The sequence below is a fragment of the Rhinichthys klamathensis genome, unplaced genomic scaffold, assembly GCF_029890125.1.
Source record: "Rhinichthys klamathensis goyatoka isolate OS25496 unplaced genomic scaffold, OSU_Roscu_1.1 h1tg000391l_1, whole genome shotgun sequence".
In the NCBI taxonomy this organism is placed as follows: Eukaryota; Metazoa; Chordata; class Actinopteri; order Cypriniformes; family Leuciscidae; genus Rhinichthys; species Rhinichthys klamathensis.
The window spans coordinates 1,128,354-1,200,442 of NW_026606894.1; positions in this window are offsets into that span (position 1 = coordinate 1,128,354).

Here is a 72,089-nt window from a genome sequence, read left to right on the forward strand (position 1 = left end):
AATGACTGAGCGCGTCGGGGTTCCGCGAACGCCGCGACGGCTGCCACATAAACCTTGAGAGTGGAGGGGGACCTGCCCTTGTCCAGCATCTCTTGAAGGAAAACAAGCAAAGACGGCACCTCGCACGACCGTGGGTCCAGCTGTTTGTCGGTGCACCATTTTGAGAACACAGACCATTTAGACGCATAGAGCCTTCTCGTGGAAGGTGCTCTAGCCTGTATGACAGTGTTTCTTACTCCCTCTGGCAAATCAACGAATAGTCGTTGATCACCCATGCATGCAGCGCCCAGCGCTGTGGATGGGGGTGCCAGATCGTGCCGCGAGCTTGAGAGAGGAGATCTGCTCTGACTGGGATGGGCCACGGGGCTGTCTGTGACAGCTGCGTGAGCTCCGGAACCCAATTCTGACTCTCCCAACGCGGGGCTATGAGGAGCACCGAGTGGCGTGTGTCCCTGATCCTCTGAATTACCTGTGGTAACAGAGCGATCGGAGGGAATGCATAGAGCGGGCGGCGAGGCCATTCCTGGGCTAGCGCGTCCTCGCTCTTCGAGAAATATATTGGGCAGTGAGCGTTCTCTTCTGACGCGAAGAGGTCTACTTCTGCTCTGCCGAATAGTCGCCACAGTAACTGGACCGTCTGTGAGTTCAGGGACCATTCTCCTGTGGAGATGAGGTTCCTGGACAGTATGTCTGGACCGTCGTTCAGATGGCCCGGCACGTGCGTCGCTCTGAGCGAGAGCAGGCGGCTCTGAGACCAAACTAGAATGCGGTGCGTCAGTCGACAGAGATTTCTGGATCTGACACCGCCCTGACGGTTGAGATAGGAGACCACGGCCATATTGTCCGAACGGATCAGGACGTGGTGTCCCTGGATGCGCGGGAGAAAGTGCGAGAGCGCGTTCTCGACCGCCAGCATTTCCAGACAGTTTATATGTAATGGGCTTTCCTGAATCGACCAGTGGCCGAAGGCCGGTGAGCCCTCGCAGACTGCACCCCAACCCGTGTTGGATGCATCTGTCGAGATGACTTTTCGGCAGGAAAAGGTCCCCATCGTGACGCCTAGACGAAACCATTCTGCTACTGTCCATGGCTGCAGCGCCGTGAGACACGTTTGCGTAACCCTGATCAGCTGGCGACCCGTGTTCCACGCGCGGTGGGGTACACGGCTGTTCAACCAGAACTGAAGCGGGCGCATGTGCAGAAGGCCCAGCTGAAGTACAGCGGAGGCTGAGGCCATGTAACCCAGCATCCTCTGAAAAGTTTTCAGAGGCCTGCGTGTGCCCATCTGGAACGAGGCGGCTAGACGCTGAACACTGCGCGCGCGCTGTGTAGACAGGCGAGCCGTCATCGTGACCGAGTCCAAATCTATTCCTAGGAAGGAAATCGATTGACTGGGATGAAGGGAGCTCTTTGTCCAGTTGACAGAGAGGCCCAGCGTTTCCAAATGGTCGAGGAGAACTGCGCGGTGCGACAGAAGCTCCGTCTGTGATTGGGCCAAAATCAGCCAGTCGTCCAGATAATTCAGAATGCGCAGCCCCTGGCTTCGCAGGGGGGCGAGCGCCGTATCCATGCACTTCGTGAATGTACGGGGCGCCAGAGATAAGCCGAACGGGAGAACGGCGTATTGATAAACAAGACCCTCGAAGGCGAAACGTAAGAATGGCCTGTGACGGGGATTTATCTGGATCTGAAAATAGGCGTCTTTCAGGTCTAGAGATATGAACCAGTCCCCTTGGCGCACCTGCGCGAGGAGTTTCCTGGTAGTGAGCATCTTGAACGGTCTCTTCATGAGCGCTTTGTTCAAAGACCTGAGATCTAAGATCGGTCTGAGGCCGCCGTCTTTCTTGGGAACCAGAAAATAACGGCCGTAAAACCCCGACTCGGTCATAGATGGCGGGACTCTCTCTATCGCGCCCTTTTGCAACAGCGTCGCAATTTCTGAGCGGAGCGTGCCGGCGGCCAGCGGGCTGACAGAAGATTCGAGCTGCGCGCGCGCACGAGGCGGGCGGCGGCGAAACTGTAGCAGGTAGCCGTTCTTTATAATGCTTAACACCCACGGGGAAATGCCTGGAATGGCTTCCCACGCTTTGGAGCATGCGGCTAGTGGCCGAATGGCTGTATTGCCCTGATTGCTGCACATAGCGGGCTGGACACAGTGTGTGGGCGCGCTTTGAATGTGTGTGGCAACGGGATTTGCACTCAGAGAGGAGTCTATGGGCCGTGACACAGAGCGAGCAGAGAGGGGACACGTGCACGAGCTCGTGGGCGTGTTTATGTTCTCTGATATTAGAGCGGGCTGTGCCCGTTTCATGTGATGGGGCTCTGATAGAGACACGGGATATGTTATGCTTGTGTGTATGGGTGAACACATGATTGTGGGCACATTTTCTACACAACTGGCAAAATTTCTCTTTTTGAGATTTCTCTGGGTAGCCGTAAAAACGGCTTTTTGTCGCTCGCAAGCGGGCTGGGACACCGGCTTGTTTGTGGCGGTCAACACTACAGCAGTCGGCGAAATAACGGGGACTGGCAGAGGGCGAAGCTTTGACGGCGGTCCGGCCGCGGCGGGAGAGCACCGTCGTTTTCTTGACATTGTTAGGCAGACTTCTGATGATCAGGCTTCAGCGTGATCTTGGGTCGCGGGCCACGGGGGGGCGGCGGTCTGCGGCGGCTGTCAGAGCGAGAGCGAGGGCGAGGGCGGCCGCTCTGACTGCGCTGAGTTGTTTGAGTCTGCGGAGGGGGGCGCTGTGATGGGGCTCTGGCGGAGGGCTCGTGAGAGCGGCCCGCTGAAGAGCTAGCGCGGCGGGGTAGAAACAAGTTCATCGCCTGAGAAGCTTTCTGTACTTCAGAAAAGCGATCGACAATTCCCGTGACGGCAGATCCAAACAGGCCCGTCGGGGAGAGGGGCGCGTTGAGAAACGCGGCGCGCTCAGAATCTCCCATGTCGGCGAGCGTGAGCCATAAGTGTCTCTCAGCAACACAAAGGCTGGCCATGCATTTCCCCAGAGCTTGTGCGGCGGCTTTAGTGGCGCGAAGGGCGAGATCCGTAGCACTTCTCAAATCCGTGACGGCGGGGGGGGGTTTTCTACCGCCTTCGGCCCATTCACGGAGAATATCGCTCTGTAACACTTGGAGGACAGACATAGAGTGAAGCGCAGCGGCGGCCTGACCGGCGGCGGCTTAAGCGCGAGCATGAAAGCTCGAGGTCGCTCTGCAAGCCTTCGAAGGAAGCGTGGGTGAAGAACGCCATCTAGCGGAGGGCGGGCAGAGGTGTGTGGCGACCAAGTCCTCGACGGGCGGCATGGCTGCATAGCCTTTCTCGGCGGCTCCGTCCACCGAGCCCAGCGAGGCGGATACATCGGAGCGATTTCTAGCCGAGAGCGGTGCATTCCAGGATTTTGTCAGCTCTGCGTGAAGTTCAGGCAGGAATGGAGCGGCCCGGGTGCACGCGAGGGTCGAGCGCCGATGAAAAAAGCTACCGTCCATTCGGTTCGGGGCCTGCTCGGGTGGAGGAGACCACTCGAGACCGAGGCGTTCGACGGCCTGTGAGAGGAGGCGCATCAGCTCCTCTTCTATCCCGGCGCGGGTCCCCGTCGACTCTCTCGCGGATCCGAGAGATGACCAGTCTTCACTGTCAGAAGCGAGCAGTGAACAGGAGTCCTTCTCCTCCGCGGCGTCATCGGAAACAACAGAGCGGCCACTCGGCGGCAACTGAATGTCCGGCAGGGGCGGGGAGGGAGAGCGGGAAGCGGGAGGCGGCGGCGGCGGCCCGCATGTTTCCGCTGGGGGCTCCGGCGGCCTTTGAGAGCGGCGTTTCTTTTTACGCGGCGAGAGAATAGGCGGCGCGGGAGCGGTTTTCACTGCCAGAAGTCGTGCCCGCAGGGACGATAACGGCAGGCTTTCACAGAGGTCGCATCCTCCATCAGCGAGGGCGAGTTCTGCATGCTCGAGTCCCAAGCAGAGAGCGCAGATGACATGGCGGTCTCCGTCCTCGAGACGAGCGCGGCAAGAGCCGCAGGAAAAACGAGACATCTTTAAAAAGACGCTCGGCTCTTTTAGAAATAGAGAAAGGATACAATCGTCGGATGGCCTAGCTTGCTGGGCGGCTGAAGGTGGCGAAGACGGCCGGCTTCTTCAGGGTCCTTGAGCTCGCTAGAGGATGCCTTCTTCGACGGCGATGGCTTTTCTCAGGAACAGCAGAAGCGTGCAGCTTGCTGAAGATGAAATGAATCAACATATAAGCCTGGGAGAGCGCCTTATATACACCATGGCCACGCCCATTCTGGCGGGTCATGACGCAATGAGCGCGCGGGCGCCTCTCATTGGAAGCGGGTTCAGCCCCGCTCTCCCATAGGCTTAAGCAGTTCTCTCTGAGCGAACCAATGAGCTGCTAGCTAGCCCGCTCTAGGTCTGCCGCAGAGGAACTGCGTTGTGTATGGATACAAAATTATGAAATAATTTTTTGGCTTCAATATCTCAGCAAAGATGAATCTTTCCCGCAGCGTAAGCTAGCTTACGCAATACGAGAGAACCTCTCGTAAGAGAACAGCTTGTTTACACTAGGCATTACAGGATTAGTTCACTTTAAAAAAATTTTTTGCTGATAATATACTCTCCCCCATGCCATCCATGATGTCCATGTCTTTCTTTCTTCAGTCGAAAAGAAATGAAGGTTTTTGATGAAAACATTCCAGGATTTTTCTCCATATAATGGACTTCAATGGGGTCCAAACGGTTCAAGGTCGAAATGACAGTTTCAGTGCAGCTTCAACGGGCTTTAAACTATACCAGACGATGAATAAGGGTCTTATCTAGTGAAACGATCGGTCATAAAAAAAAAAAAAAAAAAAAGTTTAAGTTTTATAAGCACAAATGCTCGCCTTGCTCTGTTCTGTGATGCGCGTTCGTGACGTCACGTAATATGCAATTACGTTGAAAAGGTCCCACAGAACAGAGTCATGACCAATCGTTTCGCTAGAAAAGACCCTAATTCATCGTCTGGTATCGTTTAAAGCTCGTTGAAGCTGCACTGAAACTGTCATTTGGACCTTGAACTGTTTGGGCCCCATTGAAGTCCATTATATGGAGAAAAATCCTGGAATGTTTTCATCAAAAACCTTAATTTCTTTTCGACATGGACATGGACATCTTGGATGACATGGGGGTGAGTAAATTATCAGCAAAGTTTTTTTTAAAAGTGAACTAATCCTTTAACACTTATCTGAGATGATCCCATCAGCACTATAAAGCTCGAAATACAGGCATTAATGATGTGCAAAACATTTTCAATCATTACTCTGGTAGAATGTGACCATATTATATGATACACACACACACACACACACACTCAGGTAATACAGGTAGTCAACTAAATTAACATTCAGCATTGCATTTAAAGGGTTAGTTCACCCAAAAATGAAAATTCTGTCTTTAATTACTCACCCTCGTGTCGTCCCAAAACCTTAAGAATTTCGCTCATCTTTGAAACACAAATGCAGATAATGTAATGAAATCTGAAAGATTTCTGTCCCTCCATTTTCAGTCTACGCAACTACTACATTGATTCTTCAAAAGGTTCATAAAGAAATCGTAAAAGTAATCCATTTGAATCAAGCGGTTTAGTCCAAATTTTCTAAAGAGACACAATATGATGAACAGATTTCATTTAGGCTTTTATTCAACATATAAACATTCATTAATCAATGCAATCAATACACATAAGTTATAGTAAACGGAAGCGCAAGCAGGAACCAATGAGGTTCATTCTCGTGTTACGCAGCATGTTTGAGCTTCAGCAAGAGCCAATGAGGTTCATTCTCGTGTTACGCAGCACGTTTGAGCTTCTGCAAGAGCCAATGAGGTTCATTCTTGTGTTACGCAGCACGTTTGAGCTTCAGCAAGAGCCAATGAGGGTCATTCTCGTGTTACGCAGCACGTTTGAGCTTCTGCAAGAGCCAATGAGGTTCATTCTTGTGTTACGCAGCACGTTTGAGCTTCAGCAAGAGCCAATGAGGTTCATTCTCGTGTTACGCAGCACGTTTGAGCTTCAGCAAGAGCCAATGAGGTTCATTCTTGTGTTACGCAGCACGTTTGAGCTTCAGCAAGAGCCAATGAGGTTCATTCTTGTGTTACGCAGCACGTTTGAGCTTCAGCAAGAGCCAATGAGGGTCATTCTCGTGTTACGCAGCACGTTTCAGCTTCTGCAAGAGCTAATGAGGGTCATTCTCGTGTTACGCAGCACGTTTGAGCTTCAGCAAGAGCCAATGAGGTTCATTCTCGTGTTACGCAGCACGTTTGAGCTTCTGCAAGAGCCAATGAGGTTCATTCTTGTGTTACGCAGCACGTTTGAGCTTCAGCAAGAGCCAATGAGGTTCATTCTCGTGTTACGCAGCACGTTTGAGCTTCTGCAAGAGCCAATGAGGTCCATTCTCGTGTTACGCAGCACGTTTGAGCTTCAGCAAGAGCCAATGAGGGTCATTCTCGTGTTACGCAGCACGTTTGAGCTTCTGCAAGAGCCAATGAGGTTCATTCTTGTGTTACGCAGCACGTTTGAGCTTCAGCAAGAGGCAATGAGGTTCATTCTCGTGTTACGCAGCACGTTTGAGCTTCTGCAAGAGCCAATGAGGGTCATTCTTGTGTTACACAGCACGTTTGAGCTTCAGCAAGAGCCAATGAGGTTCATTCTCGTGTTACGCAGCACGTTTCAGCTTCTGCAAGAGCCAATGAGATTCATTCTTGTGTTACGCAGCACGTTTGAGCTTCAGCAAGAGCCAATGAGGTTCATTCTCGTGTTACGCAGCACGTTTGAGCTTCTGCAAGAGCCAATGAGGATAATTCTCGTGTTACGCAGCACGTTTGAGCTTCAGCAAGAGCCAATGAGGGTCATTCTTGTGTTACGCAGCACGTTTGAGCTTCTGCTAGAGCCAATGAGGTTCATTCTCGTGTTACGCAGCACGTTTGAGCTTCAGCAAGAGCCAATGAGGTTCATTCTCGTGTTACGCAGCACGTTTGAGCTTCAGCAAGAGCCAATGAGGTTCATTCTCGTGTTATGCAGCACGTTTGAGCTTCTGCAAGAGCCAATGAGGTTCATTCTTGTGTTACGCAGCACGTTTGAGCTTCAGCAAGAGCCAAAGAGGTTAATTCTCGTGTTACGCAGGACGTTTGAGCTTCAGCAAGAGCCAATGAGGTTCATTCTTGTGTTACGCAGCACGTTTGAGCTTCAGCAAGAGCCAATGAGGGTCATTCTCGTGTAACGCAGCACTTTTGAGCTTCAGCAAGAGCCAATGAGGTTCATTCTCGTGTTACGCAGCACTTTTGAGCTTCAGCAAGAGCCAATGAGGTTCATTCTTGTGTTACGCAGCACGTTTGAGCTTCAGCAAGAACCAATGAGGGTCATTCTCGTGTTACGCAGCACGTTTGAGCTTCTGCAAGAGCCAATGAGGTTCATTCTTGTGTTACGCAGCACGTTTGAGCTTCAGCAAGAGCCAATGAGGTTCATTCTCGTGTTACTTAGCACGTTTGAGCTTCAGCAAGAACCAATGAGGGTCATTCTCGTGTTACGCAGCACGTTTGAGCTTCTGCAAGAGCCAATGAGGTTCATTCTTGTGTTACGCAGCACGTTTGAGCTTCTGCAAGAGCCAATGAGGTTCATTCTTGTGTTACGCTGCACGTTTGAGCTTCAGCAAGAACCAATGAGGGTCATTCTCGTGTTACACAGCACGTTTGAGCTTCTGCAAGAGCCAATGAGGTTCATTCTCGTGTTACGCAGCACGTTTGAGCTTCAGCAAGAGCCAATGAGGTTCATTCTCGTGTTACTTAGCACGTTTGAGCTTTTGTAAGAACCAATGAAGTTCATTCTCGTGTTTTGCAGCACGTTTGAGCTTCAGCAAGAGCCAATGAGGTTCATTCTCGTGTTACGCAGCACGTTTGAGCTTCAGCAAGAGCCAATGAGGTTCATTCTCGTGTTACGCATCACGTTTGAGCTTCAGCAAGAACAAATGAGGTTCATTCTCGTGTTACGCAGCACGTTTGAGCTTCAGCAAGAGCCAATGAGGGTCATTCTCGTGTTACGCAGCACGTTTGAGCTTCAGCAAGAGCCAATGAGGTTCATTCTCGTGTTACGCAGCACGTTTGAGCTTTTGTAAGAACCAATGAGAATCATTCTCGTGTTACGCAGCACGTTTGAGCTTCAGCAAGAGCCAATGAGGTTCATTCTCGTGTTACGCAGCACGTTTGAGCTTCAGCAAGAGCCAATGAGGTTCATTCTCGTGTTACGCAGCACTTTTGAGCTTTTGTAAGAACCAATGAGAATCATTCTCGTGTTACGCAGCACGTTTGAGCTTCAGCAAGAGCCAATGAGGTTCATTCTCGTGTTACGCAGCACGTTTGAGCTTCAGCAAGAGCCAATGAGGGTCATTCTCGTGTTACGCAGCACGTTTGAGCTTCAGCAAGAGCCAATGAGGGTCATTCTCGTGTTACGCAGCACGTTTGAGCTTCTGCAAGAGCCAATGAGGTTCATTCTTGTGTTACGCAGCACGTTTGAGCTCCACCAAGAGCCAAAGAGGTTCATTCTCGTGTTACGCAGCACGTTTGAGCTTCAGCAAGAGCCAATGAGGTTCATTCTTGTGTTACGCAGCACGTTTGAGCTTCAGCAAGAGCCAATGAGGTTCATTCTCGTGTTACGCAGCACGTTTGTGTCAGCATTTGGGACTGCTGTTTCCTTAGTTGTGCCACTAGATGTAATATCACTCACCTGTGTTTTCTCGTTTGTGTAATCATCTTCACCTGCACCTCGTTTCCCCCTGTGTATATTAGCTCTGTCTTGGTTCTCCCTTGTTACTTGGTCTTTGTATGAGATGTCTGCCTGGTGCCCTGAGTTTCTCTGGATTTTTGAGACCCTGTGATATAGTAAGGTTTTTGTTTGTTATTTAAAGTTGTGCATCTGTTTATTTTTCTCCCCTCGTGGAGTTTTTTTGTTGTTGTTGTGTTTTTTTACCTCCATTTTGAGAAGACCCTTTGTTGAAGTTTTTTGACATCATTTTTTATTTATTAAACTATCTTACCTGAGACCTCGTATCCTGTGTTTCGATTGGATCCTACCCCTGCTCTCTGCTGGCTCAGTGGTATTACCACCTAGCTCTTACACCGGAGACCCGAGTTCTAGGCCGGGTCGTGACAGTTTGAGCTTCAGCAAGAGCCAATGAGGGTCATTCTCGTGTTACGCAGCACGTTTGAGCTTCTGCAAGAGCCAATGAGGTTCATTCTTGTGTTACGCAGCACGTTTGAGCTTCAGCAAGAGCCAATGAGGGTCATTCTCGTGTTACGCAGCACGTTTGAGCTTCAGCAAGAGCCAATGAGGTTCATTCTTGTGTTACGCAGCACGTTTGAGCTTCAGCAAGAGCCAATGAGGTTCATTCTCGTGTTACGCAGCACGTTTGAGGTTCAGCAAGAGCCAATGAGAGTCATTCTCGTGTTACGCAGCACGTTTGAGCTTCTGCAAGAGCCAATGAGGTTCATTCTTGTGTTACGCAGCACGTTTGAGCTTCTGCAAGAGCCAATGAGGTTCATTCTCGTGTTACGCAGCACGTTTGAGCTTCAGCAAGAGCCAATGAGAGTCATTCTCGTGTTACGCAGCACGTTTGAGCTTCTGCAAGAGCCAATGAGGTTCATTCTTGTGTTACGCAGCACGTTTGAGCTTCAGCAAGAGCCAATGAGGTTCATTCTTGTGTTACGCAGCACGTTTGAGCTTCTGCAAGAGCCAATGAGGTTCATTCTCGTGTTACGCAGCACGTTTGAGCTTCAGCAAGAGCCAATGAGAGTCATTCTCGTGTTACGCAGCACGTTTGAGCTTCTGCAAGAGCCAATGAGGTTCATTCTTGTGTTACGCAGCACGTTTGAGCTTCAGCAAGAGCCAATGAGGGTCATTCTCGTGTTACGCAGCACGTTTGAGCTTCAGCAAGAGCCAATGAGGTTCATTCTTGTGTTACGCAGCACGTTTGAGCTTCAGCAAGAGCCAATGAGGTTCATTCTTGTGTTACGCAGCACGTTTGAGCTTCAGCAAGAGCCAATGAGGGTCATTCTCGTGTTACGCAGCACGTTTGAGCTTCAGCAAGAGCTAATGAGGTTCATTCTTGTGTTACGCAGCACGTTTGAGCTTCAGCAAGAGTCAATGAGGTTCATTCTTGTGTTACGCAGCACGTTTGAGCTTCAGCAAGAGCCAATGAGGTTCATTCTTGTGTTACGCAGCACGTTTGAGCTTCAGCAAGAGCCAGTGAGGGTCATTCTTGTGTTACGCAGCACGTTTGAGCTTCAGCAAGAGTCAATGAGGTTCATTCTTGTGTTACGCAGCACGTTTGAGCTTCAGCAAGAGCCAATGAGGTTCATTCTCGTGTTATGCAGCACGTTTGAGCTTCAGCAAGAGCCAATGAGGGTCATTCTCGTGTTACGCAGCACGTTTGAGCTTCAGCAAGAGCTAATGAGGTTCATTCTCGTGTTACGCAGCACGTTTGAGCTTCAGCAAGAGCCAATGAGGGTCATTCTCGTGTTACGCAGCACGTTTGAGCTTCAGCAAGAGCTAATGAGGTTCATTCTTGTGTTACGCAGCACGTTTGAGCTTCAGCAAGAGCCAATGAGGTTCATTCTTGTGTTACGCAGCACGTTTGAGCTTCAGCAAGAGCCAGTGAGGGTCATTCTTGTGTTACGCAGCACGTTTGAGCTTCAGCAAGAGTCAATGAGGTTCATTCTTGTGTTACGCAGCACGTTTGAGCTTCAGCAAGAGCCAATGAGGTTCATTCTCGTGTTACGCAGCACGTTTGAGCTTCAGCAAGAACCAATGAGGTTCATTTTCGTGTTACGCAGCACGTTTGAGCTTCAGCAAGAGCCAATGAGGTTCAATCTCGTGTTACGCAGCATGTTTGAGCTTCTGCAAGAGCCAATGAGGTTTATTCTCATGTTACGCAGCACGTTTGAGCTTCTGCAAGAGGTTTGTTTTCACATGTCAAGCAAAGTATGGTTGAGCTGCTTTTTATGTTCGCTAATCAATGTTCATATATCATTTAGAAGCCTATTTTAAATCTGTTCATCATATAAAGCGATCATGTCTCTTCAGAAAATCCATATGGGTACATTTTACATCCATGATGATGGTTCATTAACTAATAGGCAGATTAATTGAAAATATATTTCTGAGCATTGGTGAATATATCAGAATGATGATCAGAATACATCAATATTGTGAAATAAATGTGATGGAACTGAACACTTAATTAATCTAATTTGAAATACAATAAAATCAACCTATTAATTGCATTAAATATTCAAACAACCTTATAGCACATGAAACCATTTGCATTTTTGTAAAATAGTTATTCAGCAAAATTCTTATGTTGTAGATGCTGTCAATACCACAACTGTTATTGACAGCATCTACCTACCAGATCACATTAGCGATACAGATGTAGTTTTTTATTTAACAACCAAATTGATGCTGTGAATATACAAGGTTGAAAAAAAAAAAGCATTGATGAAAAAATGACTTCTCTTTTCGACTTTGACTGTTTCCTGTAGTGAGACAGCAATGCCTCACATTCCCCTACCGTTCTGACAGGGTTTGTCTTGAGCAAACGTATACACGTGTCAATAATAGGCCTTGTAATTGGCCAAATGCTGCAACGCTGTCTCTCGGCAAGGTTGCGTGCGCATCGGCCTATTACTCATGAGAAGTTAAGATCAAACACACAACAAGCTGACGAGCAGTCACACATTGTGCATGCCTCCCCCAGTGCCTCATTACTCAATCCACTGATGCATCGCCATCTGTTGAATGTTTAGGCACCATAAAGAACCGACATGGGTGCAGCTCATCCGTGTCAATCGAAGGTAGCAGGAGACTCCGATGATGGGTCTGGACTCTGTTTAGGGGACTGACGGCCTGCTCAAAAACACTGCCTAATGACCACTGAGATTATGGTTTGTTTGTGAGACAGTATAATGATTTCAAATCTACCAGGGTTGGGGAGGTGAGACGTGACAACCGGGCAGTTTTACAAGCTATATTGCTTGGAATTAATTTGTGTTTGCTAATTGTTAAAGGATTTGCTTAATAGCTGATTTCCATTGTTTGGAGAGACAATCCTGTGTGAGTCATAAATGATGGTTACTTTTGGTTAATTAAAGCTAAAGTAAAGTCCCAGTGAGGCTCAATATCTAATCCATTCATGGACCCTTGCTGTTAATAAGCACAAATGTTTGGTTGGTGCTCCCTTTGAAACTGGAGTTTTAGTTTTCCAAACTAAATGTACTTAAAATTGTAAGTATTAAAAATGCACTAGGAACTCTTTTAAAACGCAGTTAGCTACAGCTACAAATAAAATTGAATTAACTGTGTTGATGCCATTTAATGGGAAAACACGTTTTAATGTACAAATGATCAGCAGATTGTGTCCCAATTAGAGCAGTATTTGCGCAGTATCTGACTTAAAAAAATGGCAAGATTTTCAATTAGTGTGACAGCAATAAGCATGAACAGACAAATATACATTAGTCCGAAATGTAACAAAAACGCTAATTCATAACTAAAAACTGTGTTGAACAACAGCATTTAATTAAACATTTTCCTATACAAAATCGGGACTTCTGCGCAGGGACTGAAATTAATATTTGTATTTATTAACTTATTTTTATTCTTTAAAAAAAATTAATTGATATGAACCATCCAAAAAAAAACACTGCAACCCCACTGAAATCATATGCAATTATGTTGACTCACATTAAAAATACATTAGTATAGACTACAGTTGGATAAAGCTACAGATATTTTAAACAGGTACATTTTTAAACAGCCTCCACAATAAGAAAGAAAAAAATAATCTTATCACATACATCTATGATCTACAAAATCCCTGGATAAAAATGATAGAGAATAAGAAAACGTCCTGGTTGCGTATGCAACCCACCGTTCGGAGGACGTAGTCGACGTCGACTGAATGGGGACGAAGGCGAGTCTAGACCTCAACACCGCGATAGTCGTATTCCCGCAATGGGAACATGAACTGTCCACAAAAGCTGCTTCAGTGTGTTGTAAGCCCAAACACGTGATGCAACAATTGTGACCGTTTCAGAGAGAGACAGGGAACGATTGCATCCATAAACGCACAGGCAGAATTACATCTTTTTTTTTTTTTTTTAAAGACGCAAACGCACCCGTGTTGCTCTTTTAGGAAATGGGACCGTCACCAGTGCCGGAGCACACAGGGAATGACCGCAGCAACGCTGAATCAGTGAACTGAAACAGTGAAGCAATCACTTCTCGCCCTCTAACCAACCGTCAAACACACAAACAAATAGAAATTTGATGTTAAAACACTAGTCGAGAAGCTCACAATCACCGCTGCACTTGCGCTGTAGAACACCAAAACTGGGGGGTCTTCCCGCAAGAACACCGACACTCTTGTTTAAACAATAGTACTCTTCAGAGACATCCGATCGGCTCCGAAGCCAAAGGCAACTGGTGCGTGCGTCCACTTCCGTATATTTATACCCCTTGCTGCTGGGCGGAGCGTGTAATCACGCACGCCAATGTTGAATTGGCTTGATTAAATAGTAGTACGAAGAAGACAGGCTCCCTAAGCGTGATACCCATTCAGTCAACTACGTCTGACGTTCTCGACTGAAAGGGAACTTCTTATTTCATGCTATTCTCCGTCTTTGTATCGCTGAAGACAAGACACACAAATACAAATGAGTTTTGTATCAGTCAAACTTTCCATAACAGCAAAACATGATACTTTAGAGAAATACTTTTCTCTCTGCATGCGTTCCTCTGGGACTGTGGTCTTCAAATCTCCCCTGACTGACAGAGTCATCAAGGGCTAGCCTGAGCAGAGAGTCAAAATGGCAGCGCAACATTATTGAAAAGCTCGAACCTGCTGTCATTTTCCTGACAGAACCTAAAAATAGCATCAAGACCAGCATCTAACTTTTGATTCCCAGAACAGTGGACATGGAGCTGAGGAGCGGGTGACATTTGAGAGCAATTTCCTTTTCCTGCTAAAGTTCAAGTGCCTGCATCAAAATTTTTCAGAAAGCTAATAGCATTTGAAACCAGCCAGAGAGTGTTAATATCCACGGCGATCTGATGGTGGAATAGCGACCTCCCATAGCAGTGAGACGCTGAAATGCACGTCTGCATGACCAGCATATGAAAAGTTAGAATGAAAAGCTACCACACTGCCCTCACATACACTGCAAAACAATATTAAGAGTAGAATGAGGGTCAAAGGATCATTAAAGGTTGACAGAAGAGAAAAAGAGGATAGAGTCCAAGAGAGCTTTATTTAAAATTCACTGACATTTATAAAATAGGCTGTATACTACTACTACCACTAATGATGATGATAATGATAATAATAATTTTTATTAGTATTACTATTATTAAAATGTGTAGTTATGTAAGACCATCATGTTATCATAGTTATATAAAATAAATTGTATAAAAAACAGTAGTAGTACTAGTATTACAGTACCTACAGTTTACATTATTTTTTCGTTTTATTTTTCCATTTGTTCTCCCGGATGCTGAAACACTGGCTCATCTCCAGTCATTTGTCGACCTAACCCAGGGGAAACGGTTAGTAGCTTCTGAGTAATTGCTGAGAATGTAGTCTTCTGTGCTCTAGTGGCAATTACTCCACCTCACCCACTACGTCCTAATGCTACTGACTGGGATCGGTGCGGCCAGTCTGCTGATTTGCTAAGGAGGATTTGGTGATTGTCCTGCTGAGCAAACTCCCAGTAGGGAAGAGATTGATCACACAAGTAGACCAAAACAGTTCATCACAAAACCCGCAAGAGGTTGGTGAGATGTGAATTTCCATTCAGCAAAAACAGCAAAATCGGGGGACAATCATGAGCCGTCAGAAAGCAGAGGTCTTTGTTGTGTCATGTGAAGTGATTGTTTCTGGTCAGGCGCAAGCTGAATAGGTATAAAACTTCAGCAACAACATATTTGTTTCAAAAGCTCAAGGCAACGATTCAAAGACAAGATGTTGCCATGTATTCATTTAAAACCTTGCACATCTCAGAGCAGACTCGCCATGCCCAGTTCACCAGAAAAGTAGGAGGCTACTACTGAGCTTTTTTTTTTTGTAAAATATGCTTTTAAATGTTGATGCTTTAGTTATCCTTTGTCTGTATTTTAGTACTTTGTTACGGAAAGAATGTATTCCCAATGTGACGCTCATTGGGACAAGTAACGAACCGTGTTAACATTGAAAATAAAATCCTTTGTTAGCGATCATTTTCATCAGTAGTTTCGTTGATGAGATGAACCGTACATGATGGATACATGTCCACATGTGCCAGTGATATCAAACCGTGTAGGGGTTGAGTCTCCCAACAGAAACACTCTCTCTCTCTGGGCTTGTCAAGCGGGAGTAGACCCCAAGGGCTGTGGGCAAACCGTAAGGACTTCCTGACTTTATCTCTATGAGAGTGAGATGTGGATGGAGAAAAGTGTCCAACACAGGTGTCGACCGTTCCATTTTCTGATAAAGCCCATGCTGTTGACCCCTTTCCACCCTATAAATGGATAGCTCTCAGGCTTATCAGAGCCTAGCAGCCTCAGTAATTCCTCCCTAGTTAGAGCTTTCAGAAGACAACATTATAGCGATACGGCAGAGCTGAGCAGGTTACATCCATACTAAGTGATTGTCGCCTTGGTGCCGAAGAATCTCATCACGTTTGATGCAGAATGCTAATGTTTCGTATCATTGGACTGAACTCCCCTAAGAGATTACTGTTTTATCGTCGTTTGGTTGGATGAAGTGGGAATCAGGCACATAGCGAACAAATGTCTAATAACGTTTCCTCGATCGTCACGACTGGCAGAGAGGGAAATTAAAAAGCGGTGTTAAATCAATGAAGCCGTCTGGGCAAGCCACGCAGGAGACTTCCGTCACCGATCGGATGACAGACCACGGAGGGCCCCACCGGGAAGGTCCTGTCTCGACGCCTTCATTGTTCCACACTCTCTAATGTGGCTAAGTGGTTTTTGGCATCTGTGATTATGAACACCGCAATGCACTTTGTGCCTGATATGACAATTGGCAGTTTGTAGGGGGTCTGTCTTATGCCTCAGTACTGTGGGATTTATGCGATTTTGAAAAGCTTTTGGTGGAGGGAGGTGGCAGCAATCACCTCAGTGACTCTCCCCTCGGGAGGCTTCTGCCGAGCCTCCGCCAAGCACCTTAATCTGATTTAGACTCTGATTTTGAGAAAAGGGTTTAGAGCTTGGGTTCAAAATGGCATCAGAGCTTGATGGAGGGGGCAAAAGGAAACATGTGCAATGAGAGTGATGTAATGGACAGTGTATGTATCGCCGGTGCTACAGAAAGACTAAGCCGCTTTATCACCTGTCAAGCATATTTAGCAAAAGCACTTGCAGCCAATTATGAGTGTAATTCTGACATTTTATGATTCAGAGGTTCTAAATGTTCAAGGGTAAGATGTTACTCCTGTTGGGCGAGGAAGAAAAAGACGGAGTTAACATGACTCTAAACTTAAAATAATAAGGACGTTTTGAGGTGTTTGCAAATGCCACAATTAGATTGAAGGAAATAAATAAACAGCACTAACAAGAAGACCTTCAATTTTTCAGCCTTATTTCAGAGACTACACCATACTCTCTACCCATCTCTCTCTCTCTCTCTCTCTCTCTCTCTCTCTCTCTCTCTCTCTCTCTATACACACACACACACACATACTTATACCCACACTTAGAAATTCTTACATTTAGATTTAATGATATCTGACACTGAAAATGAGATGTCACTAATTTAAATCACCAGTCAGCATTTTGTACGACCTTGAAACACTCAAATGCAAGGACTGCCGTTTCACAGCCAGACAAAAACAACTTTTCCCAACATCTCATGGAACAGTGACTAATCACAATATACATTCACTCTCTACTGTACCTGATTTCATTAAAATAAGAATACTGAAGGAGAGTGGCAAGGTTGTTCAGAAGTAACAATGCATAATTCATCTTGGTTTTGAATGTTTAGAAATAAAGACTAAAGCTTGATAGCCAGCCGATAAGATCTCACTGATGGAAGATAGAAAATAAATAAATAAACCTCATGGTTTAATTAAAAAGGCAATTTAGTGTTATGTTCAGATTCGTCGGATGAGGATTAGATTCGAGCTCAAGGACAGTCGGGTGCATGGAGACAGACAGAAAGAGAGAAAGAAGTGGTCTAATAATGGACAGGTCCTGTGATTCACTTGGCGGAAATTGTAAACTCTGCTTGTGCACTCAGAAATACTCTTTTAATCTGAACACCACGTTTTAAACTACTGTAATATTCCCCCGGCCAAGTTTCCTACACCCACTGCTCCTCTCCTTATCTACTCTTTACTTCCTCCAAATCACTCCTTTTTTCTTCGCTCCCAGACTTGTATTTGCTGCCACTTGCTCCTTTCTGCTTCCTTGCCCTCTCTTTAAGGTGTGATCTATATTCAATGACAGATTAATGAGCGTTTTCCTATTTCAGGGAGCCTCTATGCATCATTAGAGAAAAAAAGTCGGATGAATAATACATCAGAGGAGCAGCCATATACGGGAACATAGTACAAGGTCTGCGCTGGGTAACCCGACGAAGAGATGAGGTGCTTTTGTTGTACATGACCGGCACTTCCCACTAATTGTCAGAGCCGTGCGCACTAGGAAATTGTGGCCCACGAGTAAGCAGGAAAGTTAAAGGAAAAAGAGTGAAACCAAAGTAACTCTTAAACAATGGACGGTCCACTTGGCTATTGTTTCGAAGAGGCCTCTTTGGAACAGTGTGTGTCAATTTATACCCCATAGGCTCTGCTGAGTTCTCAAAAGCACGCCTCCTCTACACAAAACCCCCGATCTTGCTTTCCATACACTTGAGGAGTGTAGAGGAGTTTTAGCTCCGTCAGCTTAATTGGACCGCTTCCCAACGGCAAGATGCTGCAGCCCATCTTAATTGGCTTCTTTTTAGGCATGCCAGCAATCCCATTGGACGGTTACTTGGAAGGTCTCCATGGATACACCAAGCGTTCTGTTGCGAATTCTGGAACAAAAGACTATTGGGCCTCACTGTGCTCAAAGCAAACAATGCCTGACCACGACATCACAGTCCTGACTGGTGGCAACAAGAAGTTCACTGTTGAGAGAAAGACACGGTGTCACAGAGGATTTCCTTCTCTCAGGTTGGTCCTTTAGGGGCATTTCCAGTGGTATAATGTTGTCACATCGGCGTTGTAGGGGGTGCCAACCTCATACATTTCGAATAAAGCCAGGCCACCGTGCCCAGACATGTTACATATTTGTATTACCTTTCACTGTCAGTGGTGTCACCCTGACATATGCCTTTGCCTGTGCAGGCCCATCCCTGACACCCCATAATGAGCACTGATAACGTGTTCCCCCCTGATCCCGGAGACTTCCTGTCGGTGCTAATGAGCTTCTACGGACCACAAGCACACACGCACACACATGATCCGACCCTGTCACCCAGCAGCATAATGAGTCCTCAAAAACACCTTCACTTCTTTCCCCGAGATCCTCACTTCTCTGTCGTCGTGTCTGCTGTCGATCTCCTAATTGTGTGTATTTGTTTGCCCAAACGTGTCCTTGTCTCCGAGGAGACAGCATACAAATTTATGGCTGTGCGCTGGATACCTGAAGCCGCTTTGGAGTGTCCATGGTGCAAGAATCGGCTCGGTCTAGGACCCGAGGATCTAGATCTGTAGTTAAAGCCTGGCAAGAAGGGAATTTGTTGCACATAACCATGAAATGTCCACTTTGTTGAGGACATCATTTACTTTTGGGAAATACTTAAAGGAACACTCCGACTTTTTGGGACTTTAGCCTATTCACCCTATCCCCCAGAGTTAGATAAGTCCATACATACCTTTTTCATCTCCGTGCGTGCTATAAGTATGTTTGTTGCACCCACCGCTAGCCTAGCTTAGCACAAAGACTGGATGTAAATGGTTGCAGCTAGCATACTAATCCAAATAAGTGACAAAATAACGCAAACATTTTCCTATTTACATGTTGTGATTTGTATAGTCACGGAGTGTAAAAATAACAAGGTCATATGAGACACAGACATATTTTAACCGTATAAATACTGGGAACTATATTCTCTGAAGGCGAAGCACTGCTACTCGGGCGGAGTGATAACCGCAGCACCTGAGACGCGCTCTCTGCTCCTCACCACAGCGCGTCTCAGGTGCTGCGGTTATCACTCCGCCCGAGTAGCAGTGCTTCGCCTTCAGAGAATATAGTTCCCAGTATTTATACGGTTAAAATATGTCTGTGTCTCATGTGACTTTGTTATTTTTACACTCCGTGACTATACAAATCACAACATGTAAATAGGAAAATGTTTGCGTTATTTTGTCACTTATTTGGATTAGTATGCTAGCTGCAACCATTTACATCCAGTCTTTGTGCTAAGCTAGGCTAGCGGTGGGTGCTTCAAACAGACTTATAGCACGCACGGAGATGAAAAAGGTATGTATGGACTTATCTAACTCTGGGGGATAAGGTGAATAGGCTTAAGTCCCAAAAAGTCGGAGTGTTCCTTTAAAGTATGTTTCATAAAAAAAGACACCTAATACTGTTTTAACTTCATTCGACTGTATTTCCAGTGTGATGCATCAGCCTCTTGGATTGTATTTTCCCATCACCCCTAAAAAATGCTGTTATTTTTTTTTTCTTCCCAAAGAATGCCGACCACAGCAAACTTATCAGTCCAGCTGGAGGAATCAATCACGGCTGGTGGCATTTTGCGCTGTGGGCTTGTTTGTGAATCTGTTGTCTGTGGCGCCTTGACAATCCCTGTGTATGATTGCTAGGACCCTTGAGGTGTTAGCTTTTGGAGAGGTTTTTTTTTTTGGTCTGTACTTTAAAGTACGTTTTCCCCTGCTCTAGCGATACTGCTCCTTTTTGCTACTCAATATCTCTAGAAATGCTGCGGAAACTTTCTCATTTAATAATATTCTTATTTTTCTTTTCTGTCTCACTGTCTGACTCTGTCTGACTACAAGTGAGAAAAAATGGAAGACAATAAAATGAAGATCTGAATTTATACTTGCACCATTATCATCTGCATTTTCAATTCTTCTTTCTAAAAAGATCAGTATACATTTTTATAATGGATTGGACCAGTATCAAAGCATTCACCAGCAGTATCTAGCTTAGGAGTCCAAGGAGGTCAAAAGAATCTGGAGAAAGCTACCAATTAGCATTCACATTCATCTCAGTGGCAGTTGCTTGGGTGGTACAGGCCCCCACAGAAATATGCACTTTCTGCACATAAGAACCTCAGAACTTTGAGCCAAATCACCTGGGGTCTCATTTATAAAACTGTGCGTAGGATCCTTACTAAAAGTGTACGTGCGTCCGAAAGCCAAAAATATTCGGACTTATAAAACCGTGCGTACGCCAGAACCTGCGCAGAATTCACTTTATAAATCCCAGTCAGCGGAAGATTGTGCGCACATGCGTCTCCTCCCCGAAACAACCATATATGGAGCTTACAACACCTAGTTTTACTATGCATATCCTCATCTGCATATCATTTGCATATGATTATTCATCCACGTGATAACATGTTTAAAGGTACAAGTCTTTTGGACAATATGAAATACGGATGTGCCGTTACATTAATACAAAATAATTTAGTAGTCTATATCCTTGCCTTGTTTTTGAATAAATAAATCAAATAGTGTAAAATACATTTCAGAGAAAGTTTTTCTCAATCTTTTCCACTGGCCAAAGAGTATTTTTAATTGATTTATAGTTTTAATGGAAACAGATAGACCTTGTAGTGCATTGTTTGCATGAAACTATTTTCTCAGACACTCTGCTATTATCATGATAAGCAATTATCTCTGTAGTTAAAACCTTAAAACACAGCATGCCAGAGGAAAAGTGTTTGAAAGCATTGCATCCACAACAAATATTTCTATTTAATGAATATAATTTTTTTTTTTTACTTCTCAGTAATGATTTCATGTAATTTAAGTGTCTAACTCCATTTATCAGAATGGCATATTTAATCTAAATGTTTATATCAGAAGTAAAACATAGTTTAATTTATTTAAACTGTTATTGTGAACATATTTCAACACTGTATTTATGATTATAATGAAGATTTAGGGATGGATATTTAACAGAGGGATGGACATTTAAAAAGGGATGAATGTTTGCTTCATGTGATAGGCTTGGTGAGTGAAATTATATTTGTATTATCTTTCTGTATACTGTATGTATAATTTTCTTTAGATTTTCGGTCTAAAAGTAACCAAAAAGACTCCAGCTCACCATCGGTGTCGCCAAACTGCTCCGTCTCCAAAACGTGCGTACGCACGGCTCAAAGTTTGCTTAAAGGTGCGCACATTCTCCCGTCAAGTTTGTTTTTTATAGATCACAACCTTTGCGTGGAAACTGGCGTACGTACGTTTCCAGCCCCGTTTTGTGCGTACGCACGCTTTATAAATGAGACCCCTGAGCTGTAAATATCATCTATAACTGACAGAGCTGTGAATTGACTAAAAATATTAAGAATGTGTACAGTCCCAAACCCTTCATTTGTAACTATCGTGAGCTGAGATGTAAAAGGAAAAAGGAGAAAGATCACAAAAATTACAATATGCATCATACATGCACTATGTAAATATATATATTTTTTTTTTTTTGCAGTAACATTCACATACATACTGTCGGTGTTCAGGGTCTTGTGTGGAATTTGGTATTCATGATTGTATGTTCTTTTGTAGGTGTGTTTATGGTCTCTGTAGTTCTTTGTTATGACCACACCCTAATTGTTTTCAGTCGTTCCTTGTTTCCTATTGTTTTAGTCAGGTATTTAACCTGTTTTGTCTGGATTATTGTTTGGTTGGACGTAGCTGTGGCGGTCAATGACTAGGTGTCATTTCATGGTCAAGTCATGGATTATGTGTCATTTTAGGACACCTCTTTTATCTGCATCTAGATCCAGTATCCTTGCTTCATTTCAAGGCTACGTTACACATACTGTAAGTACATACATATAAAATAATCATTACAGTACATGCTGAACACTGTGGCCTGTGCTATGAACCATGCGTCTTTGCCCTAAATCGTCTTACAAGTTGATGGAGTGAATCAAATCTTCACATTGAGAGTGTAGGCCATCAGACTCTATAATTTTCAGACTGGATTGAAGAACATTGAATGCATTCCAATTTAGCAATTAATTGAATCCTTATCAGTATAGATTCCTACTCCATACAACCTTTCTTCCTCTCTTTCACCACAAAAAAATAAAAATAAAAAATAATAAAAAACGTAGCCTACTGCTGTACTCACGCACTAATCTCTTTCTTTATGTCCAAAAACACAGAGCTAAATTTGAACTATTTGAGGGCACTATTTATTTCAACACGCCATTTCATTGTTGAATTACATGCTGTCAAATAATTTAATCACAGCCATATGAACTTCCCCTTTTGTCCTGAAAATAATAAGCCTTTCATGCTGCTATATTTGACACCGTATTGATAATGTCACTTCAGTGTCATATCCTTCCAACCACGGGTTCTTAAATAGCGTGGCTCCACAGCTACTAAAACTGCGGCAGGTCTTTGAGAAGTGGCTGTCGCAACATAAGATTTCAGAATATTTCAGTATATTCCACTGTGTGACACACATCTCGGCAAAGAGACTTCAAAAGACGTACTCAGCTTATATAAAATAGACGTTTAGAGGATGGCTGGTGGTGGTGGTGGGGGGGATTGAGCCAAGAGAATTGAAAGACCTGACGATAGATTAGCCTCAGTAATCTGCATAATGTGAGAGGCTGCTGGAGCATATTAGCATGTTAGAAATGATGCACGTAGCTTTGTAGGACAGCTTCCTTTATCCCCGATGCGCAATTGACTGAACAATAACCACTGCAGGTAAATTAATTACCCCAAATGCTGAGCTTTCAGAAAGCACTAATCTGCAAGCAACCGTAATTAGATTAATTTTTACTGCTTAGGAAACCCGAGCCATGTCTGCTAAATATGTTTCAAAAAGTCGGGGTAAATTTAGCTGAACAGTTTTCTGGGTTGACAGAAACGTCTCTAACGTCCTTTCATTTGGAGCTTTTGACCCTTACTAAATACTTAATGTGTGTGTTAATGTGAGTCAGCATTTACCGACTAACCACACACACAGGAGGAATAGCTGGTTATGATTTACCATCAATATATGTTGTTACAAAGACGAATGTTAGACTATCGCCGATAAATGTAAAACTACACAAAAAAGTATGTTGCAGAGATCAAATGTAAAACACAAAACACCAAATATAGAGTCGTCAGCTTCATTAATTGTGTTCCCATCCTTGTCGGTGATGATAATACCCTGTTTTGTAGAGACTGGAAAGGCAGTTTATCATAGCACAGGGGCAAAAAGGTCAAATGTGTTACAACAATGTGTTTCAGGCTAATTTAGCATTTCTTCCAGTCAAGTGATTTTAATTTACTTTCTTTCCACTCCTGCCTTTGATTCATGTCCCTGGAAAATTTCAAAGCAATTAATTTGATGTTTATCGAATTAATCATTCTTCCTAAAATAACTAAGTGGGGCTATATGTGCACTGCGAGCCACGTTAGAAGGATTTTTCAGAACAACCCAGGATACGGATGAACATTTCAGTGGGGGGTTTAAAATGGAAAGCTTTTATGAAGGCGTATGTGCGCTTTATGCGTGTATGCGCCATTCAAATTGTTTGTGTGTTCATGTTTGTGTCCATTCTAGTTTGAGCAGGTATAATTGATGATGTCTAACGTTTTTTTTATTTTTTATAAATGGTCCAACCATCCATCAAGCACTTTAGCTGTACACAATTTAGTCATGGTTTAATTAAATATGCTCTTTTATTTAGCTTGCGCACACACACAAACACACATACAGGTCTATTAAACTCCCATATTTCAAACTGATAAACACACTTTCAACCCTGTTGTGCGAGTGCTGAGGTTAATTGGGTGAAATATTGTCAACATTTGAATAAGGGGTGAGGAAAAGAGAGGATTTCTTGCTAATTACGAGTCAAAACATTTGCAGAAAGAGTAAGGCTTGACTTGTTAAATTGCTTATGTTTGTCAACAGAGACTGGGAACGGGGACATCCGACTCCCATGTGCATGACATCTTAGAAAGTCTTTGAAAAATCATGACTCCAGTTACAGCCGCTTTTTAATCATTTATCATGGTTTATCGTCATTTATCCTACTTTCTAATCATGCCTGTGTATGTGGTGTAGTTCAAAGCAGTCATAAATCAGGACGTTGTTATTTTCCCCCCTATCCAAACTAAAACTACACTCTCATCATATTTGTCTGTACTGTAGCTGTCCGTGCACACAATACAATTCCACCATACATCAGCTAATGAAGACAGATTTTGACCAAAAGGTTGAACTGTTATCCCAAGACAAGGACATTTTTCATAAATGTCATAAATGTTAATTGCCACTTATAAATTACATAAATAATATGATTACAAATATAAATCTGATTCTTGAGCAGCAGCTCAGCAAGGATCATGTGACACTGAAGACTGGAGTGATGATGTGGAAAATGCAGCTTTCATCACTGGAATAAATTAATATAAATAAAATATTTTCAAGTAAGTTATTTTAAATATTAAGTTCTTATACTACTCAGTTGAGATTGTGAAGTGTGCATCTGATGGTCACATTTCTATCCCATGAGGCCACAGGGGATGAGATGTCATGGGAGTGAAGCGGCACAACTGACCCTATAGGTCACATGACAACACACTCTAAAAAATGCTGGGTTGTTTCAACCCAAATTTGGGTCAAATATGGACAAACCCAAATGTTGGGTTAAAAATGTCATTTAAAATTTTAACCCAACTTCAACTTTCACTTTCAACTGTAATTTTTTTAATTAAATTTTTAACCCAACATTTGGGTTTGTCCATATTTGACCCAAATTTGGGTTGAAACAACCCAGCATTTTTTATAGCACGGCTGAATTGCATTCAAACTACACACATCCATAGAACATATCTTTTTCAACAGTCACAAAGTAATTACTTGTTCAAAAGAGTTACTGCAATTTTTTTTTTTTTTTTCATAATTCAATTAATGTGCCTCATAATCTTGAATCAAAATATCTTCCCCTCTCTCTTGCAGTGACATCTCTTTTCTTCTCTGAGGATGCACTCTAAAAAATGCTGGGTTGTTTCAACCCAAAGTTGGGTCAAATATGGACAAACCCAAATGTTGGGTTAAAAATGTAATTTAAAATTTTAACCCAACTTCAACTTTTACTTTCAACTGTACATTTTTAATTACATGTTTAACCCAACATTTGGGGTTGTCCATATTTGACCCAACTTTGGGGTGAAACAACCCAGCATTTTTTAGAGTGTGAGGGCGGGGCAACCTGTCACTCACATGAGATCCACCAATGGCAAACCACAACCATCCAATCAATTCCCAACTAAATTGTTTTTCTGTTTTCAAATTTTTTTCTTGTTCCAGAAGCAGTTTGACTCGGTTATTTGTCACAATAGGGAAGAAAAGACAATTGCCTCTTCAGTTGCATGCCGACTTTAAGGCATAGACAGATAGGACAGACATAAACAGACCTCTGGGGCGAATGATCAGGTTATACCATAGATAGAACATATTGGGAACCTCTCATCACTGTTATTCCCTACCGACGACAGCTCAGGGTGAACACTGACAATAGCAATGTCCTTTCTCTCATCCTCCTATCATTACTTATGTGTAATGAGTACCACAGATAGACAGCTGTTCATTGTTGCCTTAGTTCTTCAGTGCTTAATATTTCAGTGCTCTTATGCAGTTAAATGCTCAAACAGCTCCCAGCTGACCCGGTTCCTCCGGGGTCATTCTCAACAACACAGAAGCTGCTCTTTAATGAACACTGGAAATGTCCCTGAGATATGTGCAGAAGAACACGGCATGAATTTAACAGCATTCAGGTGGCGGGTGGCAGCTACGTTTCCGAGGGCACGCCACAGACGTGAGCCTGTTAACCCAGAGACCCTCGAGGAGCTATGGGACACATCATCACCAAGCCGGCGAGATCAAGAGAGCAAATGTTGACACAGTTCGGAGCGCCCCTCTTCCATATTCCTGAAGCTCTTCTATCTATAGCGCTCTCAGATCAGACTCCCACCTGCTTCAGGAGCAAGAACATTGGTTCCTGGTTAGATGCCGCTTAGATATTCCTGGCTCCTCATCAATACGTGTTCATTTCTGCATCGTTTGAGGAGAGAGAACGGAGAGGCGTTAGAAGAAGGTGACTCACCAGCACTGGTTTCTGCCTCATACTGGACCGCTCTATTTGTGGCTGTGTGCAGCCATTTGGAAAAACCCATCATCTGGGCCAGTAGGTCTGGAAATAGAGTATTCGCCAGGGTCAGCTCAACACCGGGGCCTTGAGGACAAGTTGTGCCACAAGGGGGCCGTGGTCTCCGAAGGCTGTTTTCTGGCCGTTAAAGCTACACTTCCATTTTTACATCCGTGGCTCTTTGGAGCTCGCGCTCTGAAGCAATGCTTTACCAAGATGTGGCCTTCTGCTCTCAGATAAACATTTGAATTGCTAAATGATTAGGTGAAGTGGAAGCTCGGAGCAAAGATCAATAAGTCATCGGCATGCAGGGCTGCGCCAGCCAATTAAGGAAACTGAGCGCCTTTCACAAATAACAGGAGAAAGGAGAAATAGACAGAAAAGGCTGAAAAAGTGAGGTATGAAATTGCTCAGTTTGCTGGATGCGCAGATGACAGTATTATTACAGGACTGCTCTGATAGTCGTACTGACAGGTTGACACAAAAAACTTCATGATGATAAGCTTTGTAATCAAGTTTTCAGACGATTACAGGCATTGGAAACATTTAGAAACAAGGGTGCACAAAAAAAAAGTGGAATTTTAACTACCTCTTTTAATCTCCCAATCAGTAATTTGGTTTTAAGTTAAGAAAGGGAGAATGAGAGAGATAATATACTGCAAATGTGACAAACAACAATAACAAACCTTCATTACAGTACCGTAAAAGAATAGTTTAGCTCAAAATAAAGAGAAAAAAACCCGCATAGCCTCTCATTAAAAGTACAACAGAGTGAATGACCTCAGCCACTCTCAGGCGGAATAGTGTAAAAGAAACTGGACAAAAAAGTCAAAGAAACAGCACCTGGACACAGGCATTTACTAGACCTATAAAACACAAACTAAACTGGGAAAAACTAAAGTCACAAGCCAGCAACGAATGTTGGAGATGCCCAGATAAAGCCAAATCAGTCCAATCAAAACATCATACAAAATGATACAAATTAATTCATAATAATTTAACCAAATGCACTACAGAAATGACAGGACTTTACATGAAAAATGTAAAATGAGCACCTCTTACTATGTAGAAGTCTTTAAGTACTTCACTATTGTGGCAAATTATACAACTGCTGTTATAACTGAAAAGTTTTACTCAATTACATTAACAAGGAAAAAAATACATTATACTTTATTAAAACTAGAACATATGTCATCATAACTTTTCTCAATAATTGAAACATACAAATATTTTCTTTTTATTTGCCGTAATGTAACCAATCAATCATGCTGACATAGGTTTAACTTATGAAATGTATTTTAGTGTATTTTATCTATATACAGTATATAGAAAAGAAAAGATTATAGAATAATAATAACAAAATATAAATGTCCTAATTTTACTGTCTTAATTTTCATTCTAAACTTGCATTAGTTTGTCTTTACTTTTCATGGTTTCAGTTTATCATCTGCTCTGTCCTACAGTCTTATCACAATGAGCAAATCGTTTTTGACAGGATTCTTTAAAAAGTTGTTGCATTACAAATACTAAAATTACACAAATCTCTACTGACTCTTGTTTTCAAGAGTACATTTACAAATATATATACAGGTCCTTCTCAAAAAATTAGCATATTGTGATAAAGTTCATTATTTTCCATAATGTAATGATAAAAATTAAACTTTCATATATTTTAGATTCATTGAACACCAACTGAAATATTTCAGGTATTTTATTGTTTTAATACTGATGATTTTGGCATATAGCTCATGAAAATCCCAAATTCCTGTCTCAAAAAATTAGCATATCATGAAAAGGTCTCTAAACGAGCTATTAACCTAATCATCTGAATCAACTAATTAACTCTAAACACCTGCAAAAGATTCCTGAGGCTTTTAAAAACTCCCAGCCTGTTTCATTACTCAAAACCGCAATCATGGGTAAGACTGCCGACCTGACTGCTGTCCAGAAGGCCATCATTGACACCCTCAAGCAAGAGGGTAAGACAGAAAGAAATTTCTGAACAAATGGGCTGTTCCCAGAGTGCTGTATCAAGGCACCTCAGTGGGAAGTCTGTGGGAAGGAAAAAGTGTGGCAAAAAACGCTGCACAACGAGAAGAGGTGACCAGACCCTGAGGAAGATTGTGGAGAAGGACCGATTCCAGACCTTGGGGGACCTGCGGAAGCAGTGGACTGAGTCTGGAGTAGAAACATCCAGAGCCACCGTGCACAGGCGTGTGCAGGAAATGGGCTACAGGTGCCACATTCCCCAGGTCAAGCCACTTTTGAACCAGAAACAGCAGCAGAAGCGCCTGACCTGGGCTACAGAGAAGCAGCACTGGACTGTTGCTCAGTTTTGCATGTCATTCGGAAATCAAGGTGCCAGAGTCTGGAGGAAGACTGGGGAGAAGGAAATGCCAAAATGCCTGAAATCCAGTGTCAAGTACCAAGTACCGGGTGCCATGTCAGCTGCTGGTGTTGGTGCACTGTGTTTTATCAAGGGCAGGGTCAATGCAGCTAGCTATCAGGAGATTTTGGAGCACTTCATGCTTCCATCTGCTGAAAAGCTTTTATGGAGATGAAGATTTCATTTTTCAGCACGACCTGGCACCTGCTCACAGTGCCAAAACCACTGGTAAATGGTTTACTGACCATGGTATTACTGTGCTCAATTGGCCTGCCAACTCTCCTGACCTGAACCCCATAGAGAATCTGTGGGATATTGTGAAGAGAAAGTTGAGAGACGCAAGACCCAACACTCTGGATGAGCTTAAGGCCGCTATCGAAGCATCCTGGGCCTCCATAACACCTCAGCAGTGCCACAGGCTGATTGCCTCCATGCCACGCCGCATTGAAGCAGTCATTTCTGCAAAAGGATTCCCGACCAAGAATTGACTATTGAGTGCATAACTGAACATAATTATTTGAAGGTTGACTTTTATTTTATTTTATTAAAAACACTTCTTTTATTGGTCAGATGAAATATGCTAATTTTTTGAGACAGGAATTTTGGGTTTTCATGAGCTGTATGCCAAAATCATCAGTATTAAGTCAAGTCAAGTCAAGTCACCTTTATTTATATAGCGCTTTTTACAATACAGATTGTATCAAAGCGCTTCACAGTGATAACATGAAAACAATATAACAAAAACAATATAACAATATAACAAAGTTTGTTTCTAAAAGAAATTGCGTCAACGTCCACCTTAAGTAAGGCAGATCAATAATATTATTGAATATTAAATGTTAAATGTCCCCAACTAAGCAAGCCAAAAGCCAAGGCAACAGTGGCAAGGAACCAAAACTCCATCAGGTGACAGAATGGAGAAAAAAACCTTGGGAGAAACCAGACTCAGTCGGGGGGCCAGTTCTCCTCTGGCCAACGAAGGAACAGTGCATGATTCGGGCAGCATTACAAGTCAGATTGGATCGGAACATTTAGAGTATTTTTTTGGAAGTCCAAGTATGCACGCCGGTCTTAAGACGAGTTGTTGAGGATCAGTGGCGTCCACCATAGAGAGTCCATATCGCCCGTGTTGAGTCGTCACTTCATAGGCTTTGTGATTGGAGCATCTGAAGTCTCCGTGAGAGGCTGGATACAAACTGGAGCTGACGAACGCCATTTTCTCGGGACTCGCGTCCCGAGATAACAGCAGAAAAGCAAAGGGAAAATAATTAGCGTAGCTGCTGTTCATAATGATGATTTCCATAACACAGGCGTAAAAGACAAAACATGAATACAGTGACTCTTGCGTCCCAAAATCACCCCCCTCCGTCCCCCACTCAACTCAGCCCAGCTTACTGACCTCTACGTCCCTCCTGCTGCTGAGACCTAACCACAATCTCACAATCTCTCCGCAACCCAACCATACGCGCCAACCCGTTGACTAAGGCTGTCGAGCCCCACTGGTGCGTGAATAGGCAGTTTCAGTGGACAACGGTTCCGTATGGCATACTACCTACCGCAACACAATATCTGCCCAACCACCCGTCATTCACGCAATATACACAGGAACGTAATGACTGCAAATACTATGCAACCTATACAGATAACCTACAGTCTCTTCAAGTTTTATAGTATTAAATGCATTTGATCTGATTCAGCAGTATAATAAAAGGTAAGCATTATGTAAATGCTTGGCTAAAAAGATGCGTCTTTAATCTAGTTTTAAACTGGGACAGCGAGTCAGAGCCTCGAACAATATCAGGAAGGCTATTCCAGAGTTTAGGAGCTAAATGTGAGAACGCCCTCCCTCCTTTAGTGGACTTAGATATCCTAGGAATGACCAGAAGCCTCGAATTTAGTGATCTTAAAGAACGCGATGGATTGTAGGGCGATAGAAGGTCCATTAAATACACAGGAGCTAAACCATTTAGGGCTTTATAGGTCAGTAATAGTACTTTGTAATTGATACGGAACTTGATAGGTAACCAGTGTAGAGATGATAAAATTGGTGTTATATGATCATATTTTCTTGACCTAGTAAGAACTCTAGCGGCTGCATTTTGCACTAACTGTAGCTTGTTTATTGAGGATGCAGGACAACCGGCTAATAAAGCATTACAGTAATCTAGTCTCGAGGTCATGAATGCATGAACTAACTTTTCTGCATCGGAAACAGATAGCATGTTACGTAATTTAGCAATGTTTCTAAGATGGAAAAAGGCCGTTCTTGTAACATATGAAATATGATTTTCGAAAGACAAGTTGTGGTCTAGTATAACTCCCAGGTCTTTTACCGTAGAGGATAAAGTAACAGGACATCCTTCTATATTAAAGTTGTATTGTAAGTGGTTTTGTGGATAGTTTTTTGGACCAACAAGTAATACCTCCGTTTTATTTGGATTTAGTAGCAGGAAATTATGCGTCATCCAGCATTTTATATCTTTAAGACACTCTGTCAATTTTGATGAGTTAGTGTTTTCATCTGGCCGTGATGAAATATATAATTGAGTGTCATCGGCATAACAGTGGAAATTAATTCCATGTTTTCTTATAATATTACCAAGTGGCAGCATATATATTGAGAATAGCAGAGGGCCTAACACTGATCCTTGCGGCACTCCATAGTCTACTGACGTTATCTTCGATTTTTCCCCATTTAAACAAACAAAATGGTAACGGTCTGATAAATACGATCTGAACCAGCTTAATGCCTGTCCCTGAACACCAGTGTAGTTTTGTAGTCGATCCAAGAGTATTTTATGATCGATAGTGTCAAACGCAGCACTAAGATCGAGTAGAACTAGTATTGAGATACAGCCTTGGTCAGAAGCTAAAAGTAAATCATTTGTAATTTTAACTAGCGCAGTTTCTGTGCTATGATGCGGTCTGAATCCTGACTGAAATTTTTCATATATCTCATTTTCTTGCATGAAAGAGCACAATTGAGCGGACACAGTCTTTTCTAGTATTTTAGACATAAATGGAAGATTTGAAATCGGTCTGTAATTTGCTAAGTTATTTGGATCTAATTGCGGTTTCTTAATGAGAGGTTTTATTACTGCCAGCTTGAATATTTTTGGAACATGACCTAAAGATAAAGACGAGTTAATAATATTAAGAAGAGGCTCTTCCACTACAGGTAACACTTCTTTCAGAAATTTAGTTGGTATTGGATCTAATAAACATGTTGTTGGTTTAGATGCAATGATAAGTTTATTTAGCTCTTCCTGTCCTATAGTTGTAAAGCGGTGTAGTTGTTCTTGAGGGGCGATAGTTGAGGCTGAATCATAAGACACCATAGAGGATTGTACATTTACAATTGTGTTTCGGATGCTTTCTATTTTCTCATTGAAGTAGTTCATAAAATCATTACAGCTATACTGTAACGGAATAATTTGCTCGGGTGATGTCTGTTTATTTGTTAGTCTAGCCACGGTGTTAAATAAAAACCTTGGATTATTTTGGTTATTTTCTATTAGTTTGCGGAGATGCTCAGCCCTGGCTGCTTTTAGAGCTTTTTTATAACGAGACATACTGTCTTTCCACGCGATTCTAAAGACCTCTAAATTAGTTTGTTTCCATTTACGCTCTAGGTTACGAGTTTCTCTCTTGATAGCATGCGTAGCACTGTTGTACCATGGTGCTTTAGTTTTCTCTCTAACCTTTTTTGATCTAATTGGTGCAACAATATCTAATGTACTAGAGAAAATGGTGCTCAAACTGCTAGTCATTTCCTCTAGTTCATCTGTTTGTTTGGGTTCACTGAGCAGCTGAGATAGATCAGGTAAGCTATTTGAGAATCTATCTATAGTGGTCGGAAGGATTGTTCTGCCTGGTCTATAACGTGGCGCAACATGACAAATTTCAGCAGTGCGTATTATACAAGTTACCATGTGATGATCGGTGAGATCGTCACTTTGCGGTATAATATCTATATCGGTTGGATTGGTTCCGTATGATATAATTAAATCTAGTGTATGATTTAGACGATGAGTGGGACCACTGACATTCTGCTTGACCCCAAAGGAGTTTAATAAATCTGTAAACGCAGTCCCTAACGCATCGTTTGTGTTATCTACGTGTATGTTAAAATCTCCAACAATTATTGCTTTATCGGCATTGACCAATAGATCTGAGAGAAAGTCTGCAAACTCTTTTAGGAAATCAGCATATGGTCCTGGAGGTCTATATACAGTAGCCAAGGCTAGAGATAATAGGGATTTATTTCTTACATCTAAGAGCGCAACGTTTAGCACCAGTACTTCAAACGAATTAAACCTGTGACCTGTTTTCTGAGTTACATTAAGAATATCTCTATAGATTGTTGCAACACCGCCGCCACGACCGATCAGACGGGGCTCATGCTTATAACAGTATCCTGGCGGGGTAGACTCATTTAGACCGAAATACTCGTTTGGTTTAAGCCAGGTTTCAGTAAGGCAAAGTACATCGAAGCTATTATCTGTGACCATTTCATTTACAATAACCGCCTTAGGTGTGAGCGATCTAATGTTTAGAAGACCTAGTTTTAGAAATTGTTTTTGTTCACTGATATTTAGATTTTCAGGTTTAATTACAATAAGATTTTTCCTAGATCCTACAGTGGATTTATTATTTGGCCTCACTAAACGAGGAATAGACACAGTTTCTATATAATATTCTACACTACTTATATCAATTAAATTGGCACAGCAAAGACTGTGATTTGGAATTTGATTTTCTAGTCATACGGTGTGTAACGTCTTGGAGATGTTGTCCGACATCTCCAAGTCGGACTAGAAATTAGTATTAACGGACTAGTATTAAAACAATAAAAGACCTGAAATATTTCAGTTGGTGTGCAATGAATATAAAATATATGAAAGTTTAATTTTTATCATTACATTATGGAAAATAATGAACTTTATCACAATATGCTAATTTTTTTAGAAGGACCTGTATATATATATATATATATATATATATATATATATATATATGTGTTCAGTTTTACTTATAGATACTGCATTGCAATTCCCTGACCAATAATTGATAAGGGTACCGGTATGGAATTATTTAAAACACACACACACACACTTGATTGCTGCATGTACAGCACAAATATAAATATAACACCTACAGTATAAGGCAACATAACTTGAGTGAAATCCACCACAACAGTCTTCTGTTTCATTAACAAAATAATGCAAATCTGCTTCAAAACTCACAAAAGACAAAAGTTCAAGTCACAAGTGCATATTTGACCACTATTACACACAACTGGAAAAGAAACTGCACAAGCTAACACAAGCTCACATAAAAGATGCACCAGAGGTCAGAGGAATATAGGCAGACTGGTTCAGCTGATAGAAAGGCAACAGTAACTCCAATAACCATTGTTACAACCAAGGTCTGCAGAAGAGCATATCTGAACACACAACACGCCAAACCCTGAAGCAGACGAGCTTCAGCAGCGGAAAACACACACCGGTGACACTCCTGGCTACAATTCACACATACTCAACAAAACTGGACGATAGAAGATCGGAATAACGTTTCCTGGTCAGATTTCAGAGTTTCGGGTCAGAGTTTGGTGTAAACAACATGAAACCATGGATCATCCTGCCTCGTATCAGCGGTACCAAGTGAGCGTTTAAACGCCACAGCCGACCTGAGTATTGTTGCTGACCATGTCCATCCCTTTATGACCACAGTGGACCATCTTCTGATGGACACATGTCATGAAGCTCAAATCATCTCAAACTGGTTTCTTGATCATGACAGTGAGTTCACTAAACTCAAACGGCCTCCACAGTCTCCAGATCTCAGGCAACAGAGCAGCTTTGGATGTGGAGGAACAGGAGATTCACATCATGGATGAGCAGCTGATAAATCTACAGAAACTGTGTGATGTTTTCATGTCAATATGGACCAGAATCTCAGAGGAATGTTTCCAGCAGCTTGTTTAACAAGGCAAAGGGTGTCGAACCCGGTACTAGCAAGGTGTACCTAATAAAGTGTCCGGTGAGTGTATATTCAATATGATGTGCATTGCATGCAAACACATTGTTATGACTGATATTAATGGAAATGCTGCAATGACCATCTTGTAGCTCTGCAGGGGCTCTCAGCATAAAGAAGCTCCGAACAAACACGTTTGATTGACACAGCATGTCCTGACGTTCAACACATCAAGAAGACTTAAACCATGAGAATACATTTTGCACTAGGGTAAGGTGAGCTGAGGTAAGAGCGATTACCCCTCCCTCCCATCCAACTCCACTCCTCAGGATATTAAAACTAAACTTTCGATAGCCATGGTTTAATCTTCACAATCTAAAGCACCTCTGAAATATTAAATCACTCGTGAGAACATAATTTCCCCACCTGCATATCTCTTATCGCCACTGATGACGGCACTGAAGACACATCTATAACAGCATACATATTTTATAGAGGAGCAGGGAGGATAAGTACAATTGCCATGATACTACATCACTACACTACTAATAAAATTATCAATATTTTAATTGTAACTTTCATTTGAAGGTCTTTAATATAAACTTTGGTTTATGAGCAGTTTTGAAAATCATTTAAATGTCAAACCACTGTAAAATCATACTGCTAACTTTAATGGAAAATATTCAGGAATCAGATTTCAGGGTTTCAGTTTCTGCTGCATCCAGTCTTACATATTCAGAACAATGAGCAAATTGTGACTTTTGAAAGGGTTTCTTCAAAAAGCCTTAACATAAAAAACCCCTAAAATTAGAAAAACTCAAAAAAAAAAACAAAGTGTATGCTTTTTACTTTAAATACATAAGTACATTTTTTTAAGCAATTTAGACTTTTAATTGAAAATTATTATTATTATTTTACATACTATGAATACTTAGTCACTAACTGCAAATAGTAAAATGCATTCACTGTAAAAAAAAACTTAACTCATTATTTTGTGTTATCTTTTTGCATGGGTTTTTTTTAGTTCAACTAACTTATTTTGATAAGTTGAGGACAAGAAAACTTAAAATGTCTTGTTGTCTGGACAATCTAGTTATCTCTACACAAAATAACTAAATATTTTTTACAGTGTTCTAAGAAGCAATTGACAAGGGCTAAATGTGTTTATTTAAATATAATAAAAAAAACAATTCTCACTAACTCATCACTAAGTAACTAATATAAATTAAAATTTTAACAATCAATCAGTTTAAAACTTATATATTTATATTCAACAAATTATAGTATTATACAGTAGTTTTAATCAAGTGTGGCCATTGCTATTCAAAGAGTATTGAAGTATTTAATGCAATGTATTTCTCAGAGGTTCCATCTGCCAATATTTCAATATGCTTGTTAGTAGGGTTGCAGGTGCTCAGAGATTTAACTTTTTTCAATTTATGTTTCATTTAAATATTAATAAATGAGTGTATTTTTGTCTCAGAAGAAAAATCAAAGAATCAAGACACATTTCCACGCACCATTTCTCATTGTTGTCGAGCGAGGACAGCAGTTATTAATAGAGATGTCCAGTTTTCTGTTCCAGCATAGATTTCAACCTTCATATTTTTTTTCCCACAATACAATACGTCTCTTGCCAAGGCATAATAGTTTGTTTGGTTCCATGAAAGATTAGATTATTTCTGATTTTGCACCTTTTGTAAAACTACCACTACATGTTCCTGATCGAAGGCATGTGGATCATTGCGTATAACCTCCTGAAGGACAAGACAGATGTGGGTTAAATGCTACCTCCACAATACCTCAAGGTTTCGCTCTGCGGGAGAATCTAAAACATGAAAGTCTATTATAAAGGAACATGTTTTTAACTGAGGAATGCAACCAAGCATTGTGCTTATTAAAGTAGAAACGAGGACAGGGCAGTTTCCAGACATATTAAGCAAAGCCTTAAAAAACCCAAAGCCATTTGGAATCTTAAACTTCAAGTTAAAAAGAGAGTACATCAGGATCATTACTGGACACAAGCCATTCTCAGACTGAACGAGATAAGAAGAAAATTAGAAAATACGACTACAGGCACTTCTCTCCAATACAATGCTGTTGTAAAAAGGAAAATATCACACACACACACACACACACACACACACACGCACACACTGACAATACAAGATGTTTCTTAGAATGGAGACGGACGGTCTCATTGGAGAGTTTTGATTTTACTGTGTTGTGTTTGACAATGACATATTTCATGTTCTGACGTCTGTTCTGGAGGCCTCGGAGAACACACAGTTTGCAGTTGCTGTCATCGGCACAAGGTTAGGGAAGGGTTTTGTCTCGTCTGGTGAAATCTGAGGCCTTGTTAACATATTTTCCCTCAAATAATGTACTTTCTGCTATGCTGGCAATAGCTCAAACATCCTCGCAATGTGTTCAAACCAGACGACTGTCAAGGGTGGCTGTATAATAATCGCACGACGATGAATAACTCAAAGGAAACCGTCTTTAATACAATAAATCATGAAATAAGGAGGGGAATCATATGGGAAAACGCAAGCACTTAAAGGAACACGCCAACTTTTTGGGACTTATTCACCGTATCCCACAGAGTTAGAAAAGTCCATACATACACTGTAATGAATTGCTGTAAAAATTACAGCATTATTTTACAGCAGCTGGCTGTTTTCTAATAATACAGCATATTGCTGTAAACTGCAATGCATTCTGGGGTCGCAGGGCGGTTTGATTCAAAATACAGAATATTGCTGTAAATTTAAAACCTACAGAGGCATTGTGATCTTCAACGGTCGTGTGTGTCGTCGACTTTCGGGTAGCGGCAAGAGTGATTCTCAACTCTGTGGTAAGTGACTTATTATTTAAATTTCTTATTTTTCATGTTGGGTTACTCGTAGACTATGTATGTAATGAAGGTAACGTTATATTCGCGGTTCATATTGGTAACCCCGGTGTTCTGACGATTTGTGCTGCCTTGTCGAAAAATGCTACCGTAACGCGAATCGATCACAGAATGTCGATTAATATTATATGAAATACAATTATAATACAATTTTAAGTTATGAGTAGCTACTGTATACTGTAGACTACTGTTTTTATTTTTAAAACGGTGTGAAAATTAAAAATTATCATCAAATATTCATCTTTGACTTGTCAAAGCACACTTTTCCTTAGTAAATGAAACTTTCAGTTATTATTGTTCAGCTGGCTGACCGTACACATATTCATATGCTAGTTAGCATTTTTAAAGGGAAATTACAATATAACACATGAAAATGTACCTTTTGTTAAAAAAAACTGTGCGTCTGCACATGCGCATAACCATTAAGTAGCAAATCTCGATGGGTAGCATGAATCGTCAGAACACCGGATCACGCATCCTCCGTACGGGGCGCGAGGGAGACTTGCACGGGGCTTCAGCAGCGCGGACGCGGTAGTATTTCACACATTCCTCGTGATATATGGGCTCCTATATGTTAAGAATTACATGCTTTAATGACAACAGTCGGTATTCACACGAGCTTGGTGTTGATCAGCACACTTCGTCGTGATTATTTTATGGTGTAAATCAAAACAAAATTAAGTCCTCTGTTAAAATGGGCGCCGAAATGAAAACGCCGTTGCTAAAACCTTGCGTCAGACTCACGGAGGATGTGTGTCATCAACCCGAGATCAATGGTGCTGTAAAATATATATATATATATTAGCTATAGCCTTCTCTGTGTGTGTAATTGCTTATTGTTTGTATAATGCCTTTGTTAATTTTATTTAAAAGAAAGAGTTTCATGCACTCTGAATACTAAAATATAGTTTAAATGTAAAAAGCTGAAAAATAAAAATGGTATAGTAAAAAATAAACTGTTGTCACATGTGATATTGTTTTAGGAGACACTTTGACAAGTGGACACTGGAAGGCCAAGTTATGAGGAGAGCATTCAGCCCAGCTTCCCTGTCTGGCTTGGCTACTGTTCACTGCATATTACACATTCAATCAGGAGGAGGCAGCCTGCACATTGGAGTTCATTTAAAGGTAATGATTGAATTCTTAACAACCTCAGTACATTTTACACATGTATTCAATATCAGAACTTGCCTTTAGATATATTATCTGTTGAGTTAATGAGTTAAATCAGGTGTTTTAATTAGTGGACATATAAAACTTCCTAGGAGGTCCTCATGACTGGAGTTGAGAAACACTGCTCTAACAGATATGGTCCAATTTCAAAAACATGATTACAAGCATCAAAAACTTAATACCAATCTTAATTACATATTGTCTGTTTCCTGACCCTTTAGGTGCTTTGTATGTATCAATCCGGAGAGAGGAACAAAGAAGAAAATTGCCATCTAAAACGACAGGGCAAATGGTACAGAAGAAACAGGTTGCAGTGAACCCACATGCTGCCACTCTTCCCAGCAAAGTGGTGGGTTATCAGTGGAATTTCTGAAATGTAAGTAGTACACACACACACACACACACACACACACAAATATCTATTTTTCCTTTAATTGTAACCTTTTAATATTCTCTATCTGTCGCTTACGGTATCTGTCATCCCTCTATCTGTCTCTGACTTTATATCTAATATATTGTCCTTTTCAATATTTATATTCAAAATTTTTTTGTAAATAATGAAATCAAAATAATACAAAATACACTGTTTTATGACCTTTTTTCATGCATATTTTAAAGTTATAAATTAAATAAATGTTGACCTGTTTTACAAGATTAGGATGTTGAATAATTTGTTTGTTTTGTGAAGTAATAGGGGAATTTAAAATTCAGCTGCCAGTCATTAATATTCAGAAATGGAAAATATATTGTAAATACTGCATTTTACATACTTCCTCTATATAGCAAATACAAAGATTCATGTAACTTACTGTAAAAAAAATACAACAATTTAAAAATACTGTTATTTACTGTAATCAGAGAATACAGTAAAATTCTGTAAATTAAATTACAGAAACGCTACTGTAAAAAATACAGTAACTGGCTGGCAACCCTGCTGCCAGTATTTTACTGTAAAATTTACAGGTAATTTTTAACAGTGTACCTTTTTCATCTCCGTGCGTGCTGTAAATCTATCTGACACACTGTGACTATACAAATCACAACATGTAAATAGGAAAATGTTTGCGTTATTTTGTCACTTATTGGGATTAGTATGCTAGCTGGAGCCATTTACATCCAGTCTTTGTGCTAAGCTAGGCTAGCGGTGGGTGCGTCAGATAGAGTTACAGCACGCACAGAGATGAAAAAGGTATGTATGGACTTATCTAACTCTGGGGGATACGGTGAATAAGCTAAAGTCCCAAAAAAGTCGGCGTGTTCCTTTAACTTAGAAGTTAAACACAGACGAGACCGGACCATGATCTGAGGAAACACAGGGCTTGATGATTAACGTAACTTAGGAGCACGTGCATTCTCAATGAATTACCATGGACTAAAACTAGCAAAGGGAGCACAGGCAAAACAGGAACAGAACACGAGAAATCGAAACCAAAACAGAACTACACGTGACAACAAGTGACAACAGCTACAGTACCTCTTCTATGCAAAGTTTTCGCCTTAACCCACGGGTTGGTTATTCTAGACCAAAAATTTGTTCGAATTTCGAATTTGCAGTTCGAATTATTTTTAATTTTTTTACTTGAACAGGGGTGCGTTTCCCAAAAGCATCGTTAGCCATCTATGTTTGTAAGTTCCGTCGTTTGAAGGTTTCGTGGTTAGAAGCAGAGTTTAGTTCACATGACATGTGGACTTAATAATCTTTATCTTGAGCAAAATAAGCAAGCTGACATTCATTGCAACCCGTGTATTTTATTTAGAATACATACAAATGTCAGTTGCGTCTTTTACTTTGTCAAGACATTTAAAGCACTGTTTTTGAATACTGCGCATGTGTGAACGAGCTCTACTATGTAAGAACGAGTCTATGATTGAATCTGAAAATAAAGCAAAATAACTGAGAAATTGAGAAATAGTCTTCAGATGCCATGTCTGTAATTTATATCAAAACTAGCGTTAATTTGATCTCAAACAGTTTCATTAAAAAAAGTTATCACTCCACCACGTGCGTGACGTCATAAACCATTGTGGTTGAACGACCACTTTGCGACAAAACGGTTTTGGGAAACAGTCGTGACTAGCTGATTTCTCCAACGATGCATCGTACTAGTGAAGCAGCGGGTTACGTCGTTGTACTGGAAACACACACCAGTATGGTAAGCACTTGCTATGAACACACACACACAAGTAAAAAAAAAAAAAAAAAAAAAAAACCTGACGATCACAATCACTTTCTACATTTTAACATTTAAAAAAAAAAAAAGATTTATAAGCTTTTTTCCTCAATGGGACCAACATTGTCAAAGGAAAAACGAAAAACACACACACGCACGCGCGCACACACACACACACACACACACACAAAATATTCTAATTTCTATGAATTTATGTGTTGGGAAAATATTGTCTAAACCTTTACAACAATATATGCTATACTATGGGAATGTATATATATATATATATATATATATATATATATATATATATATATATATATATATATATTAGGGCTGTCAGTTAAACGCGTTATTAACGGCGTTAACGCAAACCCATTTTAACGGCGTTAATTTTTTTTATCGCGCGATTAATGGTCTTTTTGGCCTAGCAAACCTTGTAGTTTTTTTTTTCACATGCTTTTGCAACAGAACGGCATGCGCGGCGCTGCGCTATGAAACCCATTCATTTCAATGGCTTGCGCCGCGCGAGGACGTTTTGAAAGCACAAGCGGATCTAGCTAGACCGGAAACAAAACAACAGGCACGCCGCACACACTTGTTTGAGCTTGCGAGCCGGATGCGCGAGCGCGAATCTCTCTGCTCGCGCGCGGAATATAATGTGCCGAGCACGAATCTCTCTGCTCGAGTCGCGCGCTCTCAGATACACGCTGCTCTTGTAAGAATTTTCTCTGGGCTCGCTCAGAGAATATGCCTGCACTTAAAACGTGTTCAGTGCAATCGCGAATCTCTCCTCTTCCCCAGCTAACAATTTTAGGTTATAAGAACGTTTTCATAACGTTCCCATTAAGTTATAAAAACGTTATTTCTGAATGTTATAGGAACGTTCAAAACGTCCAGTTTTGAGTGGATGACGAGCGCGAGACGCCGAAATGGATGCCAATAAGATTCTGAATGGAAAGTTTACTTTTATAAAGTTGCCAAATGGCTCCATTGACAAGACCAAAGTGATCTGTGTGTTTTGTCGTTGTGAACTGAGCTATCATCATCGCAGCACGTCCAGTCTGAATACCACTTGATGATGGCCAGCACACACACACACACACACACACACACAGCTGATGCGAATTCTCCGCCCCCTCGTCAATATCAGGACCTCGTCAGTATTTATTTCACCCTTTTATTGATGGACAGTGTTACATTGTGTGAGAGAGATTATTTGCTCCAAGTGAGAATGTTTTAGTGTGAAATTGAACACAGTATATGCCAATATTGTTTTCAATAAAAAACATTTGCACAAAGCAAGCCGATCCACTTTTCCATGTTGATAAGAGCATTAAAATGAGAAAAAATAATGGGACAAAAAGAAATCAAGAGACATTTAGAATAGATAAAAATGTGCGATTAAATGCGATTAATCGCGAGTTAACTATGACATTAATGCGATTAATCGCGATTAAATATTTTAATCGTTTGACAGCACTAATATATATAAAATAACCTTGCATTGCATTAGTTATTAAAATTACCACCATCAAAACAGATAATCCCCAGAACATGTAAGCTTTCAAATTTAACATTGTTAATATATTTAGAACTGTTCACATGACCTCCATCATATATCAAAATATATTTTAAAAAAGACAGTCCCTGTTTTCTCCATTATAAAGAAAAATAATGAGCTTTGCATAGTTTTTGGTTTTATTAACCTTTTAATTAACTGTATTAATTTGATAAGAACTGTTAAATGCAATTTTCTGTTAAAGGCTGCAGGATCAACAGTCAAGAGCTGTGAAGTGTATCACTGTTACTAAACAATTAAGTGCTTACTTCATTGAAGCAATAAAAAAAAAAAAAAATCTCCCAACATTCCCGGTCATTACAACCTTGAACCATTGAGAATACATTATTAACAGATATCTAATGAGCTTCTTTTTATGTTGACCATTATACTATTTCATCTTAATTTGTGGCAGAAATTGCCCTTGAGTGAAAGCTTTGAAAGAAAACTCCTGAAGAAATGAATTGAAATAGAGTTGTTCTTAACCTATTCAACCTTCTGTTAGCCTGTCAAAGTTTTCAGCAAATAGTGCAGCTAATCTCCTGTTTGGCGAGAGACAGACATATATGCAGAAAAACCCCACGACCACTCAGAGGTGATCCATTAGTTCCAGCAACTCTTATCTTTTCAAGTGCAGTTTTGCTCCTATTATGCAAGAACTGGAGAATGAAGGAGAACTGCGTCATTCAGTTTACGTCTGGCATGTCCTGAATTTTTTATTTATTATTTGTATGATTATTTTTTAAAGGCAACCATACTTGCAAATGGCCAGGACCTTTTAGTTCAAGGATGACAAGTCAAAGAATAGTAATGTGATTCACTGTCAAGATCCTTTAATGCAAATGACACAACAAACACGAAAACAGGCCTAATGAGGTTACGTATTAAAATCCTCCTTTGTTCTGGGATTTTTTTTTTTTTTAATTGCCTCACTGTCTTTGATTGGCCGGTAACTCATTGATTTTCTGACTTGTGTGTTCATGCACACTACATTTATTCTTTGTCTCCATCAATTATTTAAAATCTTATGTTTGTTACCAAGGTCAGATTTTGGGTTGCTCTGCATCTTTAATGCAGACACTAACCCAACCAGCCTGTTCTCACATAAGTCAAGTCAAGTCATCTTCATTTATATAGCGCTTTTAACAATGGAGATTGTTTCAAAGCAGCTTTACAGAGATAAACATACAATTTACGGTAACAGATATTGTTTTGGCTTTATAGCGATTTTGAATAATGTTATTTCCGGCTAAAGTTGGTTTTGATTGATTCACTTCCAGCAAAATTATCATTTGTTATTACTTTAGGGGCCACTAAGACGCCGCCGTTCTCTCTAAACAGACTTTAAACGCGAACTTGTGACCTGAAGGCGTTCACATGCGCATTAAAAATTGATTCTATAGTTATATTCGTTTGAATATGTGTGCGCAGGTTTGTAATTTCCCTACAAACCATGCCTAAACAAACTACTTGTCTTGCCAATAAATTTGATACAGAATTTTATTTTATCACTTCGGGGTAAGCGAACCGGATTTTCAACAACGCTTTATCTGTAGAGTGGGAAACGTAAATGCGTCTCTATAGCACGCATTGTGTATTATCGTGTAATTTATACGCGAAAATGAGTTTTTACGTGCATATAATACGCAGTTTTCGCGTGCATTTGATACGCAGTTCATTTGCGTGTAATACACACGCACCCCACACCACTAATTCTACCCAAACGTATAATACACACGCACCCCACACCACTACTAAACCTACCCTAACCAACCCATGCGTATCCTATGCACGTAAAAACTCATTTTCGCGTATTGCACGATAAACACACTGCGTGCTATAGAGACGCATTTAGTGTGATCGGGTTGACCCAACAATTCTTTAAAGAAATACACCAATGACATGGACCAACATGTGTGGTGTAGAGCACATTTATAATAAATGAGAATATTTTCATATTTTCCTCCTCCTTCTCTGTGACCTGGCTTCAGAGAAAAGAGCTATGTGAGAATGTGGGTCAATCAGAGCAAAACATCTGATGGCAAGAATTCATTTGAATTATTTATAGATTTTTTTTTTTTAATTTACATAATTGTATGCTATGTGTTGGTTTATGTTCATTCGTGAACATTTATCATCATTGTTTATAATTGAATGATAATGTGAACTAGCCTAGAAATCTAGACGCACCCTAGTGGCAGCAAAAATTATTTTGCAGCAAAGTGTGGTCTAGCAACTCTCCATAGACTTTTGAGCTGGAAAAAAACAAAAACTGGTCCATCCAATCAGATCGTGTAGAGTTGGTGGGCGGGCTTAACATAATGACATGATGCGTGATTTCCATAGGTGATTTCCCTCTGCTTGAAAACAACGAAGATGCTGCTGGCGAACAGCGGTCTTTCGAATCGGCTTTGCCCGCGACTCTGGAGGACTTGGAGTTAAGAGAACGTCACTTAAGTCATTCCTAAAAAAGGAAGATGTGTTCAGAGTTTTGACGACCGGATACGGCAAAAGTTTAATAGCTGGTTCACTGGTGGAAAAACGCATGGGACTCACTCAGCCACAGCCGTTCGTTGCTCTGGTTGGTTGTAGCGCTGTCCTATTGCGTGCCGAGGGATATTGAAAGACAACCGTTTATCCCGCCCCTCGGATTGAGGTATGCCAATTGTGAGTTCCCACTTCCAGACCTAACATCTTGATGTAGGTCTGGCTTGCCAGGCTAAATGTGAACTCCACACACAGTAGAATGCATAGAACATCAGCAAGCAACATTAATTGTACTATATTGACCTCACCAAGCATCCAGTAATCATCCATTCATCAATAAATATGAAAATTTAAAACCAATTGTCTTTAAACATGTCCACTTTTGGCAGTTAGAGCAAATGATGAGTGACAAACCTGATGATATGACTGCATTTGAAATGTATTGTCTAAAAGGAAGGTCGAGTCAAGGTTGCCCTTTTTCTCAAACCCTTATAATTACGGAGATAGTTGTGAGTGACCATAGATATGTCCATGTAGAATCCACATCGGACCGCTCCAGACACGTCGGTGTGACCGCCATCTCGGAACGATTAACATGAGGTTGTTCATCACTCACACTGAAAAAAATCAATGAATCTTCATTGAAAATGTCACATTATTGAGCAGTGGCTGTACAAACCACCAAGCTATAAATTCCAGATGAAATGGGATAACTTTTTAGAGCTGAGAAAGTGCTGGTTTGAGTTTTAATGTGTAACTCATTACTCAATATCCATATGCAGAATAATCACATTCATTATTTATTTATTTTTTGGCTGATATAGATATTCGTACATGTGTATGGAAGCTTGTTTCCGCCACAGAATGAAAAATAAAAAAGGTAATTGCGACTTTTTATCTCACAATTCTGACTTTTTTTCTCACAATTGCGAGTTTAAATCTTGAAATTCTGACTTTATTTCTCAGAATTGCGAGATATAAAAGTCAGAATTGCGTGATATAAAATCGCAATTGCGTGTTATAAAGTCAGAATTGCGTGTTATAAAGTCAGAATTGCGAGATATAAAGTCAGAATTTATTGATATAAAGTCGCAATTGCAGGTTATAAAGTCAGAATTGCGTGAAATAAAGTCGAAATCGCGTGTTATAAAGTCAGAATTGCGAGATATAAAGTCAGAATTGATTGATATAAAGTCGCAATTGCATGTTATAAAGTCAGAATTGCGTGATATAAAATCGAAATTGCGTGTTGTAAAGTCAGAATTGCGAGATATAAAGTCAGAATTGGTTGATATAAAGTCGCAATTGCGTGTTATAAAGTCAGAATTGCGAGATATAAAGTCAGAATTGATTGATATTAAGTCGCAATTACGTGTTGTAAAGTCAGAATTAAATTGCGAGTTATCAGCCCAATTCTAAGGGGGAAAAAGTTAGTCTTTTTCCCCCCTTAGAATTGGGCTGATAACTCGCAATTGCGAGTTTATATCTCACAATTCTGAGAAAAGATGTCAGAATTTCGAGATATAAACTCACAATTATGCGTTATAAAGTCAGAATTGCGAGATCTAAACACGCAATTGTGAGAAAAAAGTCAGAATTGTGAGATAAAAAGTCGCAATTCTGTCTTTTTTTCTCGCAATTGCGACTTTATTTCTCATAATTGCGACTTTATATCTCAGAATTGCGACTTTATAGCTCGCAATTGCGACTTTATTTCTCACAATTCTGACTTCATATCTCTCAATTATGAGAAAAAAAGTTTTTATTTTTTTTTATTCAGTGGCGGAAACAAGCTTCCATACATGTGGATAACTATTGCAGATGCACATTCAAGTTGCTCTCAAGTGGTCACAAACCAGATTTGACCTTTCCAATATGGAGGACGGCTTATAGCAGTCCATAGAAACAGACACTAATGAGGAATCTATGTTTATTGTGATTACTTATCTATGAAAGCCTGTTTCAGCCATGGACTTACTGTAGTAACAGGTAATTGTGATTTTTATCTCACAATTACAATTGTATACTGTATCTCACAATTCTGAGGGGGAAAACAGTGAAATATAGTCAACAAAGTAAAAAAAAAAAACAGTTGCAGTTACCTTTTTTATTTTTTATTCCGTGGCAGAAACAAGCTTCCATACTTATCCGTGTTTGACAACTTATAATAGTCTACCCTATACTTAATTTCTAGTCATGTGATATGTACCTTCTGAATTAAGCTTTCCATCTATAAAAAATGACAAGCAGTGTTTATTTCCCAGTGCAACATTGTACAAGACAAGTATTTTCTTTATCATGATAGAACTGTTAGCAACAAATGTAAGCTCTAAGCACAGAACTCAAACTCACATTCTTTCACTTTCAGCATTCTTGAACAAAACTTTTCTTTGGCTAAGTGGAAGGGGGATGTGATGACTGCTTATGTAAGTACAGTCTCGCTTGAGACTCTGAATCTGAGAAGCAGGAGGCGAGTGCTGGAGGAGGGAGCCGCCATCCGTGCACTACTTCATCAGACCACACAAGCAAGTCCACACTGATACCAGCACAATTAGAGGCGGGAAACCCCGCTGTGGAAACGGCACGTACCTGAGGTAAGCTTAAAAAGGCGCTCAGACGTTACTGTAGCGCAGCGTGTAACGAGCCGGCGAGTCCTCCTTGCTCTCTGCTCGCCCGTCTCAAAGAGAGAGGGGATTAAATGCTTCAAGAGCAACAAACAAACTCTCTGTGGAGAGGCACTGAAGCAGGATGAGTTAGAGCTCAGAGAGAGAGAGATCCGGAGTTCAAAATGAGTGCCTGAAGCATGAATAACCAAAATAAGTAACTAAAATAACACCTATATATAAACTATAGCTTAATGCAATTCACAGGTTCAAGGACAAAATCTTTATAATTGTAGATAGGGCTGCACGAATAATCGTAATAAAATTAAAATTGCGATTTGGCTCAGTGCAATTGTCAAATCTCAATGGCTGCGAATTTATTTAATTAAATAAATATATGTGCTGCATGTTTCAGAGTGAAGCGCAGCACCGTGTTCATTTTCACACGAGCAGCTCATGATTTTTCTGAATTAACGAATTAATTATCTCAGAATTCAAGATATTTTGTCATGAAAAAAAAGTTTTTGCTCTGTTTTTTTTAATTAACGAGTTAATTATCTCAGAATTACAAGATATTTTGTCATGACAAAAAAGTTTTTGCTCTGTTTTTTTTGAATTAACGAGTTAATTATCTCAGAATTACAAGATATTTTGTCATGACAAAAAAGTTTTTGCTCTGTTTTTTCTGAATTAACGAGTTAATTATCTCAGAAATTATGAGATACATTTTTCTTGAAAAACATTTTTTCACTCTGTTTTTATGAATTAATGAGTTACTCATAATTTTGAGATAATTAAGTCATTAATTCAGAAAAACAGAGCAAAAACTTTTTCCCATGAAAAATGATCTCGTAATCCTGAGACAATTAACTCGTTAATTCAGAAAGACAGAGTAGATTTTTTTTCCTCAAGTGAATGCAATACGCTTCCGTAGAGTTCAGTGTCTCAGAGCGGCAAATATCATTTACATTTACAAACAAACACACATTTTTTTTGTGCATACGTCATTATATATATATATTGTGCGTGTATGTCATACTTTGTCAAACTAAATAACATTTTAACCATCAAATTCTTTTTTAAATAATTAAATAAAAATCACAGGACCCAAGAAACATTAAAAATGCACATTATAATAAACATTTAAAACATGCACCAATAAAAAGTGACTACTTTCCCCAATCCCTTATATATAAAATTTGTTTTTAGTTCAAATCAACCTGCATTGTTAAGTTGACTCTGAATATATGTCTGTGTGGTTTTATTGTAGTTTATCCATCTAAACTAAAAATGTTTTTGAAATGTTTGCAAGGAAAAAAAATGCCTTTAGGCATTTAGAATAAATACCTAAATAAAGCCTTATGTAGGCTATCAACTTTCCCATGTGCCATTCTTATTTATTTATTTTTAATCAGAAGCTCTTCCATCTCAAACACGTATACTGCTACGGCCTCATATGCTGTTCAGAAATATATTAGCCCCTATTTTAATCATACTATTTCTCAACCGTCTCAATATCGACATGCCCCGGTTTGGTTCAGTGATTTTCTTGCTCTAATAGACATTAGTCCTGTCTCATAGCAGACTGGCTCCCTTGGCGACACTATATCCATTACAGTTGCACTCTGGAATTAGGCCATATACATATATATATTTGAGAAAATTGTGGCCACAATGTTTCAGCATTTTTAGTTTATGTTTAAGTAATCCCACAAACATGATTTCTCTGCTCCTCTGTTCTCTCTTCCAATTGTAATGCATAACATTCACACACATGCATATACCAACAGTTCAATATTATTTATTTTCCATGGCATAAATTTGCTCGGATACTGGCATTTTCTCTAAAGAAAATGCAAAGTGTTTTTGCAGTAATATCTTCTACATTCTGGGCCGCCCGAGTGGCCAAAGACCCCAAGGTATGGCGCGCTGGATTGTCTGAGCTTGTTTATTGTAAAGCAGGCAGATGATTTACAGCTCCCTGGTCAAAACACGCTAAGTAATGAAAGGTCTGTTAAATTTCCACCCGCTTATAATATTTCATAAAAGCCTTTGCTTATTAAAAAGACAAAGGGGAGGTGGGCTTTATTTTTCATAATCAGGCTGAACCCAAACCTGCAGGAATGTGATTAAATTTGTTTTCTGCATACTCTTCAAGGATTCCCTCAGCATTCCCACAGACGTAACACACACAGACAACAAAGGGACACACTCAGAAAAACTGCAAAACAGGGATGTATTACTGAGGTTAGACCGTGTCACATCTGTCGGCACGGCATCATGTGTTTAAAGCAGCGTCCCCAAAGTATCAGTGTCCCAATAAAAGAGCCCAGTGGTAAGTGATGCCGTAGAACTTATGACCTTGACCAGATGGTAAGATTACTCAGGGATCCTGCGTAGACTAAATAACATATTCTGAAACAGACGAACGCACAAATGCACTTCATCATTCAGTAATGCAAGCGCTTTGCAGAAATGTAGGCCTGCAATCAAAGTGTTTAGAGTTGCAATAGATCAAAGCTTTCTTTTTTTGGATTGAACAATCAATGTTTGGGGTCCAGGAACAGCACAATGAAAAAACCTCGCCTCAAGAAGCTTGGTCAAATCACTCTTGTTAAATCTTAAAAATGGAAAACGAAAATCTTAGAAAACATATGGGGGACGTGGTACGAGGATCTTTCCTAATGTATTCCAACACTATCTCACGACCAATTCGTACGAGTGATTAAAGGTGGCTAATTTGTACTAATTCATACGACCTCACTCGTACGAATTCGTACGATTTGTCTAAACCCACGTGATGGGTAGGTTTAGGGGCGGGGTCAGGGGTAGGTCATTCGTACGAATTCATACGAATTTGGTAACTACAAATTCCAAGTTACCAAATTCGTAACTTGGAATTTGAAGTTACGAAATATGAGGTCGTATGAATTAGTACGAATTAGCCACCTCGCAAAATTCGTACGAATTTGTACGAGTGAGATCGTATGAATTAGTACGAATTAGCCACCTCGCAAAATTCGTACGAATTTGTACGAGTGAGATCGTATGAATTAGTACGAATTAGCCACCTCGTAAAATTTGTACGAATTTCTACGAGTGAGGTCGTATGAATTAGTACGAATTAGCCACCTCGCAAAATTCGTACGAATTTGTACGAGTGAGATCGTCTGAATTAGTACAAATTAGCCACCTCGTAAAATTCGTACGAATTTGTACGAGTGAGGTCGTATGAATTAGTACGAATTAGCCACCTCGTAAAATTCGTACGAATTTGTACGAGTGAGGTCGTATGAATTAGTACGAATTAGCCACCTCGTAAAATTCGCACGAATTTGTACGAGTGAGGTCGTATGAATTAGTACGAATTAGCCACCTCGTAAAATTCGTACGAATTTGTACGAGTGAGGTCGTATGAATTAGTACGAATTAGCCACCTCGTAAAATTCGTACGAATTTGTACGAGTGAGGTCGTATGAATTAGTATGAATTAGCCACCTCGTAAAATTCGTACGAATTTGTACGAGTGAGATCGTATGAATTAGTACGAATTAGCCACCTCGTAAAATTCGTACGAATTTGTACGAGTAAGGTCGTATGAATTAGTACGAATTAGCCACCTCGTAAAATTCGTACGAATTTGTACGAGTGAGATCGTATGAATTAGTACGAATTAGCCACCTCATAAAATTCGTACGAATTTGTACGAGTGAGGTCGTATAAATTAGTACGAATTAGCCACCTCGCAAAATTCGTACAAATTTGTACGAGTGAGGTCGTATGAATTAGTACGAATTAGCCACCTCGTAAAATTCGTACGAATTTGTACGAGTGAGATCGCATGAATTAGTACGAATTAGCCACCTCGTAAAATTCGTACGAATTTGTACGAGTGAGATCGTATGAATTAGTACGAATTAGCCACCTCGTAAAATTCGTACGAATTTGTACGAGTGAGATCGTATGAATTAGTACGAATTAGCCACCTCGTAAAATTCGCACAAATTTGTACGAGTGAGGTCGTATGAATTAGTACGAATTAGCCACCTCGTAAAATTCGTACGAATTTGTACGAGTGAGGTCGTATGAATTAGTACGAATTAGCCACCTCGTAAAATTCGTACGAATTTGTACGAGTGAGGTCGTATGAATTAGTACGAATTAGCCACCTCGGAAAATTCGTACGAATTTCTACCAGTGAGATCGTATGAATTAGTACGAATTAGCCACCTCGTAAAATTCGTACGAATTTGTACGAGTGAGGTCGTATGAATTAGTACGAATTAGCCACCTCGTAAAATTCGTACGAATTTGTACGAGTGAGATCATATGAATTAGTACGAATTAGCCACCTCGTAGAATTCGTATGAATTGCCGTGAGATCGGGCTGTGTATTCCCAGGGTAACATGGTGAAAAGACCCAAGTGCTGTACTTCACATGGTTCAGCACTCGTGAGTGCCAGATGGCTCTGGAAATAATGCTGTTGTACACCTGCTATAAAAAGAGTGCAGTCTGGCTCAAAACTACAAGAAAGGTTGGAGTTTTTTTTCCACAAGTAAACTTTGGTATTGGTTTACAAGATTGCATGATAAGATAAAAATTTTTTTAAAAATAGCAATGATACGTTATCACTATTTCAGTACATGTCTCAGATGACAACCAGATATTTATGACATTTAAAGCAATATGACAAGTAAAAGTTAATGCCTTACATACAATGTGCAGTGTAATTTATCTATAAATCAAAGCTAGATGGGGTGTTTAACAAAAGTCATTTGTTCTTTTTTTTTTTTAAATGCCATCAAAGTTTGACAAATCTGATAAAAAAAGAATGTTACCTGTACGTACAGCAAGTAAAGCATGGAGAAAATTATGTCATTGCAGATTTGAATTCAGTTATAAATATATTTTATAATTTGAAATGATTATTGTAATTCTAAAAAGTACATTTATAAACCTTAAATATGGTAATTGATTTGTACATTTGAATATAGTTCTAAATCTTTGAATATATCAATGTAAACCTATAAAAATATGACATTAATTGTGAATTATATATATATATATATATATATATATATATATATATATATATATATATATATATATATATATATCAGTCACCTGAGGCTGTTTATATGTTTATTTAGTATTGATAATGAGGTATTGCTCATATTCGGCCGAAGCCAAATTTCCCATGTGATCCACGTTCAAACCGTGATCATTATCATCTGACCTCTTCTAAAGAATAAGGCCTATCGCAGAACTTAGGATCTGTCACAGCTGTTTTTTTGGGTTGTCAAGTTACACAAATTAAATTTGGCTAGGGCATATGGTGGGTATGGTACGAGGACATTGTGAGAACAGTCTTATCCTTACTCATTTTGCCAGTAATTAAGCAACTGGGCTTAAATCAAACAGTCTGTGCAAATTATTACCATCTGTAGAGCAAGGTTTCCTCAAACAGACATTTGTAGTCATTTATTGATAGCTGGTTGCATTTTTGTCTGGTGATTGAGTACTTCACGGTGAGTGTGTGTGTGTGTATAGAAGCTCAATTTCACTGTTTGATGGAATCATTAGGAAGGAGGTTTGAAAGCTAGAGGAACACCACTCATCTTCCAGATGGAACTTCCTGCTCACGTCTCAGGCAAAGTCAGATGGATCACCCTGGTGAGGGCGTCACACGCATTATAAATCATAAATGTAGCAAAATCATACTCTAAAATGTACGAATGTTGTTTTGACAAATAGCAGATTCACAATATTAGCTTTTCACGTTGTGCATTTGGGTTTGAACGACAGTATGCATCATCAACATGTGTGTAGCTACCGGCTGCTGTTTACCAGGCAGAACTTGATTTTACCATGTGCAACATGTTCCTGGATCTACACCTTTGTTGATCCTGGAACAACATTGCAATCAACCAATCAGATTTGAGCGACGGTTACAGTGTATGTCAAGTTTAGGCTTAAAACCAGGGTTAGATGCTTCTACATCAGTGTTATTCCAGCCCGATCTCACGGCAATTCGTACAAATTTTTTACGAGGTGGCTAATTCGTAACAATTCGTACGACCTCACTCCTCATTTTTGCTAAATCGTACATATTTTACGAGTTGCCCAATTCGTATGAATTCGTACGAATGATCTACCCCTGACCCCGCCCCTAAACCTACCCATCACGAATTCGTACGAGTGAGGTCGTATGAATTAGTACGAATTAGCCACCTTTTAATCACTCGTGAGATAGCTTTGGTTATTCAACTATAATGATGTTAGGGATAGGTTATGGTATAGGGTTAGGTTTAAGGGTAGGGATATGGTTAGGTCTACATTTTCGGATAGGAATGTTGTTCCAGGATCAACAAAATATCCAAGTAATGCGTCTTGACTCAGCAAAATCAACTACAAATATTTGTTATGCTAAAATTTTAAGTCAGAGTAAAATGGACATGAATATAATGTCAATTTAAAAAGACAAAAGACAGAACCGGTGATTAAAAGCTGCTAAAGCTAACACTCTTTTTGCGAGTGCGTACAGGTGATAATGTGTAGACCATTTGAGTGAGAACATATGACTTGGAGACAAACTGATGGAAAATGATCCTCTCTTCAGTCTCTCTCTCTCTCTCTCTCTCTCTGTCTTCTTCGGTCCCCCAGCGAGAGCCCTGGAGAGAGAGGAAAGAATCTGTTTGGCTGTGATAAAGAGCTGATCAGCGGCTCCCCAGAGCCCAGGCAGCGCTGGACCCCTCACACCAGCATAATGCTCATGTAACCTGGCACTGAGGAGACAGAGAAAGACACACAGAGACATGGAGAGGTGGAGCCACTGGGAAGAAGCAAGAAACACACAGGGATGAGGACGTTGATGACAGGAAAAGAGTAAAAGAGTTCAGATGACATAAAAGCAGTAGGCGAAAAACAAGCACAATTACTCTGGCTCACTTACAAAATGAAGTAGGAAGGATGACAGAAAGCCAATACTGTAGTTGATGCACCTTAACTGTTGGCCAGAGTTAACAAAGTTCTGGGCCGCTAAGCAGAGCTTGCAAAATACAAAGGCCATGCAACAGAAATCCTCTTGACTCCCAGTCATAAAAACAAAAAAGCTTCACATATATTTCTTATGAAAACCAATGCGAGCACATGCAGCTGGACTCTGAAAAAGCAAACATACAAGATAGATCATTTGATTGATAATTTGTTGGTCATTAAATAATTTGCATATTTCCATTTGTGTTAAAACAAGGAGTGCAAACAAGCCATGTCCATATCCCGGTGTTCTTTGGGTGTAGGGATAATTCGACTCATTAAAACGAATCAAGCCAACGCACTTGAGAATTGGAGTAAATATAAATAAAAAGCCTTTATTTAGTCATGAGTTAGGCAATCAAATTCAGTGCACAGATAACCGCACACCGACACATTGTGGCTAATAAGCCTTCATCAGGGTGTGGGTAGCAAACACACTCAGAGTCCTTTAAAACAACAATTAGTTACTCGTGTGACAATCACCTGATTATGTAATGTAGCATAGTCACAAGAGAGAATAAATTGTTAGATAATTAATGATATAGAGAGGACATATCTCACCAAAACATAATTAAACGCAACAAAAAAAAAAAATAAACGCACTTAAGTATAAGTGTATAACAAATCAGAATCAACGATATATTCCAAAACATACATTTTATTATATCTATAAAAATGGGTGACATTTCCTTCCCCAGGACATTATATGTGTAAAAATGCATGAAAATGAATTCTAAAATACATTTTATTATTAAGCAAAGTGTCCCCCAAAACCCATCTTTATAATTTACCATGACATATAGTGAATAAAATCCTTCAGAAATCTTTTTTTTTTTTTTTTTTTTTTTACAATGCCGTGTGACTTTATATCCAATCTACACTTCAAAAAATGCTGGGTTGTTTTAACTCAATTTTGGGTCAAGTATAAACAAACCCAAACGTTGGATTAAAAATGCAATTTAAAAATGTAACCCAACGGCTGGGTTAGTCCATATTTGACCCAAAATTGGGTTAAACCAATCCAGCATTTTTTAGAATGTATGCTTTAATGTTTAAATGATCTAATTTTTTAGATAAAATACACATTTCAGTCGTGTCCCCGGATTTTCACTCAGTCCTGTTACCCTAGCACAACCCCCCCACCCCCCACACGACACATTTTCAAAAAGAAAGTTGCATCATCTGGATCTTCTGATGGACCAAAAGTAAGTCCTCTCGTTTTAATTTCTGACTGAGAAGCTCAATCTAAACATACTGTCCTGTTACCTAAATGATTTAGATGTTGGATCCAGAGGTGCCTGTTGTTTAAACTAAAGCCTGTTCTACTGTTTTGGCTGTGCTCGGATGCATGTGATCGACACATGCGCAATACAATTGCTTTCTGTACTCTACAAGACGTGGGAGTTCAGCACTGAAGTCATGTCATTTACAGGATATTCGCTCGGAAGGATAGAAGAAGAAAAGCAGCGGATCCGCCATTGCATGCAAAGTTTAGAAGAACCAAAACAAAAATGATGGAGAATGATATGCTGCTTTGTTTACTGTCCTTGAAAAAGTCTATTGTTTTGTGTCGCTTTTTTCGCACTTTTCTTTGACTACTGCACAACACATCACAACCGCGTATTGCCACCTAGTGAACTCTTCTGTGTCAACATTCACCTTGTGAATGCACTGTTGTACACACACTGTCTGCACGGACACTACATCTGGGCTGCATTTGACGTCCATGGACCCTTCTGATGACAAAATTAAGTATTACGGACTGTTGCAGACAGTCGAAGTATACTCCGGGCTTTAGCTTGTCCCACTTATTATCATGTCCCACTTTGTCCCGCATAGTATTACCCAGATAAACACAAAACACATTCAGGGTGTCACAAAATAATCATTAAACAAATAACATCAAATATAACATTAAATGTCCTAATGTGCTGAAACATTAAAATACAATCAAGTGATGTGTCACACAGGGATGTCTGAGTATGTACTATATTTTTCACCATTAATTAAAGGTGAACCATATTTTTTTACTTTCAACAATTGTTATGTGCAGTGGATATTATGAGGAAATTTCTATATTGAACACCTAAAGCTTTGAAATGAATGGGATTCAAAACCAAGTCAAGCATATCTGACTTCAAAGCTACTAACGCAGTACATCATTTATACTTACATTCAATACATCAAGTGAGATTTTTTTTAATCCTTTTACAGTATACAGTTCACATCTTTGGATATTGATCCTACAGTTTCACTGCTGCTTGTTCCAGGTGACTTCACATGCGCCCAATAGCAAATGTGCAAAAAGCACACCTTTACTAAAGAAGAATCAAAAAGTTAAGTTCACCTACACATGCAGGGGGGACACAGCGGTCACACAAGAAACAAGAAATGTTACATTTTGATCAAGACCTGATCCCCATCTGGGCCCTTGGATCCAGAGCTGCTTGTGGTTTAAACTAAAGCCTGTTTCGGTTAGCTTCTACTGTTTTGTAATAATAATAATATTTTTGGCTTATTGTAATGCATCTCAGAAATGCATGCACACACATATACACTGCGGTTGCCCACAGAGATTAAGGCTCAATATCACAGAGTGCTTGATCTCTAGATTCAGACACTGCTGTTTTTCGTTTCCCTAGTGAGAACTGTCCGAGTTGCCTCACCATGGGGCATATCAATTACCGGCTATAGTGTAAGCAAAATCGATACAGCTGAATACATAAGTACAAATCTTTCCCTTGACCATGAGAGGTCTTTGCGCTCAAAGGCGACTACTAGGGTTCTGCATTGCTAGATGCCATATGTTTTATTGACAAGGGCCACATAACCCATATTCGAGAGCAACAATCCCAAGACTCCGATTCTAAGAAGTTATACAGTACATGGCTCTCTGAAATACCTGCAGCTTTATGTGATCAATCATTTTTACTAAGTTGTCCCTTGCAACCAATCTCTGTGCTAATCTCAATTATCTGTTATCACTTTAAAGTCTCTATCTTTACACATAATAAAGTACATTCTTAGAAGAAAAGGTTCTACATAGAACGTTGTAACGGTTCCGTCAGGCGCTTCATATATAGAACTTTCAGGGATTCCAACACTATCTTACGAACAATTCGTACGAATTTGTGCGAGTGATTAAAAGGTGGCTAATTCGTACGAATTTGTACGACCTCACTCGTACGAATTTGTACGATTTGTCTAAACCCACGTGATGGGTAGGTTTAGGGGCGGGGTCAGGGGTAGGTCATTCGTACGAATTCATACGAATTGGGCAACTCGTAAAATATGTACGATTTAGCAAAAATCGTACTAATTCGTACGAGTGAGGTCGTACGAATTGTTACGAATTAGCCACCTCGTAAAATTCGTACGAATTGCCGTGAGATCGGGTTGGGGATTCCCACCATGGGATCATTTGAGAGATTTAGTTTAAATTCATTCATTTTTAAAATCATTTTTAATTTTATTTTTTTATTTTAATTAAACAGCTAATAAACGTACTCTATCAGTAGAATAAATGCATAACCCATTATACATGAAATAATAATGCAACCATTTAAGATATTTCTCCTTATATATACTGTAACAGTTTTGATGCACATGAGTTCAGGGATTCCAACGCTATCTCACGACCAATTCGTACGAATTTGTACGAGTGATTAAAAGGTGGCTAATTCGTACGAATTCTTTCGACCTCACTCGTACGAATTCGTACGATTTGTCTAAACCCACGTGATGGGTAGGTTTAGGGGCGGGGTCAGGGGTATGTAATTCGTACGGATTCATACGAATTGGGCAACTCGTAAAATATGTACGATTTAGCAAAAAGGAGGAGTGAGGTCGTACGAATTGTTACGAATTAGCCACCTCGTAAAATTCGTACGAATTGCCGTGAGATCGGGTTGGAGATTCCCACCATGGGATCCTTTGATAGGTTTAGTTTAAATTCATTCATTTTTAAAATAATTTTTATTTTTATTTTTTTAATTAAACAGCTAGTAAACGTACTCTATCAGAATAAATACATAACCCATTATACATTAAATAATAATGCAACCATTTAAGATATTTATCCTTATATATAACAGTTTTGATGCACATAAGTTCTTAAAAATTGAGTCAAGAACCCTATGGTTCCCTTTTTTCTGAGAGTGTATTTCAACTCAGATCAATATTTAATGGCCATTTATTTGGTCATTATATATATAAATGGAAATTTTAAGTTTTACAAGTTATAATATAACTTACATTTTAAATCTATTCCTAGATATAATCTAAATTCAAATTCTAAATTGACCAAGTCACGTAACAAAATATTTGATTCCACAACTCATGGTTTTTAACCTTGAGGAAATGTCCAGTCGATACATGAGGTTACAAACCTAGCCGTATTGATCTGTGTGAACTTTATAGATGGCTGATATGCTACTGCATTTCATGAATTATTTCTGAATCTATCGTTTCATCTGGATGATTCACACACTGAACTTCTTATTTAGTTGATCATTGTATATTTTCCTTGATTCAGATTTGCAAAAGTTATATCATGCATGGCTGCTTTTTATATTCAAGGTTAATGTCAATCAAGAAACACACTAGCCATAATCTGTGCTGTTTTATAGCAACCACAACTTTACTTGACTGTCTGACTTTGTTTTATAACTGTCTAGAACTCTGCCAATGTGTGTGTGTGTGTGTGTTCTCTTATGACTTAGAAGAAATATTACATATTACTTTGTGGCAAACCGTCGAGAGCAGCATTATTACTCATGTGTCCACATTTAATAGATAAAGTTTTATATTTAGCAGAACTGTGAGACACGCTGGTCCAAAGCAATGAGCTATAAGAGACATATCCCCAAGCTAATTATTGATCCGAGAGCCAAAAGAAACAGAAAGAGAAGGAAAAATTAGTAGAAAAAATTAGTAAAAAAAATAAATGTGTCTAATTTTCTTGCTCTCTGTTTTAAAGTCAATTTTGCTGTTGTTTAATGAAAAATAAAACATTTATTTTCAATCAATGGCTCAGCAAATTTCACTTATGTCATGTTGAAAGTTATGGTAATTCTCAGTGAACTTTTCAGAACCTTTCTTTTTCTTTTTACATATCTGTGGTCATCTCTGAAAAGTGGCATTGGGAATGTTAATGAGATCCATTTTCCTGACAGAATCACTGAACCAACAAGCATGAATAATTTCATTAAACTACTGGCAACTTAATGACTCACGTTAACAGCTGCTATCATTGTGATTATGGCACTTATTGATATACTCTATATGGAACGTGTCAGGAACACCACTGTCTCCGGGGCTTCTTTCACCTCACTTCTTTCACTCTTTTCTTTCTTTAAACACACTTACAAAATGAGGCTAACAAGGTCCATAATTCAATTTCATCCAGGGCCTGAGCTAACAGACAGTATGCAATAATCATCAGCGAGATACAGTCAGATCTTAATTCAAAATCGGAGTATGGAAATGGCAAAGTGGGAGTCACACTGACAGTTTACAAATGTAAAGAGTGAAATTAATATTTTACACATTAAAACCATATGAAGTGATACTTTCTCAAAAAAAAAAAAAAGTTTAGTAGAACAATGATAATCACTTCTAATCACCCTGATTGGACATGGCAAGTTCTAAAGCAGCTGCCGATTATTTGAGGGGGGATTTTATTTCCTGTTCTGGCTGTGATTGATTAAAACTAGGGGTGTGTGTGCACCTGCGTGTGTGTGTGTTTGTGTATTAGGGGCACACAGTCAATAATTCAATAATTTAGATCAACATATCAGAGCACTAGTTGTTTCAATTGTTAATGAAGCAGATCAAACAAGTAATGTAATAGTCATCATGGCATTAATCCTGATTTTTAAGGTGAGAGGTTTGTACAGGTCATCTCTGATGAAGGTTCATTGGAAAAGCGTGACTACATCCTGGCTACATTTCTGCAAAACCATGCCTATACATACATTCACTGTATTTTCCAAATGAAATGAACAGGCAGTAAAACACCAACAACTTTTTTTTTTTCAAACAGCGGCTGCAGATTATTAAAAACTTCCTTGCACATTACTATCTTAGGATCTCAAAACACTTTTACCATAGTGCATGATTAGTAAACTAATACATTTTGACGTTTGCATCAAATAACCAACTTCATATGTTTGGCTTTTTCTGATATAGTAAACTTTCTCGGTAGCTCACCTGGTGCAGCATTGCACTTGTGATGCGGAGCGCTCAGGTACGAGTCCTGTGACGATAACAGATCTCAAATACTTGTAGAAGCAAGCTAAAATGGCACGGATGCTTCAACAAATGAGTCTTTGTTTCACGTTTATTTTTATTAACACAATCAGTTAGTTTTAGGCAGGGCCGGCGATTGCTATAGGCGAACTAGGCGGTTGCCTAGGGCGACAAATGTGTTGGGGGCGCGGGCGCCCTCTAGTGTCGCCCCTGGCCTACTTCCCATTAATCATAGAATTAGAATGACAAGCGAAACAAAAACATGTTTATTAAACATGATCATCCTAAGGCGCCCCTCAGACATACGTTTAATTACTTGTCAACCTGATTATTAGATTGAATGGATGATTATTGTCGATCATTTCCTATAGGGGGGGCGGGGGTTAGTTGCGTTACGTTACATTCTGGTTACGTTAGGCAAGTGCCCGGCTGCTGCGCGCGCTGATCGAAAATGAAGCGGTCTAAACCCTCTGGTGCACAGGGACGAAAACGGAGAAAGCAACAAGATAAAAAGAAAGCCCAGTATAGAGGTAAGTCTTCTCATCTCAGCCATTAAGGTGTCAAATGTTCTGGCCATCGGGACAACCGGGAGATTCCCGCGGGCCCGACGTGCTTTTTGGGCCGATACATATCTCATACATTTATTTTTCTATTTTTGTCTTAACGGCCCATAAAACTCGTACATAGGTGGCCCATTCGTTTTGTTTTGTTTTGCTTAATTGGCGGCGCTGGGTTACTATATAACTTACTTTCAAGTATAGAAATTTGTACAATACTCATGAAAGTTTCCTTTATTTTTCAGTGCATTTGTTTTACAATATAGCCTATGGCAATTACTGTCATGGGATTAATATTATATCGGTAACACTTTATTTTAAGGTGCTTGTAATAAGCAGTAATTAACAGTTAATAAGACACTTATAAGACCTTATAAGATGCATATAAGCATTAACTACTTCATATAAGGGTTAATTAAAGCACAATTAACACATTTATTATTGCTTATAAGGCAATTATAAGCCCTTATTAGAAACTTGTTGACAAGCTATTTATACCTCATGAACCTTAATAAGATGTTTATTAACATTAATTAGACTTAATGTGTGTTAGTAATGTCCTAAAACACGTTTATTATTGCTTGTAAGATATTTATGAACACTTATTAGAAACTTGTTAAAAGTTTATAGACCACTTATCAATGTTAATAGGATGTTTTAATGACAGTAATTAGACTGTACGAGGTTTATATTAATGCCTTATTATGGCTAATAAACCCTTTATTATGCACTTATTAACCATTAACAATGCTCCTTTGCAGCTACCTAAAATAAAGTGGGAACAGTGTCTTATTAAGATGAGTGTATTGTGTATATGATAAATTATTAATAAATGATCCATTTGAAGAACACACAAAAGTGAAGGTAACTGCAAAGGTGCATTGTTAATGGTTAATAAGTGCATAATAAAGGAGTTATTAATTTAAATAAGACACTGTTCCCACTTTATTTTAGGTAGCTGCAAAGGTGCATTGTTAATGGTTAATAAGTGCATAATAAAAGATTTATTAATTTAAATAAACACTGTTCCCACTTTATTTTAGGTAGCTGCAAAGGAGCATTGTTAATGGTTAATAAGTGCATAATAAAGGGTTTATTAGCAATCATGGCAATGGCAATTATTAGTAATCCATGTTATCTCCATGAATGAAAGTTAGAAATCTGGGTCTTTTATAAAGTGAATTTGACATAAAATGCTTTTTTTTTTTTTTGTAAAAAGCCTATTTAAATAAATATTTATTTATTTATAGAAATATATCATAAATCCTCCAAAAACTGCACAAATGTTGAGTAAAAACATTAATAAACAGAGTAAAATTACATTTGTAAAAAAAACTAAAAAAAACTTTTATTCTGTTACAAAATTAAATGTTATTGTCTGGGGAGCATCACAGTCCCGCCCATAGCCCGAGAGAGCTTCGGTGCCGGAAGTAAATTTCCCATTCATTTCTCCCATTGACGTTTTGGAAAAAACGTATCTAAAGAGTTTTAGAGCATGTCTGAGGATAACCAGCAACGGCTGAACTCATAAGCATACAACATATCATATCATTTCGAGTGAAAAAACGAAGAGAAAATACAAATAAAGTCAAAGGTACAACAAGACTGTGTACATATTTTCATTTCCGAGCGAAGGAACTACTCATCCCATAAACCACCGCGCCTCACTGAAGTCCACTGAAGCCACAACCGCGAAAGAGCCTTTTGAGCGACTTCCAAATCTGACGACGGCCATGCAAACTTTTTCCTCCAGTGAATTTTATATAGTGAATGTGCAGGGAAACTCCTTTTCTGATTCTGATTTAATGAAGCTTATATGTAAAGCACATTGAGCATCTGGCTCGCTCATAGGCTGTACTGCGGCAACTGCACATCCAATGGCGCGGGCGCCTCTGACGTGCGACCAATGAGCTAGCCCTACGTCATTACACGATCTTCAGACTTCACGGGCCTTCGCGGGGTTTAACCAGACAGTACACGGCACGCACTGTGATGCTCTATTTGTATTTTAACCGAGCAGCTAACACTGACAGCGGCAAAATCGACTCATGCGCTTTTCACTTGTAAAACTCAAGGGTGTATGGGTAATGTAGTCTCTGCTCTCGGTGGGACGAATTAGGAGGCGTGCATTGTGAAGGGAGCTCTGAAAAGCGGCAGCGCAGCCAAAGGATTAAAACAGATGTGCAAATGAGTGTACCGGTACGCTAAAAGCACGTTCTGGGCGCACGGAGAGGTGGTGGTACGCTCAAGAGCTATATTTGGAAGTGGCGGTACTGAGTACCGGTGCGTACCGGCCCACTTAAAGCACTGGACATTACTAACACTCATTAAGTCTAATTAATGTTAAAGGGGTCATATAATGGTACATGCACTTTTACAAGTTGATTGTACTGAAATGTGTGTTGGCAGTGCCTGTACACAACCATCATATAATGATAAAAATCCATCCAGTGTTTTTGATTTAATCTCCTTATATGTTTTCCCCTGCCTCAAATTGAGCTGTTCGTTTTTGTGACGTCAATAAAACGGACGCCCCTCCCACGATTGTTGATTGACAGGAGTCAGCACAGGAGTTTCAACACAGACCCGCCCTCGCTCGTGAGAGCTGTCAATCATAGTCTGCGCGGCGCGGCGCTGTCATTGTTGATATGCTGGAGCACTGTCTATGAGCAGGTAGGCGTCTAAGCGATTGTGGTGTTCTGTTCTTGGGTGTAATAACGAACACAGCAGTCATTTTAATGTTCCCAAATCCGAACCGCTGAAGACGCAGTGGCTGAGTTTGTTTTCGAAGGGAATATTCCCCACGAGCAACGTCAATGCTTTCATGTTTGCGCGAATCATTTCACACCAGACTGCTTTATAAACGAGGATCAGTATAAAGCTGGATTTGCTAAGAAGCTGCTCGAATAAAGGAAGAAGCTGCCATGAATAAAGGATCGGTACCAGATATTCGTGTTCCTGCTGAATCTCCAGAAGAACTGAAGTGAGTGTAACGTTTTATTAAACTTTATATTAATATTTATATCTTTGCAAATCGCTAGCTGCACGCTTCACAATGAATGCGGCTAAGGTTTACACTCAGGGTACATTACGGCATGTTTTCTATGTACGACGTTCTCAATATAATTCATAATCCCACGTTTATACTGAACAATCTCTATGGGTCTGTGAACAATGCGTTATGGTTATTGTGTTATTGTGTTACAAACGGTGTACGCACAGAACAGAGAGGCGGGGTGAGCAAAGCTCATGATCATTTAAAGTCATATGCACTGAAACGGCGTGCTGAAAACAGAGCTGTTTTTGACCAGGTAAAATAAGTGTTTTCTTACAATACTAATGAGAATTTTTAATTAAAGTATATTACAAACTTTTAATTTAGACCCTAAAGAATCATATTAGCTTGTACAAAAATGGCATTATATGACCCCTTTAATAAACATCTTATTAAGGTTCATGAGGTATAAATAGCTTGTTAACAAGTTTCTAATAAGGGCTTATAATTGTATTATAAGCAATAATGTGTTAATTGTGCTTTAATTAACCCTTATATGAAGTAGTTAATGCTTATATGCATCTTATAAGGTCTTATAAGTGTCTTATTAACTGTTAATTACTGCTTGTTACAAGCACCTTAAAATAAAGTGTTACCGGGCAACCAAAGGGTTAGAGCCGGCCCTGGTTTTAGGGTCATGTTTAGTCTAGGTGGGTACGTTAGAGCATTAGCCTTTAAGCACCCATCACCGGACATTTCATTTCCGAATTAACCAGCATAATAAAATGTCACCTTGGTCAAATTTATCCGTTTCGGAGAACACTGCAATTTCATGAACAGGCCATTTAGCGCCCCTCTCTGGACATTTCACTTTTAAACTGTGCAATATGATTTTGCAAAAATGTACCTGTGGTTACTTTTGTCTCCTTCATGACACTGGGCTGTTTAATAAACCAACATCTGCAATGGAGAGCAATGATATCGCATATAGTGCCTCTTGTGGATGCGTCACCTGAATAAATGCAGCGAAATGTACCCGGAGCAACGTTTTTCAGGTTTTGCAGAAACGTAGTCGCGTATGTCCAATAAGCCCTGGGTTGGAAGAACATGCACCACTCAGGAGCGCTGGGGAAATCAGGAAATCAACTCAACTGATGCTATCAGTTTGCTAAGTGAAGGCTGACATTTGAATGCTAGACAATTAATCTCATCAACAAACGTGGGGCTGCGGAGCTACTATGCACACTGATGAGGCGTCCCCTTTTCTCTTAGTCCATTTTGAATAGTTTTCGGAGGGGTGATTTAGCTTGCTAATCATGATGAGGTAGCTTTCTCACAGTTCTGACCTAATTGGCAGGAACCCCCAGTGCTGTAGCAGCCGCCGAATGAAGCACAATGCCGCCATTGTGTTCCTCTGAAGCCTTGGGTTTGTTGTCATTCAGCAGAACTGGGCAATTCTCACGTCTGGGACGGAGCACAAAAAAAATTCCCATCCATCCCTGTCCAAGCGTCTGCACCCACTCGGATTGTGGAACCGAGGGATCGCAGTGGAGCACACGGGCTACTAAGCATTCTGTTTGTATTTATGCACAATGTACGCTCTGAATGCAGGCCTAATTAGGGCTCAGAAGGATCCTTGCTGGGACGGGATCTTAAATAGGAGCAAGCGGTTTGCTGGTATCGCACACAGCATGATTTTGAACAAGATGAGTTGATTTTTATAAATAGATGCTAGAGCTGAATGCATATCTCTTTGCTGATTCTGCCACTTTTAGTTCAGTCTATAGCCCTAAATAGACCGACTAAGGAGCATGTCGTTGCAAGACTTTTGGAAGTGTTCTACTGCAGAGTTGGAGAAAGAAAACCTGCTTTACTGACTAAGATCAAATGGAGCAGGGAAAGAAGTTGCCGGCGAGAAAAAGAAAAGAGTAACTCAGAATTGTATGAAACGTATCCAAACTGACCAGTGATACTTCATGTATTAACAATCATAATAGCAGTAGCTACAGTATTTTGTCAACACCTTGCAATAAGGTTCTATTTGTTAACAATAGTTAACATGAGCTAACAATGGAAAATATTCACACATTTATGGCCCTTTTTTAATGTTAATTTCACGCTAAATGAATATTCAATGGGGCACTATTATGCCCTTTTACAAAGTCTTGATTTTGTTTTTGAGGTCTAGAATAGGTTTTAATGCTTGTATGATAAAAACATTATTTTGTTTTACAAATTTTACATTGTTGCAGCTCCTCTCTTCCCAGTCTATCTGTAACGCTATATCTCACTTTATATTCAGTTGCATTGAACAGAAGACAATTAAAAACAGTAAAATGCATCTCACTATAAGGTTTATTCAGAGTGTTAGAATGCAAACCGGTGAAATTCTACTCTGCTTCAAACAAGTTATAAAAGAAGAGTTTAGGTTTGTGTTGATGACTAACTGTAATTAAAGGGGAAAGACATTGAATGGAATTGCATAGTTCATCACCATACACAATATCCAAATTCAACCATATTATTATTATTAGCATTCAAAGACAACGTTCTTCAGTGATACGATAGATTGACTGTTTAATTTAAATTGCATGTCATTGGTTTTAATTCAAGAAATCAACTGGTCAACTTCACTGCTCAGCAATATGAGTGTTCCCATGGAAATTAATAATTCAATGCTCAGCATAAATACAAAAAGAACAAAAATACTGTTTATTGAATATCACATGAAGTGAAACTATTGTGCAGAGAAGAGTTATCAAAAAAATTAAATGCAGTATTTCTTTCCCTCTGTGTTAGCCCGACTAAAGATGGATGGATTAATATTGAGTTGCGGCTCCTGCTGTGTTCAATAAGTCTCCTCCACAGGCTGATCGGGTCATTCTTCCACAGACGGAGCACATTCCAGGGCTTCACAGCACTGAAATGTCTTTAGATTTACAGTATCATGGTTATAATATATAAAGAAGTGTGAGTCTGAATGCAAATTATTTTGCTTGCTTGTAAATTTGGATTCTCTTGTCTTGGGTCAACAGTTTCCATGATTATCCATGATAATACAGTGTGAGAGATTGCTTTTAATCCTTTCACATACAATGGATTAATCAAACACATTGATACACTGCAAACATTTTTTTTATTTTTTCTAGTAAAAACATCCTTAAAACAAGATTAACTGACTTGAGAAACAAAATTACAAAAATATATTAAGACTTAAATTTATTTTTCTTATCCCAGTAGCATTTCTTTTTTCTTTTTTTAGGCATAAACCTCATTACTTTTATTTAGATTAATGCTTAAAATGCGAAAGAAAAACAAACTTAATTGAATTTCTATGCACTCTGATAAATATTAATATGGCAAATTTGTTTAAGGATGTCTAAATATTACTGAAAACAACACAAAACTACTGGTTAAGATTTTTTTTTCTGGCACGTTAACCAAATATAACCCAATTCTGCATAGTTATGCCCCATATATTTCCGTCCCATTGGATGAAAGCTTATACATGCTTATGCAGGACATGCATCTAAATGTGTGCAGAATCTGCAACGCTTTGAGATTCAGTGATAATGTCTTCAGATATCTGAAGAGACACATCATTATGTTGAACTGTGATCTTCCTTCTCATCAGAATTCCTCACATGTCACTCACTGATATGCAGTAATGACTGATTTGATCAGAGCACAGTGGGAATCGGCCTCTTCGGTAATGAGGACGAAAGCTAATTATGAGACCCTCAGGTTTCTTCCTGCTGGGACGCGGAGGTTACCGCTGACCTGTGAGGAGAGGTAAGGGGGCACGCAGTTTCTTTTGGTAACTGACCTTTGTCAAGGTAGATGTCATATTGATTTAAATGAGGATAAAATGACTCATTTGATAGGTCATACTCTGTAGGAATACCTTAATAAATGATTTTACAATTGCTTAAATTTTAATTTCGATAGTCCACTTTAGAATTCTACTATAAGTAACATTGCAAGTACAAGTCAGCTAACTCTCATTAATTTGCAACTACATGTCAGCTAACTCTCATTATAGTGATAGTAGACTGTTAGGTAAGGGTTACGGTCAGTAGAATAAGTTGACGTACTTGCAAAGTTACTCATAGTCCGTGTCCGTTGGGGAGCATCAACAAAGTTTTAGCAGATACGTAATCAGATTACTTTTTAAGTAACACATTACTTTTAAATTTACAACCCAATAAGGTAACACTTTATTTTGATGGTCCCTTTTGAACATTCCTCTGACTATAAGTAACTTTGCAACTACATGTCAACTACCTCTCATTAGAGTATTAGTAGACTGTCTGCTTAATATCTGCTAACTCTTTATTGTGTTGGTCCTCCAACAGACTATACGTAACTTTGCAACTACTTGTCAACTTATTCTAACCCTAACCCTACCAGTCTACTAATACTCTAAAAACACTCTAGTGAGGGTTAGAAGAGATGTAGGTGCAACATTACTTATAGTTAAAAGAATGTGTTAAAGGGACCATCCAAATCAAGTGCAACCCAAAATAACTTTTCAAATAAGTTAATAATAATAATAATCAATAATTTATTGCCATGTCAACTAAGTTGATAGGAATTTGTCTTGGTACAACTCTCAGACATAAATAACCAAAAAACAGACATCATAGTACACCAACAATGAACCCAACAATCCCCAGCAACCATAGGACATAGGACCAAAACCCTGCAGACATTAAAGTAACAAAGTAACATTAAAGTTACTTTGCTGTCCCATGTATTGACTGACATATTCATACATTTATAAATGATTATACTGTAAATACAGTTTTATTATTCTAAATTAATGTTATTTTACATTTTAGCACACATGTTGTAGTGGTCTTGCAGTTAATAAATTGTTAATGAATTACTTGTTCAAACAGTACAGCACAGGCTCAAGCCTTTGAATGCAGTGTGAAGTGTTTTTTTCTGGACAGAGACTTGGCCTAGTTGTGGGATAAAATGATTATCAAGGGAACCTCAATCTGACGCTGTGATTTATGTTGAAGGCTGAAACGCTTCTTCCTTTGCGTTGTCACTTTCATAATTCAATTGAATGTATGCGTTTATTCTAGACTACAGCAATAATACATTTTTTATTAACATATATCAAAGCAAATACTATGAGATAAAGTGAATTGGAAATGTTCCCAGAGCCCGTTTCCATTAAGACAAATGCATGGATCAGATTACGAACAGGATCTCTAATGTAGATTTGTTCCAGCGGCTGCTATGATTGGATCTGACCAAATACTGGAAATCACATTGGAACCCAAACAACTCAGCCAAATTGCTTTGCCTCCTCAACAAAACAAAGTAAATTGTTTAGAGGATAATTTATGCGTCACATTACCCCTTTAAAGAGTTATCAATATGCATACTACATCTGAGTGTGCGTGCTTCTCAGTGGGTTGTGTAGATTTCTGCTCTCTTTGTTGCATTCCTCACTGGCAAATGGGCTCACGATGAATTAGACTACCTGCAGGTTGAATCAGTGGTTGACACAGCATCTCCTTCCAGTGTTATGCATCCTGCAAACCATTTAAAGTGCTCACATCAAATCAAATTTCCAGTTATCTTTCAATATAAAACAGTTCACTGTATTATGAAAACATGCCGCAACTTTCAGAATTCAAAGCCTCCTCTCTAATGGAAAAAGACCACAGGGATTCATAAACAACCAAGCTTCTACTAGGTCGGTGCCGTATTATTTGTAACTGATGAGGCACTTTGAGTATGAGAAAGGGATGAGCATTACAAAAAAATATTATTATTTGTCAGGTGTACTGTATGCTTTGGTTCATTTTAGGGGCCGTATGCAAGACACTGCTTTTTAAACTAAACTACTAAAACGTGAAAAGCTTCATGCGTTTTAGACATTAATTTACACAAAATCAGTGTTTTGTGGGCCTGGAAATGCAAACAATTGAAAACAAGAATCAAAGAGCAAGTTTTGAAAAAGATACCGTCATCGTCTCTGTGTAAACGACAAAAATGTGAATTTGTGAAAACGGTGACATCATGTGCATGCGTATTATGTGTTCAGTCTATAGGCGTGTAGTGTTGCTTTACAAGGTGACATCGCTATCTACTGGCCTGACATGAATAATGCAGCATTTTTTGTAGTTTTCGCTGATCCGTGTGAACGTGTGATCTGCTGTTGTGTAAATGTACCCTTAGTTTCAGTGTGTTTTAGGCCTGGTACACACTAGACGATTTTCAAATCTTAACCGATTTTAAAACTGTTGGAGACCACAGATTAAGGGCATGTTTCAACCAAATTTTATCATTATAATCCTACGAATGCACACACTAGAAGATTTGCTTGGACCGCGAGATCACAGAGACTCACGAGATCAAACGTGACTTGAGAAGAAAAACGAATGGAGGACGATAGACGTCGTAAGCTAGTTCTCTTTGTGTGAGTTTTGTTTTACGGGAAGAAACACAACGGAGAAAAGAAAGAATATGGGTGATCTTCTTTCTCTATACTCCACTTTGATGGCATGTTTGTGGCTGCCAAGTTCCAGCTATAGAAGCCCGCAACATCTGGTTGGTGAAGCTTGCTCGGCTCTCATTGGCTATCACAGGTATCACGTCAGAGGCAGCCCGATCAAGAGTCGGAAAAATCAAACATGTTTGATATTTACGATTTGGGATCGTGTGGGCTCTGACGCAATTGGTAGCAGTACACATATTGTAATGACACCACACAAATGTGGATTTTTTTTAGAAAAATTCTTGAATCGGGCCACACCGGCCAGATCATTGGTGGTTGAAAATCGGGCCCAAAATCTGGCTAAAAATCGTCAAGTGTGTAGGCAGCCTTAGTTTGGTTCTCCCTGTGCCCGTTTGCCAGTGTTCTTGATAGTTGTTTGTTTCTATATTACTGATTACCTTCACCTGTCGTTCAGTTAGTTGCCTCATTACTCCCTATGCATTTAAACCGTTGCTTTTCCTCAGTTTTTGGTTCTGTGTTGTTTATGATTGTGTTTCATTCCTTTGATTATCCTGCGTGTTCCCTGTCAGCGGTAACACTTTACTTGAATGGGGTGTACATAAGACTGACATGACACCTTCATAACCATGACATATGTCATGAATATGAAGTAGGGTTTATGCATGTTTATGACAACTGTCATTAAGTGTCTTTCGCTCAATAATGACATTTTGAATGCAAATATGACATTGTTTAAGATGTCTTTGTTATGACACCTTGACATAAACCATAACATCATAACCTGTCAGTGTCTTTGGCATGACAACTTGACATTAAATTAGGTTAAACTGCCATGTGGTTGGTTTTGACATTGGCTGTCATAAGGCCATTATAACTGTGTCATGAATATTTTTCGTGACCTCAACTACAGTGGTACAAATTGAATTTGTCATTAAACAGTTATAATGGCTTCATGACAGCCAATGTCAAAACCAACCACCTGACAGTTTAATGTAATGTTAACCAATAAAGCTAAGTGGTTTCTTAAGTTTGATAATTAATCTGCTATGTCATGTTTATGACAGGTTGTGTTGTCTTAGT